Raw genomic sequence first — 72,089 nt, forward strand, 5'->3', positions numbered from 1 at the left:
ACACTAATTAGTGCTCATTAACACACTAATTTGTGTGTGATTAGTGTGTGCATTAACCAATGTGATTGGTCAATGTACACACTAATTAGTGTGTGGATTGGCCAATCAATACAAAAACAGAAACATACCTCCATGATTAAGTCGTAGGTGACGTGTTAGGCCCCAATGACCGTCCAAGTGATCACGCAATCGATCACACTAATCATAAACACAATAATCTCTTATTAGTCAATACACACACTAATATCTTATTAGCACTCGAGGCTTTGCAAGACTCTTTTATAGGTTGTAGACACACATTGGATTCTTTCAACATTGGATACTATAGAGAATTCAATGTTAAAAAATCTAATGTTTGAAAAAAATCAATGTGTAAATTTTTAATCATATATTCAAATTTTATACCCTAGTTTAATCTTTGTCGTAATAAATGCAGACCATGTCTTCTTCTTCCACACCACGCTTTTGTAGCATTGAGGATTTCATGGCAGACGGGATGTCATATCCCGACGCTCTCTCTGCCTATCATTCACAGCCGTCGCCTCAGCAGTCATCATCAGGGTTTGGTTGGTTTCGGGACTCTCTAGGTGGGTCCACTGCCGTACCTGTGACCGATCCAGATGTGGAGAGGGCATTGCGTCTTCGGACTGAGTGGTGAGGTTCACAGCAGACCCTTACACAGCGCTATTCACCGGCGTAGCTAGTAGCTTTTGGATTATCAGAGGTCTCTACTCCGACTGGTGGCACTCCATACCTGCAGAGTTTTCCAGCTACAGCTCCAGGTTCAACTTTTCCTTCACAGGGTCCAACGCCCCAGGGTCCCACGTTGTTGGGTGCAACACCACAGGGTCCGACGCCACGGGCGTCCACCTATCCATCACCTATCCCACCTTCTGTCCCAGATTCACGTCGGCGCTCTTCTGGCAGTCAGCGTCAGGGCAGCTCGTGCGCTAGCGTCGATCGATCTCAACGAGGGAGCAGAGCTAGTTGTTGTTTTGGGGGGGGGGAGTACTACAGATTCTCCTCCACAGTCACTGCTCCCTGCTCCAGCAGAAGATGAGGACCATGACATGCCTTCACCAGATGCTCGCGGGTTATACTACCAGGTTCATAGAGGAGGTATGGTGGATCTCGGGACAGCACATGGCAGGAGATTCCGCACACACGTCAACCAATTAATCCACTCCACATATATCAATTGTTTTCTTAAATTTGATCAGCAAGATCCCTACAACCTCACATATGTAGAGACAACCATGCACATGCGTTTCCCCAACCCTGAGGGGCAACAATTCTCAAGGCAATGGTTGCAAGAGCATGTCAAAACATTTCTGAAGAACAAAAAATCTAGTGTGAGGAGAGCGGCAAAGAAGACAATGGAGTCTCCAGAGCATAGCTATCAGCCAGGAAATGTCCATGATGTGGAGTGGGAGACCGCTATGGGCGAGAAAGAGGACGAAAGGGCAACCGGTGCGAGGATGTATACGTGTCAAGTTGAGGCCAGATCCCATCAGACTCCTACGCATTATGGTTCGGGAGGAAAAACAGCTTGGAAAGACAAATATGTAAGTAAAAATATTAGTTTTATTGTAAAAAATCTAATGTTTTTCATTTAATTAATTGGTTGCTATTTTTTGTCAGTATAACATTACCATGAGTCGCCCGACCAGAGAAGTACAGAGATATAGAGAGAACCATACCGAGTATCAAACTTGGTGTTGGTTGTTTGAAAATCAAATGATCTCTCGAGAGGAGTTCAAAAATGCGTGCAGAAGTCTGCAACATGTAAGTTTAATCTTATCTAAATATAAATCAAATTGTTGATTTTATATCAAATATTAAATAACAAAGTGTTAATTGTTTCTTTTTTATGGTTTTGCAGACTCAAGGAGTTCCACGTGAAATGCTGCCAACTCCCCCATGAGCATCCTCTATTTTGTATATGCGGGCCCCATTTACCCTATCCCACATGACCATACTCTATTTTGTACACGCGGGCTTTTTTTGCCCTTTATGTAAATGCAATACCTATCATTTTTTGGCTCAATACCTCCCCCAATTGTAATTCCACTTATGTACATTAAATTATCAATCTTTTTTTGGCTCAATGCATTGTCCAATTGTGATATTTTGTTGTAATTAATAATAATTTTGTAAAATAACTAAAATAAATAAAAAAAATAGATGACCTTTTGGATGGTCTTGCAAAGGACAATCCAAACGGTCATCTGTTTTTTTATAATAAATCCCTTCGCGGTAATGCTCGCGATAAGCCTGATGCGGTAATATATGCGGGTACTGTTGCAGCAAAGCACGCGATAATATTTGCGAAAATATTGCCGCATCCATTACCGCATCATTTACCGCTAGACCATTACCTCCAGCTTTACCGCAGTATTTGCCGCGTACGGAAATTTTTATATTTCAAGTTTGTTTGTTTTTTTGCTGTAATGTGAGCGATAATACCGCGCATATGTTATAGTGTATAGTGACTGCATATGTTGCCCCCACCTCACATCAACAAAACAAGCTACGGACATTGATCTCTCTCTCTCTCTCTCTCTCTCTCTCACACACACACACAGACACACACACACACACACACACACACACACACACCTTTTTTAATTTTTCCATCTTTAATGAGATGATATCAAACATGGATGTAAGTTTGTATTTGTCTCATAGGCCAAATTGGTCTTTTATAAATATCTATCTCTCTCTCTCTCTCTCTCACACACACACACACACAGTAATGTGCATCCTACCTCTAAATTGCAAGCACATAGTCTTGATGGGTTATTTTTCATAGTTTCCATGCTTTTTGGTGTTGATTTCTTCCAACTCCAACTCAAGTGCCCAAGTTCAACATTATCATTTCATACAATGACGAATTATATGAGTATGGTATATGCCAATTTGCTTTCATATATTTTGGGATTGTTGACTATCATATTAATGACACTCTAGCTATGTCGATCCTTAGCAAGGTCCTTTGTAAACATTGATTTTTGTCTCTTAGGTTACGAAGAGACATTCTTAATTCAAGCGATTGTCCTTTGTTATTTCTAGGGAATTGTTTTTATAGATAAATAAATTTAGCCCATTGGTCTTATAGTGACATCTTCAATGCTAATGGTGGTCGTATTTCTTATACTCTTGAGCTAAATATATAGTTGCTTTTAGGTGTCCTCTATATATGTACATCTAGTGTAAGTATTCTACACATTTTGGAGTTGCAGTCTCTGCATATCGTCCCTAATTTGTTCTTCTCTTTCTCTGTCACTTTAAGAGAAAATTTTGAGAACCGCTTTGTCGTGGATTAACAAAGAAAAATAGAAAGAGAATGTCATAATAACTGATCCCTCTATGTCTTGCATGTATTCAAATGAAAAGTATGTAAGGATGAATTCACATTTGCCAAGTGGAAAAGGGAAATTAGTTAACAAACATGGATCTATGCTAAGTGGTCATATGGTCAGATGATGAGAATGCAAGGATGACTTCGCGCTTGCCAATTGGGAAGGAAAAATTAACATGGACATGGATCTATGCAAAGTGGTCAATAACTTTTGCATCAAGAAGAAGAAAATGCCTCCAAAGCAAGGGTGACCCTATTGATGGTAGTTTTGTTGGGGTTCTTTCAAGTTGATAGTCAAGTCTATAGGTCAATAGGGAGTCATTCCCACGACGGTCCCTTCAACTCTCCAATTCTATTATAGAGTTATTTATGACAAACTGGCCCAGTTGCAGTGGCTTGGATCACAGTCACAAACTTGAGCCATCAAAAGTTGAGCTTACTCTTTGCTTTAGATGTAAGAGGTCATAGCTCAACTTCAAATTTTGAAAACCTTGCACTACAAGAGGTTGTGTGCTCTTGTGACACTGTTAGCGACGGAAATACATTGGGTTTTTATAACCCTCGGCGTTGCTAAAACCGTCGCTATGAGAGCGTCGCTATATAGCGACGCCTATAGCGACGTTTACACAGAAGACTATAGCGACGCTCATAGCAACGCTACAGAGCCATAAATAGCGACGCTTATAGCGACGCCCGAGAGAATATTTTTTTGGTGGCAGGGCATTGAATGCCTTGCCACCCATCAACCATATTGTACTTGATTCACTTTTTAAAAAAAGTGCAAAGGTAGATAATAGACCCAAAATAGTCACCCACAAGACGCATTGTTTGCAAAATTGACAATTGTACACATCATAGGCAAAATGAATTGATTGGCAAATGTAATAATGACAATTGTACAACATCATCGGCATAAAGAATTGATTGACAAAAGGAACTGCGGTGACAAATGTAATAATATACATGGTTCAAAAAGACGTATAAAATCCGTCTCATGATACATAAGCTATGAGAAACCCTAAACTAATGCTATCTAGCTACGGCTAAACTGACGTCGTCTAGTCAGACGTCTCATCGCGTCCAAGCGGCGTATCTGTTGGATTCTGCAAAAAGACAATAAGACAGCTTTCAGTAAGTATAAACATATAACGACATTTATAAAACAATACAAAAAATAAAAAAGAGTAAACCCTAATACTAACAATGCCGCCGCGAGAACTGAGAATGTCCATCAGGGCGTTGAAGCCCTTCCTGCCTGCGTACTCGCGCTCGTACGGTGTGGGATCACGTCCTGTCATCGACCACTTTCAAAACATACAAAGATTTCATTATGTTAGAACTAAAAAACTCATAAACCCTAAACTATCGAACATGCATAAAGAGCAATGCGAAAAGACTTACAAAATCAGCCTCAAATGATGCCCATCCACCGCTCCCCAAGTGGTGCGAGCTCCCTGCCTCTACTCGCGCTCTGGCTGCATCCTTTTGTTGCTTCCACTTGTCGGGATTCTCGCGCGCTGCTTTCTTCGCATTCTTCCAATCTTCTTTGGCCAGCCAATCTGGCCTGTTCCACCCATTCTTGATTGCTTTTTGCACTTCGGAACGCTTGTGTTTGCAGTATTCACGCATTCGAATCTTTATCACGTCTTCATTGAAGCGCTGATCCCGTGTTGGAACGGGAAACTCATCATGAAGTATGCTGATGACTCTGTTTTTTAAATCACTTGGTACTTCACTCCATTTGTTTAGTATGTAGTGTCTAAACAGCTGAGAGCAAAGACCACGCATGCGCGAGATCACCTTCTTGTCGTCATCATCCAAGATGATGCCGCCGCTGATGTCGACGGAGTAAGGCAAGCCCTCTGGCCGGTGACGCGTGAACCTGGGTGTCCCGGCAGGGGTCTCTAGCGACGTGTCGATGGGGGTACGGACGTCAGGTGTCTCCACCGGCGTCTGGGCCCCGAAGCGAGGAGTGTCGAGTGGGGTGGCTCCTGGCGGAGTAGGTAGAGGTGTGTAGCTTCTAGGAACAGTCAGCCGTGCAAAACCTGGCGTAGATGGCGATGCTGTGGTTGGTGTGGGGGCGGGCAAAGAAGGGGAGGGTAAAGAGCCTCGTCGAACACGAGGCGGTGTGGAGGCATCGGTGGCGGAATCCCCACAACAACCGCCACCACTAGAGCGCCGGTGTCTAGACGAGTGTGAAGCTCGTCTCGTCGACGTCGAAGCTTCGGAGCGCGCCGAATGCTCCGAAAGAGAGGGAGATGAGGATGGTGTAGGAACGCGCGATGATGCGCCAGAGCGATGAAGCTCCACGTACCACTGTCTCTGCTACGTTGACAAAGAAGAAAGAAACTCCTCATCATCCATACCTGCATTAAACACACGAATATTTAAACTTAATATTGAATGAATAGAGTAGACAATGACGCAAAGACCATTAAATACAATGACGTAATGACGCATATAAATACAATGACGCAATGAATCGAGTGATAGAAGAGGCAAGTCGAAAAGTCAGAATTTTCAATCAAAAGATGTGAGCGCGAGTAGAAAAGAGCGTTATACACCATGGAAGGTACTTAGAGAGCCAGAGCTTTTACAACACGGAGCAAAATTGTTCAAATACAATATTTGTGGCTTTAAGAGATCTCTCTCTCATCCTCGCATAACTCAGCATAACTTCCTATATCTATATAGAGCTCTTCGTTTAAACACATATCCTCTGTTTCATTTTGTAGCTCCTCTGCATGCACCCCATATAGAGTAGTAGCATCTTGATGCTCGTCTGGCACCACCGCAGCGGCTTCTGATTGAGCATCTTCTCTGATCTCCTCCATTGATGTCGTTGTGATTGGCACATGGTAGCCTTCATACGTCCTTGCACTACGAGGGGCTACCTCTATGACGTACCACCGGTTTGATGTAGACTTTGTAGGATGAAATATTACCTGCCAGAGCCACATAACTTACATGAGAGCTTTCAAGCACATAACTTGTAAAAGGGGGATGTTAACTATTTACATACTTACTTGTTCACAATGCTCGGGTAGTACGAAAGTGTCTCTTAGGTCAGTCCATTTCTTAGTAGAATCCACCTCAAGAAAACCAGACTCTCCTCTACGCACAGTAGCGTTGCGACCCTCCATGATTATCTTGAACCATTGCACGTCGAACAAGTCGACAAAAAATCCTCTGTAATCGATCCTCAAAATCTCTTGCAGCGTGCCGAAGTAAGTGAGTTCCGCCACCACAGGATCTGCATCAGAGGAACGTCGTCGACTAGACTGTTCAAATTTTGCCATGATTCCACAATCTTGAGTAAAATGCTTTTTGTCGATTCGTTCCACCCTAAAATGTCGACCTTTACACCATGCTGCTGTGTATGACTTATACTACAACGAACAAAGATTATGAGTGGCCGTTCAAACGTTTATAAATAAAGTCACTTGCTAGTCGTACATTGCAAACTTACCTTGGTCGCACAACCCCGAGAGTACTCCCACTCTTCTTCAGTCACTTCGTCACCGCATTGTTGTGCGCTTTTCAATTGGTTGTGCAACCATCTTAAGCTCATGAAGGTTGGTAGGCTCTTCAGAACCGCTGGATAGTGCATCGGTGGTCGTCTTCCGCGTCTCCACTCGATTCGTGCCCTTTGTCGCTCTTGCTTTGCATCCTCATATTGTGAAATCCACTTTTGCATCACTGGATTGTGAAGCATGCAAAATCGGTTGATTTTAGCCTCTAGATCTTCTGTCATCTTCTTCTCAACACCGAGATTGCACATGACAATCCCAGATATGCGCTCATCATCTATGGTTCGCCATAGCGTGTCCCGGGATTTATCAAATCCGTCTAGCCACTCTCCAATGTACACTAGGGACTCTAATACCAACCAACCTTCTGCCATGCTACCCTCCGGACGTGCCTTTTGACGCACATATCCCTTAAGCGTTTTCATGAAACTCTCTAAGAAGAACATCCATCTGGAATGAGCTGTGCCAGCTATTTCCACCTCATCAACTATGTGAACAAGAAGATCCACCTGAATGGTTAGCATTGTAGTAGGAAAATGTTTCTCAAACATGCACACAAGCTCCGCAGCATTTAGTTTGGCGAATGGTATGGAGTCTACGTTGATCTCCTTTTGTGAGATCCATTGCACCAGCTTTGCAAGTTTGTAGATTGTGTTACGGATGTCGAGAGACAAACATCCCTCAATGCCAACCGGTAAAATAAACTGTAAAGTATGTGCAGCAATGATATTAAAGTCCACATTTTATGCAATGATATTAAAGACCACTATGAACGTACCTGACACATTTTATGCCAATCGTGTGACTTCAAACCGGTAAGCTTTCCTTCTTTAGTAAAACACGTTCGGAGCGAGTGCATTACGCCAGTGGGGGTCCGCAAAGATCGAATGGCCTCTTTTACTTTGCGTTCTTGGGCTCCTGTGAAAATCCATGGTGCTTTAGGGAGTTTTATCGATCCATCAGACGCTGTTTGCGGCCAATATTGCTCCATACGATCCACATATTTGCTTCTTCAGTGAGGGTGCCCTACGTGCATTCAGTCTAGGTCCACATGTGACACATGCTCTATATCCGCTTGTTTGAAGCCCTGCATGTATACACATGATAATAGATCAACTATGGGAAAAAACAATATTTACAATGTCTGAGTGAGGAGTGTCAATAGATCACCTGAGCATTCTGTTAGCCCGGGATAGTCATGCATGGTCCACATTAGAATGCCTCTGATCAAAGCATTCCGTCGTCCTGTGTGTCGGCTCATATCCACCACCTCTATGCCAATCCACAATTGTTGTAGCTCTTCCAATAGTGGATGAAGATACACATCCATATTCCCCACTTTATATCGCCCTGGCACAATCAAGCTTAGCCATAGGTGCCCCTTCTTCGTAGTCAACCACGGGGGAATGTTGTAGTTGACGATGACAACACGCCATACACTGTAAGATGTTGATCTTTGACCAAATGGATTTACGCCATCCATAGCCAGGCCTAAGCGCAAATTTCGAGCTTCCCTGGCAAAATCCGACCATGTTCCATCTATATGTTTCCAGGCTGCGCAATCTGCAGGAATTCGTAGCACACCATCCGAAGATTTATTCTCCTCATGCCATGATGCTAGGGCGGCCATGGACTTACATTCGAAGAAATGCTTGATGCGAGGAAGTAGAGGAAAATGTTGCAAAACCTTTTGTGGAATTTTTGTCCCGTGGAGATCTACTCGATATCTTTCGGAATCACATTTCGGACACTTCTTCATGTCTGTGTATTCCCCTCTGAAAAGAATGCAGTCATTAGGACAAGCGTGGATAGAATTGTAATCCATCCCCAAGTTTCACAAAATCTTTCTTGCTTCATCTCGGGAATCTGGCATCACATTGTCAGCTGGTAGTATGTGCTCTTTTAGCAATCTACACAACATAAAAATATGATACAGTCGTGTAAAAATCTATCAGATCATTGTACATTTAGAGTTCTATTAAAGTAAACTAATTGTAATAGATCACCTGAAAAGCGTTGTGACGCTAGTGTCACTCCATCCAAACTTTGCCTGCATGTTGAAAAGAACCAGGAGTGCTTTCAATCTAGACATACGTGCCCCATTATACAATGGCGTATCGGCTTCACTTTTCATATCATCATAGATAAGCCTTTCTGAATCCATGATCGTCTCGATCATTTCATCAATCTCGGGCTCAAACATTGCCTCGTTGGGAATGTGCTCTGCATGATCATCCCCCGAGCTGTCAGAGGCTACATCTTGTGGCCTCACATATGCTGCTTGACCAAAGCGCCTGCGAACACGTCTATTGTGTTGCAAGATTGCTGCTTGTTGGCCAGCGTCAGAGTCCGACGAGTTATAATTGGCAACAACTCGATCTATAATAGATGGATCGAACTCGCCAAATTCGCGAACGTGCTGCAAAGAAACACGTCTTGTCCGTCGCACAGCATGCTTGCATTGATTACAAGGACATAAGACCCTCGTTGAGAGATAGGTGTTTCGGTTGGACGGTCCCACATCCTCGTCGCTACTCATAATGAGGATAAAAAACTTATAACCTGGACAACAAATTTAATATTCTATTGGCATTCTTCGTCTTATCTCTCTCTCTCTCTCTCTCTCTCTCTCTCTCTCTCTCTCTTTACCTCACATTCTCTAGTCATGTCCAATCCCCGCACACCTCGGTCTAGAGGTGCACGGAGATCAGAACCACCGGGTTATAATCTCGTCTTTATTGGTCAATACCTATATTTGTGGGTACAAGAAATCTACACACCCACGTCTACATGATACTGCATGTAGTGGACAAAACCCCTTTGCCTCTTCTCTAGCTGTAGCACTTCACTTCATCTTAACATCTTTTCACAGTAGATCTTTTCACTGTTCGTCTAACTCTAAACCCTAAACCGTAAGTAATTCTTGCGTGGACTCGATCTAACGTAAATAAGCGTAAATCTAAATAAACGTAAATCTAACTAAAAATAAAGCTAAATCTAATTTAACGTAAGTCTAATGACTAGAGGTTCTCTAGATGGTCATTGTGTCGGGGATGTAGTGACTCTTGCCGCCCTGAAGATCCACCTTCTTCCCTATCTTCTGAAGACATTTCACCAGTACTTTTGGATCGACGGAGCCCACCATGAGTGAAGGCAGTAATACCCTATATTCCATTGAGGTCTTTCTTCACCCGCTTCATGCAGGCATCGCAGTCTATGGAGACCTAAATCTAATCTAATATAACGTAAATCTAAATCTAGCTTAAATAAACGTAAATCTAGTTAAAAATAAACCTAAATATAATTTAATGTAAGTCTACATATAACCTAATCTTTAACGTCTTTTAAGATAGTTTCCTACGACGTTATAACTCTCTTCTTCTTGTGTGTGTGCGCGTGTGTGGATGTGTGTGCCAATAAAAAGAGATAAATGGTATAACCTTTCTATCACGCATGCCAAGTATGATAGATTGATTATGCCATTTCCCTCTTGAATAATAGGTCTTGAGTTCAACTCCTCGTCGGCTAGATCTTTAGGTCTTTTAATTTTAATTAGTTTCCTACGACGTTAAATTAGTTTCTCTCTCTTTCTCTCTCAATGTGTGTGCGTTTTTTTGGATCGTATGCATGTTTTCTCTCTCTTTTCCTCTCTCAATGTGTGCGTTTTTTGTTTATGCATGTTCTCTCTCTCTTTTCCTCTCTCAATGCGTGCGTTTTTTGTTTATGCATGCTCCCTCTCTCTTTTTCTCTCTCAATGTGTGTGTGCATTCTTTGTTTATGCATGTGTGTGTGCGTTTTTGTTTTTGTTTGTACTCTCTCTCTCTCTCTCTCTCTCAAAAACACTATGTGTGTGTATGTGTGTGTGTGTGAGAGAGAGAGAGAGAGAGAGAGATGGAGGGGAAGGGAACATGAGAATGAGGAGAGGGAAGGAGCATACCTGGCTCTCCTTCCTCTCCTCGTGTGTGTGTGTGTGTGTGTGTGGAGAAGAAAAAGAGAGAGAGAGAGAGAGAGAGAGAGAGAGAGTGAGGGAGAGCGTTACCTGCTCCTTGCTTGAGGGCGCCGAAAAACTCAGATCTGAGATTTGAGTTTTTGGGCGCGCTCGGTTATTTTTTTACCCCAGCCGGCGTCGCTATGAGCGTCGCTATAAGCGTCGCTATGAGGGTCGCAAATTTACAAAGAAATTTGCGACGCTTATAGCGACGCCGGGAAATTTTTTTTTGAGCGTCGCTGTGTGAGCGTCGCTAATATGAAGAGCCTCTTGTAGTGTTGATGGACTCCAAATTGTTTGATTGCCGTCAACTCCAATTTCTCCTATAAGAAAGCCTTGAATGCATTTGAAATCCATCCTTTCACTTATCCCCGATTCATATCTTCACTAAATTCATTGCTAAATTCATAAATCCTTTCGTATTCTTCTTGTTATTATTTACATGTGCCAAACTTAGCCTTGAAAACTTCCCTTCAAGGAACTCGGATGCCATATTCTTCATTACCACTCTTCAATACCACTTTCACCTTCAGAATCCACGAGGCTTAGCCATTGATTTGAATTAAAAGCTTGACATACTGAATTTCAATAATTGATAAGCGTAATTAATTGGTTGATTTGTTGATTAATCAACAATTAAGATTTGATTTGCGAGCTCGATGCTGCAAGGCTGAAAATTCCTCTTTAAAATTTCAAAATCATCTTATTGATTTCCATGAACCATCGCTCTCCTTTGTCTCTACCATCTCTCACAGTCAGAGGCCCCGTGCCTTCCTGGTCCACCTTGCAAACACATATCCCTTGACAAATTTGGTGGACCCGATGCGAACACGTATCCCCCACCATCTTTGGTGAACCCGATGCAAAGTCAACCGGGGTGAGAGGTGCAGATGGAGAAGCTAGAATAACAACTGAAATTTTTTCAAGAGTTCAGGAATGTTTTCTTGAAGTGAAAGCCATGAAGAAGAAAAGACAAATTGATGATGCAATGGAGATGGCACTTGATGCCATATATTATCAGTATTGTGTTTTTCAAGTACATGATCCAAAGGGTTTCCTTGAATTCTATGAAGCAAACATAAAGAGTTGCGGGGTTCCAAAATATTGGATGATTGCAGCTTTTGGAGAAGTTGTAGGATGCAAGTTTAAAGATCAGGTTTGAGAGCTAGCTGAAACATATCCTACACAATGGGACTATTTTGCAGATGTATTTATTCATGAAATCTCAAGGATTATAGACTTGGAAACGAAGCGGATTACTAGCCAAAGTCATATTATCTCTAATAAAGATGAAGAGGATCATATGCAATTCCTTAGCTATGATTGATTTTGGGAACACATTTTTGCAACTGAAAGAATCAAAGCCAAAGCAAATGTCACTACAACACAACATGGAGATATCGACGCGCGTATATCAACGAAATTAGCGGGCGTCGATATACGCATCGATATACGCATCGCAATGTGCGTCGATATACACGTGGAAAGGCTTTATTTCCCACGCGTATAGCGACGCGTATAGAGACGCAAAAAAATTTGGGGGAAAAAAGCGAAACCCGCGAGCAGCAGGGGCCATTTTCGCATGCGCTCTGCTCAAATCTTGGCCTCCACCTGCTGCGCAGGTATTATGCACCCCCCCCCCCCCCCCCCCCCCCCCCCCCCAACCCCTCTCTCTCTCCTACACACACACACACACACACAGAGAGAGAGAGAGAGAGAGAGAGAGAGAGAGAGAGAGAGAGAGAGAGAGAGAGAGAGAGAGCAGTGTGTGTGTGTGTGTAGGAAAGAGAGAGAGAGAGAGAGAGAGAGAGAGCAGTGTGTGTGTGTGTGTAGGAAAGAGAGAGAGAGAGAGAGAGAGAGAGAGAGAGAGAGAGAGGTGTGTGTGTGTAGGAAATAGAGAGAGAGAGAGAGAGAGAGAGAGAGAGAGAGGGGTGTGTGTGTGTAGGAAAGAGAGAGAGAGGTGTGTGTGTGTGTAGGAAAGAGAGAGAGAGAGAGAGAGAGAGAGAGAGAGATGTGTGTGTAGGTAATCAAAGAGAGAGAGCGAGAGAGAGAGAGAATTAATGTATGGTTAGGAAATTAAAATTAAAGAAAAATAATTAAAGAGAGAAATGAAATGAAATGTTATATTAACGTCCACTACAAGAGGCTCTTCATATTAGCGACGCTCACACAGCGACGCTCAAAAAAATTTCCCGGCGTCGTTATGAGCGTCGCAAATTTCTTTGTAAATTTGCGACGCTCATAGCGACGCTTATAGCGACGCCGGCTGGGGTAAAAAAATTACCGAGCGCGCCCAAAAACTCAGATCTCAGATCTGAGTTTTTCGGCGCCCTCAAGCAAGGAGCAGGTAACGCTCTCCCTCACTCTCTCTCTCTCTCTCTCTCTCTCTTTTTCTTCTCCACACACACACACACACACACACACGAGGAGAGGAAGGAGAGCCAGGTATGCTCCTTCCCTCTCCTCATTCTCATGTTCCCTTCCCCTCTTTCTCTCTCCCTCTCTCTCTCTCTCACACACACACATACACACACACACATTGTTTTTGAGAGAGAGAGAGAGAGAGAGAGAGAGAGTACAAACAAAAACAAAAACGCACACACACATACATGAACAAAGAATGCACACACACATTGAGAGAGAAAAAGAGAGAGAGAGCATGCATAAACAAAAAACGCACGCATTGAGAGAGGAAAAGAGAGAGAGAACATGCATAAACAAAAAACGCACACATTGAGAGAGGAAAAGAGAGAGAAAACATGCATACGATCCAAAAAAACGCACACATTGAGAGAGAAAGAGAGAGAAACTAATTTAACGTCGTAGGAAACTAATTAAAATTAAAAGACCTAAAGATCTAGCCGACGAGGAGTTGAACTCAAGACCTATTATTCAAGAGGGAAATGGCATAATCAATCTATCATACTTGGCATGGGTGATAGAAAGGTTATACCATTTATCTCTTTTTATTGGTACACACATCCACACACGCGTACACACACAAGAAGAAGAGAGTTATAACGTCGTAGGAAACTATCTTAAAAGACGTTAAAGATTAGGTTATATGTAGACTTACATTAAATTAGATTTAGGTTTATTTTTAACTAGATTTACGTTTATTTAAGCTAGATTTAGATTTACGTTATATTAGATTAGATTTAGGTCTCCATAGACTGCGATGCCTGCATGAAGCGGGTGAAGAAAGCCCTCAATGGAATATAGGGTATTGCTGCCTTCACTCATGGTGGGCTCCGTCGATCCAAAAGTACTGGTGAAATGTCTTCAGAAGATAGGGAAGAAGGTGGATCTTCAGGGCGGCAAGAGTCACTACATCCCCGACACAATGACCATCTAGACAACCTCTAGTCATTAGACTTACGTTAAATTAGATTTAGCTTTATTTTTAGTTAGATTTACGTTTATTTAGATTTACGCTTATTTACGTTAGATCGAGTCCACGCAAGAATTACTTACGGTTTAGGGTTTAGAGTTAGACGAATAGTGAAAAGATCTACTGTGAAAAGATGTTAAGATGAAGTGAAGTGCTACAGCTAGAGAAGAGGCAAAGGGGTTTTGTCCACTACATGCAGTATCATGTAGACGTGGGTGTGTAGATTTCTTGTACCCACAAATATAGGTATTGACCAATAAAGACGAGATTATAACCCGGTGGTTCTGATCTCCGTGCACCTCTAGACCGAGGTGTGCGGGGATTGGACATGACTAGAGAATGTGAGGTAAAGAGAGAGAGAGAGAGAGAGAGAGAGAGAGAGAGAGAGAGAGAGAGAGAGAGAGATAAGACGAAGAATGCCAATAGAATATTAAATTTGTTGTCCAGGTAATAAGTTTTTTATCCTCATTATGAGTAGCGACGAGGATGTGGGACCGTCCAACCGAAACACCTATCTCTCAACGAGGGTCTTATGTCCTTGTAATCAATGCAAGCATGCTACGGCTTTTTGGGAAGAGAGCCACCAAGGATGTCTGCACAAGCATGGTTAGAGCAGAAGGAGATGTGCGATGACGGATTGCCTCCAGGGATGAAGCAATGGATCTCACAAAAGGAGATCAACGTAGACTCCATACCATTCGCCAAACTAAATGCTGCGGAGCTTGTGTGCATGTTTGAGAAACATTTTCCTACTACCATGCTAACCATTCAGGTGCATCTTCTTGTTCACATAGTTGATGAGGTGGAAATAGTTGGCACAGTTCATTCCAGATGGATGTTCTTCTTAGAGCGTTTCATGAAAACGCTTAAGGGATATGTGCGTCAAAAGGCACGTCCGGAGGGTAGCATGGCAGAAGGTTGGTTGGTATCAGAGTCCCTAGTGTACATTGGAGAGTGGCTAGACGGATTTGATAAATCCCGAGACACGCTATGGTGAACCATAGATGATGAGCGCATATCTGGGATTGTCATGTGCAATCTCGGTGTTGAGAAGAAGATGACGGAAGATCTAGAGGCTAAAATCAACCGATTTTGCATGCTTCACAATCCAGTGATGCAAAAGTGGATTTGACAATATGAGGATGCAAAGCAAGAGCGACAAAGGGCACGAATCGAGTGGAGACGCGGAAGACGACCACCGATGCACTATCCAGCGGTTCTGAAGAGCCTACCAACCTTCATGAGCTTAAGATGGTTGCACAACCAATTGAAAAGCGCACAACAATGCGGTGACGAAGTGACTGAAGAAGAGTGGGAGTACTCTCGGGGTTGCGCGACCAAGGTAAGTTTGCAATGTACGACTAGCAAGTGACTTTATTTATAAACGTTTGAACGGCCACTCATAATCTTTGTTCGTTGTAGTATAAGTCATACACAGCAGCATGGTGTAAAGGTCGACATTTTAGGGTGGTACGAATCGACAAAAAGCGTTTTACTCACGATTGTGGAATCATGGCAAAATTTGAACAGTCTAGTCGACGACGTTCCTCTGATGCAGATCCTGTGGTGGTGGAACTCACTTACTTCGACACGTTGCAAGAGATTTTGAGGATCGATTACAGAGGATTTTTTGTCGACTTGTTCGACGTGCAATGGTTCAAGATAATCATGGAGGGTCGCAACGCTACTGTGTGTAGAGGAGAGTCTGGTTTTCTTGAGGTGGATTCTACTAAGAAATGGACTGACCTAAGAGACACTTTCGTACTACCCGAGCATTGTGAACAAGTAAGTATATAAATAGTTAACATCCCCCTTTTACAAGTTATGTGCTTGAAAGCTCTCATGTAAGTTATGTGGCTCTGGCAGGTAATATTTCATCCTACAAAGTCTACATCAAACTGGTGGTACGTCATAGAGGTAGCCCCTCGTAGTGCAAGGACGTATGAAGGTTACCATGTGCCAATCACAACGACATCAATGGAGGAGATCAAAGAAGATGCTCAATCAGAAGCCGCTGCGGTGGTGCCAGACGAGCATCAAGATGCTACTACTCTATATGGGGTGCATGCAGAGGAGCTACAAAATGAAACAGAGGATATGTGTTTAAACGGAGAGCTCTAGATAGATATAGGAAGTTATGCTGAGTTATGCGAGGATGAGAGAGAGATCTCTTAAAGCCACAAATATTGTATTTGAACAATTTTGATCCGTGTTGTAAAAGCTCTGGCTCTCTAAGTACCTTCCATGGTGTATAACGCTCTTTTCTACTCGCGCTCACATCTTTTGATTGAAAATTCTGACTTTTCGACTTGCCTCTTCTATCACTCGATTCATTGCGTCATTGTATTTATATGCGTCATTACGTCATTGTATTTAATGGTCTTTGCGTCATTGTCTACTATTTTCATTCAATATTAAGTTTAAATATTCGTGTGTTTAATGCAGGTATGGATGATGAGGAGTTTCTTTCTTCTTTGTCAACGCAGCAGAGACAGTGGTACGTGGAGCTTCATCGCTCTGGCGCATCATCGCGCGTTCCTACACCATCCGCATCTCCCTCTCTTTCGGAGCATTCGGCGCGCTCCGAAGCTTCGGCGTCGACGAGACGAGCTTCACACTCGTCTAGACACCGGCGCTCTAGTGGTGGCGGTTGTTGTGGGGATTCCGCCACCGATGCCTCCACACCGCCTCGTGTTTGACGAGGCTCTTTACCCTCCCCTTCTTTGCCCGTCCCCACACCAGCCACAACATCGCCATCTACGCCAGGTTTTGCACGGGTGACTGTTCCTAGAAGCTACACACCTCTACCTACTTCGCCAGGAGCCACCCCACTCGACACTCCTCGCTTTGGGGCCCAGACGCCGGTGGAGACACCTGACGTCCGTACCCCCATCGACACGCCGCTAGAGACCCCTGCCGGGACACCCAGGTTCACTCGTCACCGGCCAGAGGGCTTGCCTTACTCCGTCGACATCAGCGGCGGCATCATCATGGATGATGACGGCAAGAATGTGATCTCGCGCATGCGTGGTCTTTGCTCTCAGCTGTTTAGACACTACATACTAAACAAATGGAGTGAAGTACCAAGTGATTTAAAAAACAGAGTCATCAGCATACTTCATGATGAGTTTCCCGTTCCAACACGGGATCAACGCTTCAATGAAGACCTGATGAAGATTCGAATGCGCGAATACTGCAAACACAAGCGTTCCGAAGTGCAAAAAGAAATCAAGAATGGGTGGAACAGGCCAGATTGGCTGGCCAAAGAAGATTGGAAGAATGCGAAGAAAGCAGCGCGCGAGAATCCCGACAAGTGGAAGCAACAAAAGGATGCAGCCAGAGCGCGAGTAGAGGAAGGGAGCTCGCACCACTTGGGGAGCGGTGGATGGGCATCATTTGAGGCCGATTTTGTAAGTCTTTTCGCATTGCTCTTTATGCATGTTCGATAGTTTAGGGTTTATGAGTTTTTTAGTTCTAACATAATGAAATCTTTGTATGTTTTGACAGTGGTCGATGACAGGACGTGATCCCACACCGTACCAGCACGAGTACGCAGGGAGAAAGGGCTTAAACGCCCTGATGGACATTCTCAGTTCTCCCGGCGGCATGGTTAGTATTAGGGTTTACTCTTTTTTATTTTTTGTATTGTTTTATAAATGTCGTTATATGTTTATACTTACTGAAAGCTGTCTTATTGTCTTTTTTTGCAGAATCCAACAGATACGCCGCTTGGACGCGATGAGACGTCTGACTAAACGACGTCAGTTTAGCCGTAGCTAGATAGCATTAGTTTAGGGTTTCTCATAGCTTATGTATCATGAGACGGATTTTATACGTCTTTTTGAACCATATATATTATTACATTTGTCACCGCAGTTCCTTTTGCCAATCAATTCTTTATGCCTATGATGTTGAACAATTGTCATTATTACATTTGCCAATCAATTCATTTTGCCTATGATGTGTACAATTGTCAATTTTGCAAACAATGCGTCTTGTGGGTGACTATTTTGGGTCTATTATCTACCTTTGCACTTTTTTAAAAAAGTGAATCAAGTACAATATGGTTGATGGGTGGCAGAGCATTCAATGCCCTGCCACCAAAAAAAAATTCTCTCGGGCGTCGCTATAAGCGTCGCTATTTATGGCTCTGTAGCGTCGCTATGAGCATCGCTATAGTCTTCAGTGTAAACGTCGCTATAGGCGTCGCTATATGCATCGCTATATAGCGACGCTTATAGCGACGCATATAGCGACGCCTATAGCGACGCTCTCGTAGCGACGCTCATAGCGACGGTTTTAGCGACGCCGGGGGTTATAAAAACCCAATCTATTTCCGTCGCTAACAGCGTCGTAAGAGCACACAACCTCTTGTAGTGGTCTTCGAAAGGCCAACGTGACCTATGAGACATGAGACAAGAAAGTTACAATGTGATGGATCTGATACAAAGTCAGAGTAAGAAGATGACAAAATAAAATATTATGGAATCCTAAACTGCTGGGTATGGACTAAACGGCTAAACCAGCTAGCTGGGATAGGTAGATAATAGGAGATCCAGCAGCTGTCGCTGGCGGATCTCATCAATCTCCTCCATGGTCAGTAGTCTGACCGAGCGTTATGCATGTCGAGCCAAAGTGACCTAGCTAGATCCTTTGATGCAGCCTCTGTCGATGTTGTGTAGTCCTCCGCACTCGTGGATGTCTAGATCTCCCTAGGTCGGTCGCTCGTTCGATCAGTAGAGAGATAGGGAAGTAGAGAGCGAGAGAGAGAGAGGTAAGTAGAGAGAGAGAGATAGGAAATAGCTAGAGAGATAGAGAAAGAGAGTTATATATATATATATATATATATATAGAGAGAGAGAGAGAGAGAGAGACAGAGAGAGAGAGAGAGAGGGCACACGATCCTAGTGCCTCCAAGCTCTATACTGTACGAGGAGATGGTTCTGTTGACATGAATAGAGTCGGAACTGAGATGTGACAGCGGATTCGCCAGCTCGTGGAGCTGCAATTTTCGACCAGCATTCTGATGTCTTGGGATTAGCAAGAAAAGAAAAAAGTCACTTACATAGTGGAGACCATCCTGAGAGAGTACCAGCCTGCTCCAAGTTCTTCCGTTGTTTCGGCGCGGTGGATCAAGGGTGTTGCACGGGACACCATCAAACATCGACGAGATGCAGCTCGGAAGGCTTTCAGGACCGACTCGTCGAAGCCTTCGGGCATCCCACACGAGACGTGGCTGCAGATCAGGGAGGATGAGCGGACAGCAGCCATGCGGTTCAGACAGCAGCGTGAGACCGCGCAGGTACGACAGATGACTAGGGGGACATCTCATCTTGGCAGCGGAGGCTTCGACACCTTTCGCTATGAGTTTGTGAGTTTCTAATCCAATCTTAACTATGGAGTTTTTTAAAACGCGATGAATCATGTATTTTTATTACTTTGATTTTTGTATAAACGCAGAATCTTGCGATGCATCGAGCTCCATCAAGCGAGGAGGAGTCAGATGGATATCGCAGAGGTATCCATGAAGTACTGAATGATCTTGAAGCTTCAGGAGAGCCTGTAGACTGGGAGGCCTTATAGTCTCGCTGATCGCTTGAGGTGAGACATTAATATGTGTGAGTTGATTTAATTAAGTCAGTATATGTGAAGTAATATCAATACTAATTTTGTGAGTTGTCCTATGTGCAGGTTGCGATGCCTAGTCATTAGTGGACCAGATTTCATCTATATGCTTTGTGAGACACAGACACGCTTCTATGTCTCTTTTTTGTACAAACAGTTAGTGTTCAGACAGTTATTGTTTCCCTTATGGTTATGATTATTGTCATTGTCATTGTATAGACAGTTATTGTTTCTCTTTCTCGTTATGCTTATGGTTATTGTTAATTTTGTTTATGGTTATGGTTATCTGCATTATGGTTTTGATCAAAGTGATTATAGCCGGTTATGGTTTTAAGTTATGGTTATGCTTTTAAGTTATGGTTATGGTTCGTTATGGTTATGGTTCGTTATGGTTATGCTTTTAAGTTATGGCTATGCTTTCCAGTTGGTACGGTTGTATTTCATTGGCCTTAAATCTCATGTGAGATCCTACATGGATAGCATGTAGGAGGCGTATACATGATATAGTTTTTTTTGAAAAGTTTATGTAAAAACAAAGGGAACTCTGCCGAAATTTCTGCGCGCGGGAGCATGGTTGATATTTTGGTGCTGCTTGCTTTCTTGGGCAGAGGGCAGGAAGTCTGGCTGTGGCTGTGTCCATCTTTTAACTGGGCACAGGCTAGGCTACCTGCCCTCTGCCCAAGAAATTTTTTTTCTGCTATGGTCGTCGCTATATGCGTCGCTATGCACGTCGCTATACGCGTCGCTATCAGTGTCGCTAATAGCGACTGGTTTCACAGCGACGCGTATAGCGACGGGAAGCGTTGATATATGCGTCGATAACACCTTCTTTTGTTGTAGTGTGTAGCTTGGAAGTAGCAGATTCAGTCGCTGATGACTATGTTTTGGGCAATCTAACAAAGGTAAATAATGAATTTGATACTAAAACAGAGATTGTTGAATTTTTTTCAAAGATTTCTCGCATGGTAGTTACCTCCATTAGTGGTTCCACTGAAGATAAAGATTGTGCAACAAGTATTTCATAGGCTAGTGACCTTGAAAAGGGTTGTTCTCTAGGATTTCTTCAAGAAGACGAGCCTTTAGAGTCCATAGTAATGGATCATGGAAGCATGTGAACTTGAACATATCAATAGGGTTACTGGAGATGATTGTATAGATAAAGTTATCATATATATGACAGTTGATGAAATGCAGGAGATTGTGGAGCCAACATAGGATGTGAATGAGAATGCCATTGAGTCTATGTTTGTTACTTACAATATGTTTGCAGGTGCTGTTATCACAGAAGAAGAAGAAGAAGAAGAAGAAGATGCAATAATTAATGGTTTCAAAATTGGCGAGCTAAGGTTTGGAGTGAGCTTTTTTTTGGATAGTGCTCTACTAATTAGATTTAGCAAAACGGATCACTTTGAAAGCTTTCTCCAAAAAGCTCGCTCTAAATAGAGTTTTTAGAGAGAGATTTTTATTCTCTCTTGAGTCTCTGTTCCTCTCTCTATCTCCCACTCCAATCTCTCTCTCTTCCTTCCTCCCTCTCCCTCCCTCCCTCCCTCCCTCCCTCTCTCTCTCTCTCTCTCTCTCTCCTTATTGTTTCATGTTTTCATATCTCTTTTTTTTAAATTTGAAAATTTCATATAATGTCCTTTAATTTTATTAAGAGGAGGAAAACACCAAAATTTGAGAGGGCGAGCAGGCGGGCAGGGGGGGGGGGATGTTTAAGCCAGAATATGAATGTTTAGGCACTAAATCATGCTCCGAGAATAAACACAATAATAGTAGCGGCAATAATGGAGGTAAATATCACGGTAATAATTGCGGAAATGCTCGCAATATATTTGAAATGCAAAAAAAAAAACCCCGCCCTCCTCTCTCTTCCCTCTCCAGCTGATTTTGGACATTCTCTCTACAAAACGTGGTAAACAATTAGGGATTTTCATAGTGTATATTGTACAAAGATTCGTTCATTGGATAGATCCTTACGATGTTATCACATCTTTGGAGAAATATCAACACCAACCTTATGAATTGTCAGCTTGACCCGCTAGCACAAAGGACACAAACATGCCCAGTTATCTTGTGAAAATCACTAAGGATGTTTGTCTTAAAATGATCTTCTCATAACCCAGACCAAGCAGCATGCCAATTTTTAGCATCTTCAAAGTGTTTCAACTTAATGGGGATAATGAGAGGTTTGTAAATTTGATGCCAAATCTATCATTCCAAAGCTACTATGTATAAAATTAAAGTTTATTAACTATCAGCTGAGCATGAACATTTCTAGCATTTTGTCATTGGTTCTACCACTCAGCTCTACTGGACCGTGTCTCCAATTCAACAAATGATATTGAGGGTATTTCTATTTGAGGTTGCTCCGAAGTGCCTGCCTCTTCTTGCGTTTTCGGCTTTCCATCTCTCAGCAGAGCTGGTTAACTCTTTTAAGCTCGGCTATTTCTTTTAGCAGATTTTCTTCTCGTTGCACCTGCATCAAAGCTAGGTCTCTGCGTCGAAACTACTCCAGCTCGAGGACTTTGTTCTTTTTCTCTAATGCTTTTTACACTTCATCTCTCCCTTTGATCGAGGCTACTGTGAGATTTTCTTGTATTTGCCGCAAAAAAGTTGCCTTATCATTTATTCTCTACTCTGATATTTCATGGAGGCGTTCGCTACATCCAACTGCACTTGAATCTTCTGAGCTAACAGGGTTGTAGTTAGAAGCTCGTCGGTAACTTCTGTCACACTATGAGAGATCGTGGTGTTTACCGCGGGCCATTACCGCAAAACAAGAGAGAGGAATTCAAAATGAGGAGAGAAAATCCTTTTGATGCTCAAGCGGCACTTTACCGCAAATATTACCGCATGCATTTCCTCGAATATTGCCGCGCACATTACCGCTAAGGCTGGACCCCCTTCCCCCTCCCTCTCCTGCGGGTTTCCATTGAAATTCAATACAACTCAAAATGTATTTACACACTACAACTCCTACACTCTCCTGAATGCTTGCTCACTTCACTTAATCTCTCTTTCACTCTAAAAATTCTACACATAAATCATTGAACTCACAACAAAACCATTACAAATACTATTCATAAGCACATAACGAAACATTTGCAAATTAATCATATACTACACCAAGTGAAAGAATGGAGAGTTTTATTAATTCTCATCTTGTATAAGATCTCTACAAGCACTAGGATCCATATTTAGACCCATAGTATTCAAATCAATAAACAAATTTAGAGATTCTTCCTCCTCTCCATCACCTCCTGTAGAATCATCATCGCTTTCTCCCTCTTCCTCCTCCTCAAGATGACTCTTTGCAAGGCTTGGCTGACCTTCTTCAACTTCTACTACATCTTCCTCTGCATCTTGTGGTGATGGTATGATGGGATCAATTACTGGCTCAATGTTCGTCTTTGCAAAGATAGATCTACCCCGCGGCGTGACTGGAATGACATACCAAAGTCCTCTTTGAAATATACATGGCACATAAAAGACCTGTACGTCACACACAAAGAATAAACTGATGTACATAACTTAAATTTTTAATTTAAATTAATTGCACATAGCCTAAATTACCTGCTCGCAACTACTAGGATACACCAAGTCGTCAGTTTTTCCCCGATGGAATTGGGTGGAATCCACCATAATGAGCCCATTTTCATGTCTTTTGACCTCACCCGCAAACCATCGGCACTCAAAGAGGAATTTGTGAAAAGATCTGAAATCCACTTTGATTATTCTCTCTATAGTACCACAATATCTGACCTCATCTGTTGTTGTGTCAAAGTTTCCCATCACGCCAAAATCATTAGTGGTACGACGCTCATCTATCTTGCGGGTGCGAAAATGTCGGCCTTCGGACCAAATGGAGTTGAAAATGAGACCCTACAATCACAATGCATAAGAGGTTACATCGCATTTCATTAAGTGATTTGCATACATGCATACATAACATATACACACTCACCTTACGCAAGCATCCTCGCGCATACTCCCATTCTTTAGGGCTTTTATTTGTTCTCCTTGTGCTTTGGCATTGGTCATGGCATTATGGATCCACTCTACTTGAATCAAGTTAGGATATTTTGCAAGCTCTTTAGGAAAAGGAGGTGCACGTCTACCTCCATGGGACCTCTTCCATGCATCTCTATCCCTTTCTCTAGCTGCATGGGCTTCCAAGTACATATTGACCCATTTGGTCATGATAGTGGCATCGAGTAAAGAGTAGTTGTTGACTATGGCATGAAACTCTCTATGCATGACCAATAGTGAGCCTTTTCCACTGGGAATGGTTGAGTGCTTCCTAGGATCCTCTTCTTCACTCCACAAACGAGGCAATGATGGATCCACTGTGATGAGATACTGTGAGACATACACAAATGCCTCTTGCACCACCCAACCTTCTGCCATGCTCGCCTGAAAACATTAAAACCACATATTTTTATTAGTAACTCCATAGCGTTTAAATGCTATCTATATTGTATTTATTTTGCATACCTCCGGTTGTGACCTCAATCTAACAAAATCCTTTAAAGTCTTCAAGAATCTCTCCAAGAAGAACATCCATCTAGAGTGAACCACCCCACAAATGGCAATCTCCTCAACAAGGTGAAGCAATAGGTGTATTTGGCTAACAAGGATTGTACGTGGGAATGCATCCTCAATAGCACACACTGCCTCTACTGCTAGCTGATGGGCTACTGGTATGGCTTCTACTTCTATCTCCTTGGAGCTCACAAATCTACAGGGCAAACGTTATATAGTAGATGAAAAAAAATTCCAAAGTTCATGCATGCACAACATGATATAGTAATTGAAAAAAACCCATTACCTCACAATCTCACCCACTTTGAATATTGCAGCCTTCACCTTAGTGTCCCCATAACCACTAATAGTTATGGGAAGTACAAACTACAAGCAATAAAACATCTTAGTGAATGTCAACCTATATATAAGGACACATAGACACCACAAATTGTTCTACTCTTACCTGAAGGATTTTATGCCAATCATGGGATTTCAATCCATACAATTGAGTGGAGCCACCCTTTTTGGTTTTTGTGAAAGCACCTTTGAGTGACGGCATATATCCCGTTGGAGTTCTGATGGATGGAATAACTTGCTTTGTCCGCTCTTGGTCTGCCTTTCACATTATCCACGGTGCTTTTGGGAGAATCATCTTTCCCCGCTCCCCCATGCGGGGCGTGGCTGAAGGGGGGAGACGTCTAATGGCTCTTAAATCTTCCCTAGCACCCAATGAATCCTTCTTGGCAATTATGTGATCCCATATAGCTTGCCCAACATTTTTGAATACATGCATAGGGTCCAATAAGTGCTGAATTTTCAACGAAGCCCAATAGGGGAGCGACAAGAAGATTGAGTACCTCGACATACCCTTGGGCAACCCATTGGGAGGCGGGGAGGTACGATGATGCTCCTCCCAATGCTTCGCCCAATCAGCCATGTTCCAATGGAACGGCTGCACTCCATTGATAGGGGGAGCATATCTACGATGTGAAGGAGGTAGGAAGCAATGGTTGTTGGGATAGATCACCTTCCCAAGAAGAGGAGGTCTCTCTGTCACAAGGGAAGGGCCACAAGTGGGACACGCACTATGTCCAGATGTTGCCAATCATGCCAAGAGGTAAACAAACGTTACACATGAGATGATAAACCTAAAGCAAGAGTACAAATAACATGTGCATACTTACCAGATACCTCTCCAAATCCTGGGTAATCATGCATGGTCCACATGAGGATGCACTTGATGACGGCTTTGCGGTCTCGTGGTGGCCGTGAAATGTCTCAAAAATTTACGTGGAATTCTGTTGCTCTGCATTTCTTCTTTGAAACATGTGTTGGATGCTAGGGATGAGTGGAAAATGCCTCAAAACGTTACGTGGAATTCTGTTGCTTTGCATTCCTTCTTTGAACCTAGGCTCCTCGCACGATGGACATGTGTCACAATCGGCATGCTCATTACGAAAGAGCACACAATCGTTCACGCAAGCATGAATGTGATCATAATCCATCCCTAATGCAGTCACCACTTCGCGGGCTTTTCGTCTATTCTCTGGCATGTGATTGCCAGCTGGCAGCATCTTTCCTAGCAACCTATCACAAGAAGACAGTACATTAGAAGCTAATTTATGCACTCCACAAGTATCCTTCACAATCTGTATACATACCTCAAAAGTACGTCAACACTAGCATTGCTCCATCCAAACATCGCCTGAAGGTTAAGGACTTCGAGAGATGCCCTTAAAATGGAGTAAGAGCATATATCATATAGTTCGGTGTGTGCCGAATCGAGTAGCTCACTCCTCGTTCTTTCGGAAGCTTCTTCGCATGCACACTCTGGTTCATGCTCCTCCTCTCGTGCAAAGAGATCCTCAACCATTCTATGCAAATGGTCGTCTTCTGCATCCACATAAGGAGATGGGATGTGGTCACTCGGATAAGAGGGAGCAACAGTACTTGGCTGATTTGATGTGCTTCCTCCCTCTCTAATGGATTCCTGGCACATGCGCTCTTCCACCCTCCTTTTCCCTCCTCCACCAACCACACGCCTATGAGGGGTGACGTCAATAGCCGCTACAATTCGCGGATTGTTTGTTTCCATCCGTGCACGCTTGCGAGGATCGTCCCATAGTCCATAATCTTCTACATGGCTCAAGCATATTCGTCAAAGTCGAGCAATGGCGCATTTGCACCGCACGCATGGGCATGGTAATCGCTCGGCCAACCACCATGATCTATCCGGTTCAGTGGACGGGCCAAAATCATCCCAAGCAACCTACATTAATAAATTACATACACTAATTAAAATCAAATTACCAAAGAATGTTAATAAAATATCAGTAAAAAGTAAAAATTAAACTTTTAGGTAAAAATGTCATTTTCAAAGTAGTAGGAATACTTTCATTTTATATATAGTTTATAAAAAACATAGTATCAATAGATTGTGAGGATCAATAGTAATAATGTCAGAACGTGTCCCTTTGTGTATATGGTCCGAATTTGCGTCGCGATAATAGGTGCGGTAATAAGCGCGGTAAGGCACGCGATAATGCTCGCGATAATAGGAGCATTAAATCAATTTTCAAATATTTTTATAAATAGGGGCACCCGCGTGCCCCGCGAAGTTCAAAGCCCTAAAATTCGAATTTCATCGTCTTCTCCACAGAAGGCGAGAGCGCGAACCTCACAACCTTGAGCTCTACCTCCATCTCTAGTCTTCTACTCTTCCACTTTCCTACCCTCTCCCAACAAGCGCTCGAGGTTCCATGTAAGTTTTGTTGTTATGTTTTTTTATTTTTTCACACGCATACACACACACACACGCATGCATACACACACACACAAATTAGTGCATGTGTTCTTTACACACACTAATTAGTGTGTGCATTATTCTAATGCACACACTAATTAGTGTAATTAAAGACACACCAAAACCTAAATTTGTTAATTATTAGTTACTTGCAAAATCTAAACTTGTTAGATTTGTCAAATTTGTTAAATTTATTGCTTGCATAACCTAATATGTTAAATTTGGGATTGGCCATGCACACACTAATTAGTGTGTGTTAACACACACTAATTAGTGTGTGCATTGGCCAATGTGATTAGTCAATGCACACACTAATTAGTGTGTGCATTGGCCAATGTGATTGGTCAATGCACACATTAATTAGTGTGTGCATTGGTCAATGGGATTGGCCAACTCACACACTAATTAGTGCTCATTAACACACACTAATTTGTGTGTGATTAGTGTGTGCATTGGCCAATGTGATTGGTCAATGTACACACTAATTAGTGTGTGCATTGGTCAATGGGATTGGCCAATTCACACACTAATTAGTATGTGTTAACACACATGAATTTGTGTGTGATTAGTGTGTGCATTGATTGGTCAATGCACACACTAATTAGTTTGGGATTAGTGTGTGCATTGGCCAATGTACACACTAATTAGTGTGTGCATTGGTCAATGGGATTGGCCAATTCACACACTAATTAGTAACCCTAAACACACACTAATTTGTGTGTGATTAGTGTGTGCATTGGCTAATGTGATTGGTCAATGCACACTCTAATTAGTTTGTGATTAGTGTGTGCATTGGCCAATGTGATTGGTCAATGCACACACTAAGTAGTTTGGTATTAGTGTGTGCATTGGTCAATCGGATTGGCCAATACACACACTATTTAGTGTGTGATTAGTGTGTGCATTGGTGAATGGGATTGGCCAATTCACACAATAATTAGTATGTGTTAACACACACTAATTTGTGTGTGATTAGTGTGTGCATTGGCCAATGTGATTGGTCAATGCACACACTAATTAGTTTGGGATTAGTGTGTGCATTGGTCAATTGGATTGGCAAATACAAACATTATTGACCAATACACACATTATTTAGTGTGTGATTAGTGTGTGCACAAACCAATACACACATTATTTAATGTGTGATTAGTGTGTGCACAAGCCAATTGGATTGGCCAATACACACACTATTTAGTGTGTGATTAGTGTGTGATTAGTCCAATTACACAAGCCAATGCACACACTATTTAGTGTGTGTTAACACACACTAATTAGTGTGTGCATTGGCTTGTGCACACACTAATTAGTGTATGTTAACACACACTAATTAGTGTGCGCACAAGCCAATGCACACACTAATTAGTGTGTGCACACACTAATTAGTGTATGTTAACACACACTAATTAGTGTGTGCACAAATCTAATGCACACACTAATTAGTGTATGTTAAAAAACACTAATTAGTGTGTGCACAAGCCAATGCACACACTAATTAGTGTATGTTAACACACACTAATTAGTGTGTGCACAAGCCAATTACACAAGCCAATGCACAAACTAATTAGTGTGTAGTGTGTGCACAAGCCAATTACACAAGCCAACACTAAAACACACATTAATTAGTGTGTGCACAAGCCAATTACATTGGACAACACTAAAACACACACTAATTATGTTAAATTAAATAACAATCAACACAAAAACAGAAACATACCTCCATGATTAAGTCGTAGGTGACGTATTAGGCCCCAATGACCGTCCAAGTGATCGCGCAATCGGTCACACTAATCATAAACACAATAATCTCTTATTAGTCAATACACACACTAATATCTTATTAGCACTCAAGGCTTTGCAAGACTCTTTTATAGGTTGTAGACACACATTGGATTCTTTCCACATTGGATTCTTTCAACATTGGATACTATAGAGAATCCAATGTTTGAAAAAAATCAATGTGTAAATTTTTAATCATATATTCAAATTTTATACCCTAGTTTAATCTTTGTCGTAATAAATGCAGACCATGTCTTCTTCTTCCACACCACGCTTTCGCAGCATTGAGGATTTCATGGCAGACGGGATGTCATATCTCGACGCTCTCTTTGCCTATCATTCACAGTCGTCGCCTCAGCAGTCATCATCAGGGTTCGGCTGGTTTCGGGACGCTCTAGGTGGGTCCGCTGCCGTACCTCTGACCGATTCAGATGTGGAGAGGGCATTGCGTATTCGGACTGAGTGGTTAGGTTCGCAGCAAACCCTTACGCAACGCTATTCACCAGCGTAGCTAGCAGCTTTTGGATTATCAGAGGTCTCTACTCCGACTGGTGGCACTCCATACCTCCAGAGTTTTCCAGCTACAACTCCAGGTTCAACTTTTCCTTCACAGGGTCCTACGCCCCAAGGACGCCACACTAATTAGTGTGTGCACAAGCCAATGCCCCAAGGATGCCATAGGGTCCGACGCCACGGGCGTCCACCTATACTTCACCTATCCCACCTTCTGCCCCAGATTCACGTCGACACTCTTCTCGTAGTTAGCGTCAGGGCAGCTCGCGCGCTAGCGCCGGTCGATCTCGACGAAAGAGCGGAGCTAGTTGTTGTTTTTTTTTGGGGGGGGGGGGGAGGGGGGGAGTACTAAAGATTCTCCTCCACAGTCGCCGCTCCCTGCTCCAGCAGAAGATGAGGACCAGGACATGCCTTCACCAGATGCTCGCGGGTTATACTACCAGGTTCATAGAGGAGGTATGGTGGATCTCGGGACAGCGCAGGGCAAGAGATTCCGCACACACGTCAACCAATTAATCCACTCCACATATATCAATTGTTTTCTCAAATTTGATCAGCAAGATCCCTACAACCTCACATATATAGAGACAACGATGCACATGCGTTTCCCCAACCCTGAGGGGCAACAATTCTCAAGGAAATGGTTGCAAGAGCATGTCAAAACATTTCTGAAGAACAAAAAATCTAGTGTGAGGAGAGTTGCAAAGAAGACAATGGAGTCTCCAGAGCATAGCTATCGGCTAGGAAATGTCCATGATGTGGAGTGGGAGACCGCTATGGGCGAGAAAGAGGACGAAAGGGCAACGGGTGCGAGGATGTATACGCGTCAAGTTGAGGTCAGATCCCATGAGACTCCTACGCATTATGGTTCGGGAGGAAAAACAGCTTGGAAAGACAAATATGTAAGTAAAAATATTAGTTTTATTGTAAAAAATCTATTGTTTTTTATTTATTCATTGGTTGCTATTTTTTGTCAGTATAACATTACCATGAGTCGCCCGACCAGAGATGCGTAGAGATATAGAGAGAACCATACCAAGTATCAAACTTGGTGTTGGTTGTTTGAAAATCAAATGATCTCTCGAGAGGAGTTCGAAAATGCATGCAGAAGTTTGCAACATGTAAGTTTAATCTTATTTAAATAATCAAATTGTTGATTTTATATCAAATATTAAATAACAAAGTGTTAATTGTTTCTTTTTTATGGTTTTGCAGAGTCAAGGAGTTCCACGCGAAATGCCGCCAACTTCCCCATGAGCATCCTCTATTTTGTATACGCGGGCCCCGTTTGCCCTATCCCACATGACCATACTCTATTTTGTACACGCGGGCTTTTTTTGCCCTTTATGTAAATGCAATACCTATCATTTTTTGGCTCAATATCCCCCCCAATTGTAATTCCACTTATGTACATTAAATTATCAATCTTTTTTTGGCTCAATGTATTGTCCAATTGTGATATTTTGTTGTAATTAACAATAATTTTGTAAAATAACTAAAATAAATAAAAAAATAGATGACCTTTTGGATGGTCCTGTAGAGGACAATCCAAACGGTCATCTCTTTTTTTATAATAAATCCCGCCGTGGTAATGCCCGCGATAACTCACACGCGGTAATGTTTGCGGGTATTTTTGTAGCAAAAAATGCGATAACAGTTGCGGCTATATTTCCGCGATCATTACCACGGAAGTTACCGCTAGACCATTACCGCAAACTTTTCCGCAGTGTTTTCCGCATATGGGAATTTTTATATTTCAAGTTTGTTTGTTTTTTTGCGATAATGTGAGCGATAATATCGCGCATATGTTATAGTGTCAGTTGTTCATCTTTGGCTTTGCAAGCATCTGACAATTTTGTAAGCAGGTCACCTAGCTCCTCCATCTCCTTCTGCTGTTTATCTCTTGCTAGCTGATGTTGTTCAGCTTCAACTTTCATTTCCTGCACTTGCCTCTGAAGATTGGTGATGACATTTAATTTGTCTTCTAATTCTCCTTGGACAGCGTCAATCACCATCTCTAGTTCTTTAGCCTTTGTGCTGCGGCTAAGTGCTGTTGATCGGAATATTTTTGTCATATCCTGCATTTGCCTTGCATATTCATTGACTTGCAAGATTACCTCATCATTTGATTGCCAGTTTTCATTTCTTGCTAGCAGCCTAGCTAGATATCTTGACAGCCTCTTGTGTCTCTCTCGGCTGCGTCGTGGTGGTTGGTTGTTCTTGCCCTTGAGGCTGTGGGTGGCCTTCTTCTGCTTTGTCATCCTGAGGCATTCACTACAAGCCATGCTTAACATTAGCGACGCTCATAATACGACGCTGAAATATGAAAATTGCTGGCATCGCTATTACCGTCGCTATGTCAAGAGTAACATAGCGACGCTCATAGCGACACCGACAGGGCTAAAAAAAATAACCGAGGACGCCCGAAAACTCAGATCTCAGATCTAAGTTTTCCACGCGCGCTCAAGCAAGCAAGGTAACGCTCTCCCTCTCTCTCTCTCTCTCTTTCTTCTCCACACACACACACACACACACACGAGGAGAGGAAGGAGAGCCAGGTATGCTCCTTCCCTCTCCTCACTCCAATGTTGCCTTCCCCTCTTTCTCTCTCCTTCTCTCTCTCACACACACACGAGGAGAGGAAGGAGAGCCAGGTATGATCCTTCCCTCTCCTCACTCTCATGGTCCCTTCCCCTCTTTCTCTCTCCCTCTCATTCACTCACACACACACACACACACACATTGTGTTTTTGAGAGAGAGAGAGAGAGAGAGAGCATAAACAAAAAACGCACACACACATGCAAAGACAAAGAAAGCACACACACATTGAGAGAGGAAAAGAGAGAGAGCTTGCATAAACCAAAAATGCGCACACACACATGCATAATCAAAGAAAGCACACACACATTGAGAGAGGGAAAAAGAGAGAGAGCATGCATAAACCAAAAAACCGCACACACACATGCATAATCAAAGAATGCACACACATTGAGAGAGGAAAAGAGAGAAAGAGAGAGATATATATAAAACAAAGAGAGAGAGAGAGAGATAAAAGAAGAAGAAGAAGAGAGTTTTAACATCGTAGGAAAGTATCTCAAGAGACCTTAAAGATCTAGTCGACAGGAGTTGAACTCAAGACATGTTATTCATAAGGAAAATGGCATAACCAATCTATCACACTTCGGTGATAGAATAGTTATACCATTTTTCTCCTATTTTTATTGGCGTGCATACACATTCGAGAAGAAGCGAGTTTAATTTAACGTCGTAGGAAACTTATTAAAGAGACCTAAAAATCTAGCCGATGAGGAGTTGAAACCAAGACTTGTTATTCAAGAGGAAAATGGCATAACCAATCTACCACACTTGAGTGATAGAAAGGTTATACCATTTTTCTCTTTTTATTGGCACACACACACCCACACACAAGAAGAAGAGAGTTTGAACGCCGTAGGAAACTATCCCAAAAGACGTTAAAGATTAGGGTTTTAGTAGACTTAATTACGTTAAATTAGATCTAGGTTTATTTAAATTAGATTAAATTAGATTTAGGTTCATTTTTTAGTTCGATTTACGTTAGATTAGATTTATGTTTATTTACGTTAGATTTAGATTTACGTTATATTAGATTAGATTTAGGTTTATTAATTTAGATTTATATATGTTATATTAAATTAGATTTAGGTTATTTAAATAAGGTTAGAAGAAATGACGAGAAAATCGTTTAAGATAAGGTTAGAAGAAATGGCGAGAAAATTTATTGCGCTCACAGCCTCGACAGTCCATGCGGACCAGCAATTCCACTTGCATGTTCGACTGCTGCTACCATACAATAAGCCATCATGTTCAGCTAATGGAAGAGCAAATTGAGCATACACAGAAATTAGTGATGCAAAATGACGATTCCAAGGGTCACACACACACACACACACACACACACACCACATCCCGTCAAATCTAGAATAAGAATTAAGTGCCTTGAGCAGACATCAGCTACATTGCAAGAATGACGTACCTGCATGCTACAAACAAAGATATACTATGAAAAGATGTTAACATGCTGTGGAATGCTACAGCTAGAGAAGAGGCAAAGGGGTTTTGTCCACTACATGCAGTATCATGTAGACGTGGGTGTGTAGATTTCTTGTACCCACAAATATAGGCATTGACCAATAAAGACGAGATTATAACTCGATGGTTCTGATCTCCGTGCACCTCTAGACCAAGGTGTGCGGGGATTGGACATGACTAGAGAATGTGAGGTAGTTTACAGTGTGAACAAAGAGAGAGAGAGAGAGAGAGAGAGAGAGAGAGAGAGAGAGAGAGAGAGAGAGAGAGAGAGAGAGATAAAAGACGAAGAATGTCAATAGAAGATTAAATTTGTTGTCCAAGTTATAAGATTTTTGCCCTCATTATGAGTACTGACGAGGATGTGGGGCTGTCCAACCGAAACACCTATCTCTCAACGAGGATCTTATGTCCCTGTAACCATTGCAAGCATGCTGTGCGACGGACAAGACGCGTTTCTTTGTAGCACGTTCGCGAATTTGGTGAGTTCGATCCATCTATTATAGATCGAGTTGTTTCCAATTATAACTTGTCGGACTCTGACGCTGGCGAACAAGCAGCAATCTTGCAACCCAATAGACGTGTTCGCAGGCGCTTTGGTCAAGCAGCATATATGAGGCCACAAGATGTAGCCTCTGACAGCTCGGGGGATGATCATGCAGAGCACATTCCCAACGAGGCAATGTTTGAGCCCGGGATTGATGAAATGATCGAGACGATCATGGATTCAGAAAGGCTTATCTATGATGATATGAAAAGTGAAGCCGATACGCCATTGTATAATGGAGCACGTATGTCTAGATTGAAAGCACTCCTGGTTCTTCTCAACATGCAGACAAATTCTGGATGGAGTGACACTAGCGTCACAGCGCTTTTCAGGTGATCTATTACAATAATTAGTTTACTTTAATTAAACTCTAAATGTATAATGATCTGATAGATTTTTACACAACTGTATCGTATTTTTATGTTGTGTAGATTGCTCAAAGAGCACATACTACCAGTTGATAATGTGATGCCAGATTTTCGAGAGGAAGCAAGAAAGATTTTGCGAAACTTGGGGATGGATTATAATTCGATCCACGCTTGTCCTAATGACTGCATTCTTTTCAGAGGGGAATACATAGACATATAGTCCGAAATGTGATTCCAAAAGATATCGAGTAGATCTCCATGGAACAAAAATTCTGCAAAAGGTTTTGCGACCTTTTCCTTTGCTTCCTCGCATCAAGCATTTCTTCGAATGTAAGTCCATGGCCGCCCTAGCATCATGGCATGAGGAGAATAAATCTTCGTATGGTGTGCTACGGATTCCTGCAGATTGTGCAGCCTGGAAACATATAGATGGAACATGGACGGATTTTGCCAGGGAAGCTCGAAATTTGCGCTTAGGCCTGGCTATGGATGGCGTAAATCCATTTGGTCAAAGATCAACATCTTACAGTGTATGGCCCGTTGTCATCGTCAACTACAACATTCCCCCGTGGTTGACTACGAAGAAGGGGCACCTATGGCTAAGTTTGATTGTGCCAGGGCGATATAAAGTGGGGAATATGGATGTGTATCTTCGTCCACTATTGGAAGAGCTACAACAATTGTGGATTGGCATAGAGGTGGTGGATATGAGCCGACACACAGGACGACGGAATGCTTTGATCAGAGGCATTCTAATGTGGACCATGCATGACTATCCCGGGCTAACAGAATGCTCAGGTGATCTATTGACACTCCTCACTCAGAAACTGTAAATCTTGCTTTTTCTCAAGTTGATCTATTATCATGTGTATACATGCAGGGATTCAAACAAGCGGATACAGAGCATGTGTCACATGTGGACCTAGACTGAATGCACGTAGGGCGCCCTCACTGAAGAAGCAAATCTACGAAGGTCATCAAGCGTATCTTCCAGAGAATCATGTGTTACGCGATGGCTTTTTGGGAAGAGAGCCATCGAGGATATCTGCACAAGCATGGTTAGAGCAGAAGGAGATGTGTGATGATGGATTGCCCCCAGGGATGAAGAGACCAAGGTAAGTTTGCAATGTACGACAGTAACTTTATAGATGTTTGAACGGCCACTCATAATCTTTGTTGGTTGTAGTATAAGTCATACATAGCAGCATGGTGTAAAGGTCGACATTTTAGGGTGGAACGGATCGACAAAAAAGGTTTTACTCAAGATTGTGGAATCATGGCAAAATTTGAACAGTCTAGTCGACGACGGTCCTCTGATGCAGATCCTGTGGTGGCGAAACTCACTTACTTCGGTACGCTACAAGAGGTTTTAAGGATCGATTATAGTGGATTTTTTGTCGACTTGTTCGATGTGCAATGGTTCAAGATAATCATGGAGGGTCGCAACGCTACTGTGCGTAGAGGAGAGTCTGGTTTTCTTGAGGTGGATTCAACTAAGAAATGGAATGACCTAAGAGACACTTTTGTACTACCCGAGCATCGTGAACAAGTAAGTATTAAAATAGTTAACGTGTGTTTTAGAATTTATGTGCTTGGAAGCTCTCATGTAAGTTATGTGGCTCTGGCAGGTGATATTTCATCCCACAAAGTCTGCATCAAACTGGTGGTACGTCATAGAGGTAGCCCCTCTTAGTTCACGGATGTATGAAGGATACCATGTGCCAATCACAACGGCATCAATGGAGGAGATCGGAGAAGATGCTTAGTCAGAAGCCGTGGAGGTGGTGCCAGACGAACATCAACCTGCTACTCTCTATGGGGTGCATGCAGAGGATCTACAAAATGAAACAGAGGACATCTGTTTAAACGGAGAGCTCTATATAGATATAGGAAGTTATGCTGAGCTATGCGAGGATGAGAGAGAGATCTCTTAAAGCCATAAATATTGTTTTGTAAATTCAGAGTTATGCACTTGCCTCTTTCATCACTCAAGTTGAATAGAAGAAAAACGCTTTCTGTTGTTGCTAGCCTTTGAACATTCCATAGCTACAAGCAGTGGAGTGTTCTTGTATGATTCTCTAGATCTTTAAGTATTTGCATCATTGCGCCATTGTGTTTCTCTCTCTCTCTCTCTCTCTCTCTATCTACTTGTCCATGTTTTCTACTCCATTCATTCAATATTAAGTTTAAATGTTTGTGTGTTTAATGCAGGTATGGATGATGATGAGTTTCTTTCTTCTTTGTCACCCCAGCATAGACAGTGGTACGTGGAGCGTCATCGCTGAGGCGCACCATCGCGCGTTCCTTCTCTATCCGCATCTCCCTCTGTTTCGGAGTCCTCAGCGTGCTCCGAAGCTTCGGTGTCGACAAGACAATCTTCACACTCGTCTAGGCACCGGCGCTCTAGTGGTGGCGGTGGCGGTTGTTGTGGGGGTGGCGCCACCGATGCTTCGACACCGCCTCGTGTTCGACGAGGCTCTTTACCCTCCCCTTCTTTGCCCATCCCGACACCAGGTTTTACGCGGTTGAGTGCCGTTCCCCATAGCTACACACCACTAGCTACTTCTCCAGGAGTCACTCCAGTGGACACTCCTCGCTTCGGGGCTCAGACTCGAGTGGAGACACCTGGCGTTCGGACCCCCGTTGACACGCCGCTAGAGACCCCTGTCGAGACACCCAGGTTCACGCGTCAGCGGTGAGAGGGCTTGCCTTACTTCGTTGACTTCAGCGGCGGCATCATCTTGGATGATAACGGCAAGAAGGTGATTTCGCGCATGGGCGGTCTTTGCTCTCAGGTGTTTAGACACTACATACTAAACACCTGGAGTGAAATACCGAAAGAATTAAAAGACAGAGTCATCAACATGCTTCATGACGAGTTTCCCGTTCCAACACGGGATGACCGCTTCAGTGAAGATGTGATGAAGGTTCGAATGTGCGAATACTGCAAGCATAAGAGTTTCGAAGTGCAAAAAGCAATCAAGCATGGATGGAACAGACCAGATTGGATGGCCAAAGAAGATTGGAAGCATGCGAAGAAAGAAGCGCGCGAGAATCCCGACAAGTGGAAGCAAGAAAAGGAGGCAGCCAGAGCGCGAGTAGAGGCAGGGAGCTCGCACCACTTGGGGAGCGGCGGGTGGACATCATTTGAGGCCGATTTTGTAAGTGTTTTCGCATCTATGCTTGATAGTTTAGGGTTTATGGGATTTGAAATTCTAACATAATGGATTCTTTGTATGTTTTGGTAGTGGTCGTTTACAGGACGTGATCCCACTCCGTACGAGCGTGAGTACGCAGGCAGGAAGGGCTTAAACGCCCTTATAGACATCCTGACTTCTCGCGGCGGCATCGTTAGTATTAGGGTTTATTCTTTTCTATTTATTGTATTGTTTTATAAACGTCGCTCGTTATATGTTTAATTATACTTACAAAAAGCTATCTTATTGTTTGTTTTTGCAGAATCTGACAGATACGCCGCTTGGACACGATGAGACGTCTGATTAGACGACGTCAGTTTAGCCATAGCTAGATAGCATTAGTTTCTTTATGTCCTAGCTTATGTATCATGAGACCATGTAACTATGTATTTTTGAAAACCATGTATATTTTTTAAATAATGACAATGGTTTGTATCTCTTACATTTGCAATGATTAACAATCAAGTGATTTTGTTGCTGTGTACAATTGTCATTTATTTACTTCCATCAATTCACGCTTGTCATTTTTGTATCTTTATTTTGCAAACAATACGTACTATGGATGATGGAGTTAATGATTATATTGTCTTGTGGATGACTATTTTGGGTCTATATTTACCTTTGTACTTTTTTTCAAAGGTAAATTGACCAATGAAACATTCAATATGGTTGATGGGTGGCAGGGCATTCAATGTCCTGCCACCAAATTTTTTTAAATCTCGGGCGTCGCTACATTGTGCACTGCAGCGTCGCTATAAGCGTCGATATTTACGGCCCCGCAGCGTTGCTATATGCGTCGCTATGAGTGTCTCTATACACATCGCTATATAGCGACGCTTATAGAGACGCCTGTAGCGATTTCTATAGCGACGTTCTCTTATCGACGTTGTTAGCGACGCTTTTTGCAACGCCGGGGGATTAAAAAACCCAATGTATTTCCGTCGCTATAAGCGTCACAAGAGTACACAACCTCTTGTAGTGGTTGTGGATGCCTCGGCCGTTTCGTGCTGTGTGGAGGTGGAAGGTGTTTCCTCTGTTCCATGTTCCTGTGTTTGCTCAAACTTTGTGGTCTCCTCTGGTGCCCTTTCCGGCTTTGGTTCTTGTTCTTTGTGTTTCTCTTGTGTAGTGGCTGCCTTCCCTTGTTCACGCTCAGCTTCTTTAGTTGGCTCATTTGTGGTGTCTTTAACTGCCAATGATGGTGGTGGGCTCGGCATGGGTTGATCTTGGTGTTCAGAGACAGAAGAAGAGATGCGGGGAGACACATCACCTTGGGCATGTTGTGCTTCTCCTTGTGCAGTGGTTTCCTCTGCTCTCTTTTGTTCTTCTTCCTCTTTTGCCTTCCTTGCCGCTTCTTCGGTCTCCTTTAACTTTAAAGCTTATGCTTCTTGGTACATACGTTCCAGTGCTTCAGAGGGTTCTTCAACCTCTTTCCTGGTGTGATGCTTGGTGTATCCACTGAAATGATCCCACTAAGACTTTGATATCCAAACCCCCTTGAAAATATTCTTTAGGTTGGATTTAATATATATCTACTATAGGTTGATGTGCTTGCTATTGAAAATCTCCCCTTTGTCATTATTCTAAGCCAAGATTATTTCTGTGCCTGCTCTACAGCTTTTTGTTTGCTTGGCTTCCATTCCTTGGCTGATTGTACTCTCCTTAGCATTTTATTGGTAAGTGGTAAATGACTAATCTTGTTCTCCATAATGTCTCCCATCAAGATTGGAAATCTTAACTAGCCCACTTGGTGAGGTTTCCTTGATAAAAAATGGTTCAATTCCCTCTTTAATTAAAAATGGGATATCTATTTTAAGGAGTACACTAGCACTAGGTCCCCTTTCTTGAACTCTTTGGTGATCAAATTCAAGCTAGAGAGATTTTTTGTTTCTATTTTGGTGCATAGATGTGTGCAACAACTGCTAACCTTTGCTCATTTAGCTATTTTAACTTTCTACTCTTTTTGACAATTCATGTCTTCTCCATTCTAGCTCATTTACCACTCTCAAGGTAGGTAAAAAAAATTCTATTGTTAGTATGGAATCTAGGCCATGGACTAAATCAAATGGTGTAGTGTTCAAAACAATCTTGTAGGCCGCCTATATGTCCATAATGAAAACTATAATTGCATTTCTTTGTCTATCCTTCCTGACTTGACTATTTTGGTTGGGACCAAGCTCAATATAATTTTTGTATTTCCACTACTTTATCCATTGGCTTGTGGATAAAGTGGGTGATAGGGTATAGCCTTGTTCTGAATTACCATAAACTTGTCTAGAAGGTATTCCATTCCTTCATTTAAAAGATGTGTGCACTTTTCACTTATGATCTTGATTGGCAAGACACCCGGGGCGGTCACTTTTTAGAATGTGTATGCTATCACGTGAGTTAACCGGAGAGGATTATTAAAAGATCAAAATGTATACATACAGAGGGGGGTCGGGGTTTTTTAAATAGGCACGTAGTGTAAATATAGTATGTATATTGAGGTATTATTAATAACCTCTTGAACGCACGTGATATAGGAAGCTTTTGATAAGTGACTGCCCCGGGGCAAGATATCTTGTAGAGACATATACATATAAGAGCAAAGTTGTTGTTCTTGCATTGTTTTTTGACATGGCTTTCTTTAGTCCACTTTGTTAAATAGTTCATGGTTACAATGATAAATTGGGGTTGGATTTTATACCTTGGAGTTTGAATGGTTCTTGTAAAATTGATACCTCATTTGGTAAAAACTCTTGCCTCCATCATTGGTCTCAATGGCATATGATATTGTTTCTACGACATCTTTGCTCTTTGGCAAGCATTGCATTGTTTGATGTACTCTTTTGCATTAAAAAGTAAAGTTGGCTACCAAATCCTAACCATCATAATGGATTTAGAAGTATGTCAGATGAAAAGTTTCCTCCAAATAATCCATATCCTAGCCATCATGATGGATTTAGAAGTATGTTATTTGAAAAGAGTCCTCTAGATAATCTACATGCACTTTCTCTAAGATAGAAATATATTCATTTTCACTAGCACATAACCAAAGTTGTTGGTCTCTTTATTCCACCTATATAACTAGCATCCACCAATAAGAGCATAATCTAGAGCATCTATTTCAAGATCCTTTTGTCTTTGTTTACTCGAGTTTACTTAAGAGGTATTCCACCAAGTACTTACCCCTTTTTGGTACAACCATAACTTTGAATAGTATGGAGTTACCTCATGGCATTGTTCACATCATTATGGACATCTATTTTCATTGGATGCCAAATAAACCTCTAGCCTTTAACAATTTGATCCTTTACAAAATAAAAACCTGTTACACTCTCATGAGCTTGTCCCAGATAGAAATGTTGTTCTTGTGGGTTTACACATATTTTTGTAAATCCATCCGGATTTTTTGATGCAGTCTTCCTGAAAGTTATTGATTTTTCAATTATCTTAATGTTTAAAGGAATAGGAATCCCAATGCAAAACCATGCTATGGCCATCAAAGTCACAATTTATTTGGACTATTCATGTACCATGTCCATAGAGAAGAGGTAAGCATGTAGTAAATCATCACCTATCCCCTTAGGTGCTTATCTTGATAAAACCCTTGAAATATGATTATCTCTATTATATGTGGTACCCTTGTTTACCATTATAGTAAATCCAAATTCCAATAATGTTATGAACCATCTCACAATTCTACTCCTGCTACATGGTTTGTTCACTTAATAGATGGTTTGTTCACTTAATAGAGTAGGGTTTGGTGGGCTACAAAGAATGTAAACTTGTTTGCCAATGGGTAATGTCAAAATTTGTTCACAAAATATATTGTTTCCAAGCCTTCTCATTTAATGGTGGGTTATACCAAAGGCGTTCTTCACACTTTTACACTACAAGAGGCTATTCATATTAGCGACGCTCACACAGCGACGCTCAAATTTTTTTTTCCCGGCGTCGCTATGAGCGTCGCAAATTTACAAGTAAATTTGTGACGCTCATAGCGGCGCCGACTGGGCTAAAAAAATAACAGAGAGCGCCCAAAAACTCAGATGTCAGATCTAAGTTTTTCGGCGCCCTCAAGCGAGGAGCAGGTAACGCTCTCCCTCTCTCTCTCTCTCTCTCTCTCTCTCTTTATTCTCCACACACACACACACACACACACACACACACACACACACACACACACACACACACACTAGGAGAGGCCCGGAGAGCCAGGTATGCTCCTTCCCTCTCCTCACTCTCATGTTCCCTTCCCCTCTTTCTCTCTCCCTCTCTCTCTCTCTCTCACACACACACACACACACACACACACAGTGTTTTTGAGAGAGAGAGAGAGAGAGAGAGAGTACAAACATAAACAAAAACGCACACACACATACATAAACAAAGAATGCACACACACATTGAGAGAGGAAAAGAGAGAGAGAGAGCATGCATAAACAAAAAACGCACACATTGAGAGAGGAAAAGAGAGAGAAAACATGCATAAACAAAAAAATGCATACACATTGAGAGAGAAAGAGAGAGAAACTAATTTAACGTCGTAGGAAACTAATTAAAATTAAAAGACCTAAAGATCTAGCCGACGAGGAGTTGAACTCAAGACCTATTATTCAAGAGGGAAATGGCATAACCAATCTATCATACTTGGCATGGGTGATAGAAAGGTTATACCATTTATCTCTTTTTATTGGCACACACATCCACACACGCGCACAGACACAAGAAGAAGAGAGTTATAACGTCGTAGGAAACTATCCTAAAAGACGTTAAAGATTAGGTTAGATGTAGACTTACGTTAAATTAGATTTAGGTTTATTTAAGTTAAATTATATTAGATTTAGGTTTATTTTTAATTAGATTTATGTTTATTTACGCTAGATTTAGATTTACGTTAGATTAGATTAGATTTAGGTCTCCATAGACTGCGATGCCTACATGAAGCAGGTGAAGAAAGCCCTCAATGGAATATAGGGTATTGCTGCCTTCACTCATGGTGGGCTCCGTCGATCCAAAAGTACTGGTGAAATGTCTTCAGAAGATAGGGAAGAAGGTGGATCTTCAGGGCGGCAAGAGTCACTACATCCCCGACACAATGACCATCTAGACAACCTCTAGTCATTCAACAACAACTTCAAAGTTAGTAACAAGAGCAAGAACGGTCTAAAGGGCCAATTGCTGTCGTCAGATGTGGATGGAGATGAGGCAGCGTCACCGTCGGAAGTTAACTCTCACATCTTTAGTGATGAGAATGCCAACTCTTGCTGAGTTATGTGAAAAATTATGTGTTAAATCAGTTTTAAGGTTCTTATAATCCCTGTTAGTTTAGTTCTTTGTTTTTAATATAACATAATTTACGTTAGATTTAGATTTATGTTATATTAGATTAGACTTAGGTTTATTTAGGTTTATTTAGGTTTACCCACACACCCACACACACACACACACACACACACACACACACACACACACAAGAAGAAGAGAGTTTTAACGTCGTAGGAAACTATCCCAAAAGACGTTAAAGATTAGGTTAGATGTAGACTTACGTTAAATTAGATTTAGATTTATTTTTAGTTAGATTTACGTTTATTTAGATTTACGCTTATTTACGTTAGATCGAGTCCACGCAAGAATTACTTACGGTTTAGGGTTTAGAGTTAGACGAACAGTGAAAAGATCTACTGTGAAAAGATGTTAAGATGCTGTGAAGTGCTACAGCTAGAGAAGAGGCAAAGGGGTTTTGTCCACTACATGCAGTATCATGTAGACGTGGGTGTGTAGATTTCTTGTACCCACAAATATAGGTATTGACCAATAAAGACGAGATTATAACCCGGTGGTTCTAATCTCCGTGCACCTCTAGACCGAGGTGTGCGGGGATTGGACATGACTAGAGAATGTGAGGTAAAGAGAGAGAGAGAGAGAGAGAGAGAGAGAGAGAGAGAGAGAGAGAGAGAGAGAGAGAGAGTGAGAGAGAGAGAGAGAGTGAGAGAGAGAGATAGGACGAAGAATGCCAATAGAATATTAAATTTGTTGTCCAGGTTATAAGATTTTTATCCTCATTATGAGTAGTGACGAGGATGTGGGACTGTCCAACCGAAACACCTATCTCTCAACGAGGGTCTTATGTCCTTGTAATCAATGCAAGCATGCTGCGCGACGGACAAGACGTGTTTCTTTGCAGCACGTTCGCAAATTTGGCGAGTTCCATCCATCTATTATAGATCGAGTTGTTGCCAATTATAACTCGTCGGACTCTGACGATGGCCAACAAGCAGCAATCTTGCAACCCAATAGAGCTACAACAATTGTGGATTGGCATAGAGGTGGTGGATATGAGCCGACACACAAGACGACGGAACGCTCCGAACGTGTTTTACTAAAGAAGGAAAGCTTACCGGTTTGAAGTCACACGATTGGCATAAAATGTGTCAGGTACGTTCATAGTGGACTTTAATATCATTGCATAAAATGTGGACTTTAATATCATTGCTGCACATACTTTACAGTTTATTTTACCGGTTGCCATTGAGGGATGTTTGTCTCTCGACATTCGTAACACAATCTACAAACTTGCAAAGCTGGTGCAATGGATCTCACAAAAGGAGATCAACGTAGACTCCATACCATTCGCCAAACTAAATGCTGCGGAGCTTGTGTGCATGTTTGAGAAACATTTTCCTACTACCATGCTAACCATTCAGGTGCATCTTCTTGTTCACATAGTTGATGAGGTGGAAATAGCTGGCATAGTTCATTCCAGATGGATGTTCTTCTTAGAACGTTTCATGAAAACGCTTAAGGGATATGTGCGTCAAAAGGCACGTCCGGAGGGTAGCATGGTAGAAGGTTGGTTGGTATCAGAGTTCGTAGTGTACATTGGAGAGTGGCTAGACGGATTTGATTAAGCCCGGGTCACGCTATGGCGAACCATAGATGATGAGCGCATATCTGGGATTGTCATGTGCAATCTCGGTGTTGAGAAGAAGATGACGGAAGATCTAGAGGCTAAAATCAATCGATTTTGCATGCTTCACAATCCAGTGATGCAAAAGCGGATTTCATAATATGAGGATGCAAAGCAAGAGCGACAAAGGGCACGAATCGAGTGGAGACGGGGAAGACGACCACCGATGCCCTATCCGATGGTTCTGGAGAGCCTACAAACCTTCATGAGCTTAAGATGGTTGCACAACCAATTGAAAAGCGCACAACAATGCGGTGACGAAGTGACTGAGGAACAGTGGGAGTACTCTCGGGGTTGCGCGACCAAGGTAAGTTTGCAATGTACGACTAGCTAGTGACTTTATTTCTAAACGTTTGAACGGCCACTCATAATCTTTGTTCGTTGTAGTATAAGTCATAAACAGCAGCATGGTGTAAAGGTCGACATTTTAGGGTGGAACGAATCGACAAAAAGCGTTTTACTCAAGATTGTGGAATCATGGCAAAATTTGAACAGTCTAGTCGACCACGTTCCTCTGATGTAGATCCTGTGGTGGCGGAACTCACTTACTTCGGCACGCTGCAAGAGATTTTGAGGATCGATTACAGAGGATTTTTTGTCGACTTGTTCGACGTGCAATGGTCTTTTTTGTCGACTTGTTCGTAGAGGAGAGTCTGGTTTTCTTGAGGTGGATTCTACTAGGAAATGGACTGACCTAAGAGACACTTTCGTAGTACCCGAGCATTGTGAACAAGTAAGTATGTAAATAGTTAACCTCCCCCTTTTACAAGTTATGTGCTTGAAAGCTCTCATGTAAGTTATGTGGCTCTGGCAGGTAATATTTCATCCTACAAAGTCTACATCAAACCGGTGGTACGTAATAGAGGTAGCCCCTCGTAGTGCAAGGATGTATGAAGGCTACCATGTGCCAATCACAACGGCATCAATGGAGGAGATCAGAGAAGATGCTCAATCAGAAGCCGCTGCGGTGGTGCCAGACGAGCATCAAGATGCTACTACTCTATATGTGGTGCATGCAGAGGAGCTACAAAATGAAACAGAGGATATGTGTTTAAACAGAGAGCTCTATATAGATATAGGAAGTTATGCTGAGTTATGCGAGGATGAGAGAGAGATCTCTTAAAGCCACAAATATTGTATTTGAACAATTTTGCTCCGTGTTGTAAAAGCTCTGGCTCTTCCATGGTGTATAACGCTCTTTTCTACTCGCGCTCACATCTTTTGATTGAAAATTGTGAGTTTTCGACTTGCCTCTTCTATCACTCAATTCATTGCGTCATTGTATTTAAATGTGTCATTACGTCATTGTATTTAATAGTCTTTGCGTCATTGTCTACTCTATTCATTCAATATTAAGTTTAAATATTCGTGTGTTTAATGCAGGTATGGATGATGAGGAGTTTCTTTCTTCTTTGTCACCGCAGCAGAGACAGTGGTACGTGGAGCGTCATCACTCTAGCGCATCATTGCGCGTTCCTACTCCATCCGCATCTCCCTCTCTTTCGGAGCATTCGGCGCGCTCCGAAGCTTCGGCGTCGACGAGACGAGCTTCACACTCGTTTAGACACCGGCGCTCTAGTGGTGGCGGTGGCGGTTGTTGTGAGGATTCCGTCACCGATGCCTCCACACCGCCTCGTGTTCGACGAGGCTCTTTACCATCCCCTTCTTTGACAGCTCCCACACCAGCCACAACATCGCCATCTACGCCAGGTTTTGCACGACTGACTGTTCCTAGAAGCTACACACCTCTACCTACTCCGCTAGGAGCCACCCCACTCGACACTCCTCGCTTCGGGGCCCAGACGCCGGTGGAGACACCTTACGTCCGTACCCCCATCGACACGCCGCTAAAGACCCCTGCCGGGACACCCAGGTTCACGTGTCACCGACTAGAGGGCTTGCCTTACTCCGTCGACTTCAGCGGCGGCATCATCATGGATGATGACGGAAAGAAGGTGATCTCGCGCATGCGTGGTCTTTGCTCTCAGCTGTTTAGACACTACATACTAAACAAATGGAGTGAAGTACCAAGTGATTTAAAAAACAGAGTCATCAGCATACTTCATGATGAGTACCTGATGAAGATTCGAATGCGCGAATACTGCAAACACAAGCGTTCGGAAGTGCAAAAAGCAATCAAGCATGGGTGGAACAGGCCAGATTGGCTGGCCAAAGAAGATTGGAAGAATGCGAAGAAAGCAGCGCGCGAGAATCCCGACAAGTGGAAGCAACAAAAGGATGCAGCCAGAGCGCGAGTAGAGGCAGGGAGCTCGCACCACTTGGGGAGCGGTGGATGGGCATCATTTGAGGCCGATTTTGTAAGTGTTTTCGTATTGCTCTTTATGTTCGATAGTTTAGGGTTTATGAGTTTTTTAATTCTAACATAATGAAATCTTTGTATGTTTTTACAGTGGTCGATGACAGGATGTGATCCCACACCGTACGAGCGCGAGTACGCAGGTAGGAAGGGCTTAAACGCCCTGATGGACATTCTCAGTTCTCGCGGCGGCATGGTTAGTATTAGGGTTTACTCTTTTTTATTTTTTGTATTGTTTTATAAATGTCGTTATATGTTTATACTTACTGAAAACTGTCTTATTGTCTTTTTTTGCAGAATCCGACAGATATGCCGCTTGGACGCGATGAGACGTCTGACTAGACGACGTCAGTTTAGCGGTAGCTAGATAGCATTAGTTTAGGGTTCTCATAGCTTATGTATCATGAGACGGATTTTATACGTCTTTTTGAACCATGTATATTATTACATTTGTCACCGCAGTTCATTTTGCCAATCAATTATTTATGCCTATGATGTTGTACAATTCTCATTATTACATTTGCCAATCAATTCATTTTGCCTATGATGTGTACAATTGTCAATTTTACGTTTGTCAATTTTGCAAACAATGCGTCTTGTGGGTGACTATTTTGGGTCTATTATCTACCCTTGCACTTTTTTAAAAAAGTGAATCAAGTACAATATGGTTGATGGGTGGCAGGGCATTCAATGCCCTGTCACCAAAAAAAATTTCTCTCGGGCGTCGCTTTAACCGTCGCTATTTATGGCTCTGTAGCATCGCTATGAGCATCGCTATAGACTTCTGTGTAAACGTCGCTATATGCGTCGCTATATGCGTCGCTATACACGTCGCTATATAGCGACGCCTTTAGCGACGCATATAGCGACGCTCTCGTAGCGACGCTATTAGCGACGCCGGGGGTTATAAAAACCCAATGTATTTCCGTCGCTAACAGCGTCACAAGAGCACACAACCTCTTGTAGTGTTAATGGACATACTAATGTGGGTGAGCTGAGTTTTCAATGCTCACAATGTTGAAATACATGTCAACGAGTGAGACTCTCATCGCCTCCAGTGGCAGTGCTTCCTACGAAAGCAAAAAAAGGAAATCTATTTCAAGTTGAATAGAAAGATCATTAAAACTTTTTGGTGCTTCCATATATAATTCATGCTTGGTGTAGCACAACATGTTTTCCTAAGAAACCCTCGTGACAAAAAAAACAATCTCTCCATGAATATGTTTACCTCGTTCAACTTTTACATAATTCCATATGCCTTCAAGAGAATAGATACTTGAATCTTGAGAGAGGCTGCTGTTCTTTTTTAGGTGCAATGGCATATTTTTCCTCTTATATCCTTTACCTCCCCATGTCCCTTGTTCACCTCCTGCCCACAGGTTGACTTACCACTCATGATCCCACACTCCCTATTCTTGTAGTTTGTGTTATGTGGTTGGCTTGAATCTCCTTCTGATATAGATGTCAAATTGTGAAGCTCTTATCAATTGTAGTAAGTGCAATCCAAGATATAACACTTTGATTTGCAAAAGAACCAACAATGCAAGATGATTTTGCTATAATGATATACTTTTCCCTCATGCTATTGTAGTAACATCAATGCAATAGTGTAATCATCATAGTATGCAAATGTCTTCTCTCTCTCTCTCTCTCTCTCTCTCTCTCTCTCTCTTCCCCCCCCCCTCTCTCTCTCTCTTCTTGTTTAAATTTAAGTTTTTTTAACAATATTCTTTAATTTTTATTGAGAGGAGGGAAACACCAAAATTTGAAAGAGGGGGGGAGGGATGTTTATTTTAAGCCAGAATTTGAAAATTTAAGCGCTAAATTTTGTTGTCGAAAATAAAAACGTTAATATACGTGATAATAACAGCATTCAATAAACGCAAAAACTATCGCGGCAATATTTTAAACACAAAAAAACCTTCCCGTCTTGCTCTCTCTTCTTTCTCTACCTGAATTTGCACCTTCTCTCTACAAAACGTGGTAAAACAGCGCGATAAACACTTCAAAATTTTCATAGTGTCGATGCATGACTACCGTGGACAAGCCATGTAGGGAAAGAAGGCCAAGTAGCACGCAAACGCTAGTGGGAACGACCTCTTCATGGGGTATTTTAAATAAATTGCTTTCAAATAAGTCAAGGGCGGCGGCGCATTTCAGAGGAAGACGAATATGACATTCAGTGCGGGCCACGTGAAAAGAAGCAGGGCGAGCATGGGGAGCCGATTCTGAGAAGGAGCTCGAGGCCACCAACTTGTTAAAAAATGGGGAGTTCGAGGGCTTTCACAGAGAGCGCGCAGAGAAGCAGGCCGTTCAGACAACTAGAGAGGAGGCGAGGGTGGCCATACTAAACAGCAGGGGAGGCACTACCTGAGGCGGGTTTAAAAGGGTTCAGAGCTCTCATCATGGGAGAGGCAGGTTCAGAAGCCTCAAGGCAGCTTCAGAAGCCTCAAGGTGTTGTCTACTCTATTCATTCAATATTAAGTTTAAATATTCGTGTGTTTAATGCAGGTATGGATGATGAGGAGTTTCTTTCTTCTTTGTCACCGCAGCAGAGACAGTGGTACGTGGAGCGTCATCGCTCTGGCGCATCATCGTGCGTTCCTACTCCATCCGCATCTCCCTCTCTTTCGGAGCATTCGGCGCGCTCCGAAGCTTCGGCGTCGACGAGACGAGCTTCACACTCGTCTAGACACCGGCGCTCTAGTGGTGGCGGTGGCGGTTGTTGTGAGGATTCCGTCACCGATGCCTCCACACCGCCTCGTGTTCGACGAGGCTCTTTACCATCCCCTTCTTTGCCAGCCCCCACACCAGCCACAACATCGCCATCTACGCCAGGTTTTGCACGACTGACTGTTCCTAGAAGCTACACACCTCTACCTACTCCGCCAGGAGCAACCCCACTCGACACTCCTCGCTTCGGGGCCCAGACGCCGGTGGAGACACCTGACGTCCGTACCCCCATCGACACGCCGCTAAAGACCCCTGCCGAGAGACCCAGATTCACGCGTCACCGGTAGAGGGCTTGGCTTACTCCGTCGACTTCAGCGGCGGAATCATCATGGATGATGACGGCAAGAAGGTGATCTCGCGCATGCGTGGTCTTTGCTCTCAGCTGTTTAGACACTACATACTAAACAAATGGAGTGAAGTACCAAGTGATTTAAAAAACAGAGTCATCAGCATACTTCATGATGAGTTTCTCGTTCCAACACGGGATCAGCGCTTCAATGAAGACCTGATGAAGATTCGAATGCGCGAATACTGCAAACACAAGCGTTCCGAAGTGCAAAAAGCAATAAAGCATGGGTGGAACAGGCCAGATTGGCTGGCCAAAGAAGATTGGAAGAATGCGAAGAAAGCAGCGCGCGAGAATCCCGACAAGTGGAAGCAACAAAAGGATGCAGCCAGAGCGCAAGTAGAGGCAGGGAGCTCGCACCACTTGGGGAGCGGTGGATGGGCATCATTTGAGGCCGATTTTGTAAGTGTTTTCGCATTGCTCTCACTACAAGCGCTTGTGTGCTCTTGTGACGCTGTTAGCGACGGAAATACACTGGGTTTTCATAACCCCCGGCGTCGCTAAAACCGTCGCTACGAGCGTCGCTACCAGAGCGTCGCTATATGCGTTGCTATGAGCGTCGCTATATAGCGACGCTCATAGCGACGCATATAGCGACATTTACACAGAAGACTATAGCGACGCTGATAGCGACGCTACAGAGCCATAAATAGCGACGTTTATAGCGACGCCCGAGAGATTTTTTTTTCAATGCCCTGCCACCCATCAACCATATTGTACTTGATTCACTTTTTAAAAAAAGTGCAAAGGTAGATAATAGACCCAAAATAGTCACCCACAAGACGCATTATTTGCAAAATTGACAATTGTACACATCATAGGCAAAATGAATTGATTGGCAAATGTAATAATGAGAATTGTACAACATCATAGGCATAAAGAATTGATTGGCAAAAGGAACTTCGGTGACAAATGTAATAATATACATGGTTCAAAAAGACGTATAAAATCCGTCTCATGATACATAAGCTATGAGAAACCCTAAACTAATGCTATCTAGCTACGGCTAAATTGACGTCGTATAGTCAGACGTCTCATCGCGTCCAAGCGGCATATCTGACGGATTCTGCAAAAAAAGACAATAAGACAGCTTTCAGTAAGTATAAACATATAACGACATTTATAAAACAATACAAAAAATAAAAAAGAGTAAACCCTAATACTAACCATGCCGCCGCGAGAACTGAGAATGTCCATCAGGGCGTTTAAGCCCTTCCTGCCTGCGTACTCGCGCTCGTACGGTGTGGGATCACGTCCTGTCATCGACCATTGTCAAAACATACAAAGATTTCATTATGTTAGAACTAAAAAACTCATAAACCCTAAACTATCGAACATGCATAAAGAGAAATGTGAAAACACTTACAAAATCGGCCTCAAACGATGCCCATCCACCGCTCCCCAAGTGGTGCGAGCTCCCTGCCTCTACTCGCGCTCTAGCTGCATCCTTTTGTTGCTTCCACTTGTCGGGATTCTCGCGCGCTGCTTTCTTCGCATTCTTCCAATCTTCTTTGGCCAGCCAATCTGGCCTGTTCCACCCATTCTTTATTGCTTTTTGCACTTCGGAACGCTTGTGTTTGCAGTATTCGCGCATTCGAATCTTCATCAGGTCTTCATTGAAGCGCTGATCCCGTGTTGGAACGGGAAACTCATCATGAAGTATGCTGATGACTCTGTTTTTTAAATCACTTGGTACTTCACTCCATTTGTTTAGTATGTAGTGTCTAAACAGCTGAGAGCAAAGACCACGCATGCGCGAGATCACCTTCTTGTCGTCGTCATCCATGATGATGCCGCCGCTGATATCGACGGAGTAAGGCAAGCCCTCAGGCCGGTGACGCGTGAACCTGGGTGTCCCGGCAGGGGTCTCTAGCAGCGTGTCTATGGGGGTACGGACGTCAGGTGTCTCCACCGGCGTCTGGGCCCCGAAGCGAGGAGTGTCGAGTGGGGTGGCTCCTGGAGGAGTAGGTAGAGGTGTGTAGCTTCTAGGAACAGTCAGCCGTGCAAAACCTGGCATAGCTGGCGATGCTGTGGCTGGTGTGGGGGCGGGCAAAGAAGGGGAGGGTAAAGAGCCTCGTCAAACACGAGGCGGTGTGGAGGCATCGGTGGCGGAATCCCCACAACAACCGCCACCGCCACCACTAGAGCGCCGGTGTCTAGACGAGTGTGAAGCTCGTCTCGTCGACGCCGAAGCTTCGGAGCGCGCCGAATGCTCCGAAAGAGAAAGAGAGGGAGATGCGGATGGAGTAGGAACGCCCGATGATGCGCCAGAGCGATGACGCTCCACGTACCACTGTCTCTGTTGCGGTGACAAAGAAGAAAGAAACTCCTCATCATCCATACATGCATTAAACACACGAATATTTGAACTTAATATTCAATGAATAGAGTAGACAATGACGCAAAGACTATTAAATACAATGACGTAATGACACATATAAATACAATGACGCAATGAATCGAGTGATAGAAGAGGCAAGTCGAAAACTCAGAATTTTCAATCAAAAGATGTGAGCGCGAGTAGAAAAGAGCGTTATACACCATGGAAGGTACTTAGAGAGCCAGAGCTTTTACAACATGGAGCAAAATTGTTCAAATACAATATTTGTGGCTTTAAGAGATCTCTCTCTCATCCTCGCATAACTCAGCATAACTTCCTATATCTATATAGAGCTCTCCGTTTAAACACATATCCTCTGTTTCATTTTGTAGCTCCTCTGCATGCACCCCATATAGAGTAGTAGCATCTTGATGCTCGTCTGGCACCACCGCAGCGGCTTCTGATTGAGCATCTTCTCTGATCTCCTCCATTGATGTCGTTGTGATTGGCACATGGTAGCCTTCATACGTCCTTGCACTACGAGGGGCTACCTCTATGACGTACCACCAGTTTGATGTAGACTTTGTAGGATGAAATATTACCTGCCAGAGCCACATAACTTACATGAGAGCTTTCAAGCACATAACTTGTAAAAGGGGGATGTTAACTATTTACATACTTACTTGTTCACAATGCTCGGGTAGTACGAAAGTGTCTCTTAGGTCAGTCCATTTCTTAGTAGAATCCACCTCAAGAAAACCAGACTCTCCTCTACGCACAGTAGCGTTGCGACCCTCCATGATTATCTTGAACCATTGCACGTCGAACAAGTCGAAAAAATCCTCTGTAATCGATCCTCAAAATCTCTTGCAGCGTGCCGAAGTAAGTGAGTTTCGCCACCACAGGATCTGCATCAGAGGAACGTCGTCGACTAGACTGTTCAAATTTTGCCATGATTCCACAATCTTGAGTAAAACGCTTTTTGTCGATTCGTTCCACCCTAAAATGTCGACCTTTACACCATGCTGCTGTGTATGACTTATACTACAACGAACAAAGGTTATGAGTGGCCGTTCAAACGTTTATAAATAAAGTCACTTGCTAGTCGTACATTGCAAACTTACCTTGGTCGCGCAACCCCGAGAGTACTCCCACTCTTCTTCAGTCACTTCGTCGCCGCATTGTTGTGCGCTTTTCAATTGGTTGTGCAACCATCTTAAGCTCATGAAGGTTGGTAGGCTCTCCAGAACCGCTGGATAGTGCATCGGTGGTCGTCTTCCCTGTCTCCACTCGATTCGTGCCCTTTGTCGCTCTTGCTTTGCATCCTCATATTGTGAAATCCACTTTTGCATCACTGGATTGTGAAGCATGCAAAATCGGTTGATTTTAGCCTCTAGATCTTCCGTCATCTTCTTCTCAACACCGAGATTGCACATGACAATCCCAGATATGCGCTCATCATCTATGGTTCGCCATAGCGTGTCCCGGGATTTATCAAATCCGTCTAGCCACTCTCCAATGTACACTAGGGACTCTGATACCAACCAACCTTCTGCCATGCTACCCTCCGGACGTGCCTTTTGACGCACATATCCCTTAAGCGTTTTCATGAAACGCTCTAAGAAGAACACCCATCTGGAATGAACTGTGCCACTATTTCCACCTCATCAACTATGTGAACAAGAACATGCACCTGAATGGTTAGCATTGTAGTAGGAAAATGTTTCTCAAACATGCACACAAGCTCCGCAGCATTTAGTTTGGCGAATGGTATGGAGTCTACGTTGATCTCCTTTTGTGAGATCCATTGCACCAACTTTGCAAGTTTGTAGATTGTGTTACGGATGTCGAGAGACAAACATCCCTCAATGGCAACCGGTAAAATAAACTGTAAAGTATGTGCAGCAATAATATTAAAGTCCACATTTTATGCAATGATATTAAAGTCCACTATGAACGTACCTGACACATTTTATGCCAATCGTGTGACTTCAAACCGGTAAGCTTTCCTTCTTTAGTAAAACACGTTCGGAGCGAGTGCATTACGCCAGTGGGGGTCCACAAAGATCGAATGGTCTCTTTTACTTTGCGTTCTTGGGCTCCTGTGAAAATCCATGGTGCTTTAGGGAGTTTTATCGATCCATCAGACGCTGTTTGCGGCCAATATTGCTCCATACGATCCACATTTCTAAGGTCAACTCTGGCTCCCAAAGTATCTTTCTTGCCGCTCAAATGGTCCCATAGTAGATTACCCACATTCTTGAATATGTGCATTGGATCGAGCAAGTGATTGATCATGAGTCGGGGCCAGTATGGTAACTCGTACCATAGAGATAGTCTCTTCATCCCTGGAGGCAATCCGTCATCGCACATCTCCTTCTGCTCTAACCATGCTTGTGCTGACATCCTTGGTGGCTCTCTTCCCAAAAAGCCGTCGCGTAACACATGATTCTCTGGAAGATACGCTTGATGACCTTCGTAGATTTGCTTCTTCAGTGAGGGTGCCCTACGTGCATTCAGTCTAGGTCCACATGTGACACATGCTCTGTATCCGCTTGTTTGAAGCCCTGCATGTATACACATGATAATAGATCAACTATGGAAAAAAACAAGATTTACAGTTTCTGAGTGAGGAGTGTCAATAGATCACCTGAGCATACTGTTAGCCCGGGATAGTCATGCATGGTCCACATTAGAATGCCTCTGATCAAAGCATTCCGTCGTCCTGTGTGTCGGCTCATATCCACCACCTCTATGCCAATCCACAATTGTTGTAGCTCTTCCAATAGTGGACGAAGATACACATCCATATTCCCCACTTTATATCGTCCTGGCACAATCAAGCTTAGCCATAGGTGCCCCTTCTTCGTAGTCAACCACGGGGGAATGTTGTAGTTGACGATGACAACGGGCCATACACTGTAAGATGTTGATCTTTGACCAAATGGATTTACGCCATCCATAGCCAGGCCTAAGCGCAAATTTCGAGCTTCCCTGGCAAAATCCGACCATGTTCCATCTATATGTTTCCACGCTACGCAATCTGCAGGAATTCGTAGCACACCATCCGAAGATTTATTCTCCTCATGCCATGATGCTAGGGCGGCCGTGGACTTACATTCGAAGAAATGCTTGATGCGAGGAAGCAGAGGGAAATGTCGCAAAACCTTTTGTGGAATTTTTGTCCCGTGGAGATCTACTCGATATCTTTCGGAATCACATTTCGGACACTTCTCCATGTCTATGTATTCCCCTCTGAAAAGAATGCAGTCATTAGGACAAGCGTGGATAGAATTGTAATCCATCCCCAAGTTTCGCAAAATCTTTCTTGCTTCATCTCGGGAATCTGGCATCACATTGTCAGCTGGTAGTATGTGCTCTTTCAGCAATCTACACAACATAAAAATATGATACAGTCGTGTAAAAATCTATCAGATCATTATACATTTAGAGTTCTATTAAAGTAAACTAATTAATTGTAATAGATCACCTGAAAAGCGTTGTGACGCTAGTGTCACTCCATCCAAACTTTGCCTGCATGTTGAGAAGAACCAGGAGTGCTTTCAATCTAGACATACGTGCTCCATTATACAATGGCGTATCGGCTTCACTTTTCATATCATCATAGATAAGCCTTTCTGAATCCATGATCGTCTCGATCATTTCATCAATCTCGGGCTCAAACATTGCCTCGTTGGGAATGTGCTCTGCATGATCATCCCCCGAGCTGTCAGAGGCTACATCTTGTGGCCTCACATATGCTGCTTGACCAAAGCGCCTGCGAACGTCTATTGGGTTGCAAGATTGCTGCTTGTTGGCCAGCGTCAGAGTCCGACGAGTTATAATTGGCAACAACTCGATCTATAATAGATGGATCGAACTCGCCAAATTCGCGAACGTGCTGCAAAGAAACACGTCTTGTCCGTCGCACAGGATGCTTGCATTGATTACAAGGACATAAGACCCTCGTTGAGAGATAGGTGTTTCGGTTGGACGGTCCCACATCCTCGTCGCTACTCATAATGAGGATAAAAAACTTATAACCTGGACAACAAATTTAATATTCTATTGGCATTCTTCGTCTTATCTCTCTCTCTCTCTCTCTCTCTCTCTCTCTCTCTCTCTCTCTCTCTCTTTACCTCACATTCTCTAGTCATGTCCAATCCCCGCACACCTCGGTCTAGAGGTGCACGGAGATCAGAACCACCGGGTTATAATCTCGTCTTTATTGGTCAATACCTATATTTGTGGGTACAAGAAATCTACACACCCACGTCTACATGATACTGCATGTAGTGGACAAAACCCCTTTGCCTCTTCTCTAGCTGTAGCACTTCACTTCATCTTAACATCTTTTCACAGTAGATCTTTTCACTGTTCGTCTAACTCTAAACCCTAAACCGTAAGTAATTCTTGCGTGGGCTCGATCTAACGTAAATAAGCGTAAATCTAAATAAACGTAAATCTAACTAAAAATAAAGCTAAATCTAATTTAACGTAAGTCTAATGACTAGAGGTTCTCTAGATGGTCATTGTGTCGGGGATGTAGTGACTCTTGCCGCCCTGAAGATCCACCTTCTTCCCTATCTTCTGAAGACATTTCACCAGTACTTTTGGATCGACGGAGCCCACCATGAGTGAAGGCAGTAATACCCTATATTCCATTGAGGTCTTTCTTCACCCGCTTCATGCATGCATCGCAGTCTATGGAGACCTAAATCTAATCTAATATAACGTAAATCTAAATCTAGCGTAAATAAACGTAAATCTAGTTAAAAATAAACCTAAATATAATTTAATGTAAGTCTACATATAACCTAATCTTTAACGTCTTTTAAGATAGTTTCCTACGACGTTATAACTCTCTTCTTCTTGTGTGTGTGCGCGTGTGTGGATGTGTGTGCCAATAAAAAGAGATAAATGGTATAACCTTTCTATCACCCATGCCAAGTATGATAGATTGATTATGCCATTTCCCTCTTGAATAATAGGTCTTGAGTTCAACTTCTCGTCGGCTAGATCTTTAGGTCTTTTAATTTTAATTAGTTTCCTACGACGTTAAATTAGTTTCTCTCTCTTTCTCTCTCTTTCTCTCTCAATGTGTATGCATTTTTTTGTTTATGCATGTTTTCTCTCTCTTTTTCTCTCTCAATGTGTGCGTTTTTTGTTTATGCATGCTCTCTCCCTCTCTTTTCCTCTCTCAATGTGTGTGTGCATTCTTTGTTTATGTATGTGTGTGTGCGTTTTTGTTTATGTTTGTACTGTCTCTCTCTCTCTCTCTCTCTCTCTCTCTCTCTCTCTATCTCAAAAACACTATGTGTGTGTGTGTGTGAGAGAGAGAGAGAGAGAGAGAGAGGGAGAGAGAAAGAGGGGAAGGGAACATGAGAGTGAGGAGAGGGAAGGAGCATACCTGGCTCTCCGGGCCTCTCCTAGTGTGTGTGTGTGTGTGTGTGTGTGTGTGTGTGGAGAATAAAGAGAGAGACAGAGAGAGAGAGAGGGAGAGCGTTACCTGCTCTTCGCTTGAGGGCGCCGAAAAACTTAGATCTGAGATCTGAGTTTTTGGGCGCTCTCTGTTATTTTTTTAGCCCAGTCAGCGCCGCTATGTACGTCGCAAATTTACTTGTAAATTTGCGACGCTCATAACGACGCCGGGAAATTTTTTTTTGAGCGTCGCTGTGTGAGCGTCGCTAATATGAATAGCCTCTTGTAGTGTAAATGGTTGAAGAACACCTTTGGTATAACCCACCAGTAAATGAGAAGGCTTGGAAACAATATATTTTGTGAACAAATTTTGACATTACCCATTGGCAAACAAGTTTACATTCTTTGTAGCCCACCAAACCCTACTCTATCAAGTGAACAAACCATCTATTAAGTGAACAAACCATGTAGCAGGAGTAGAATTGTGAGATGGTTCATAACATTATTGGAATTTGGATTTACTATAATGGTAAACAAGGGTACCACATATAATAGAGATAATCATATTTCAAGGGTTTTATCAAGATAAGCACCTAAGGGGATAGGTGATGATTTACTACATGCTTACCTCTTCTCTATGGAAATGGTACATGAATAGTCCAAATAAATTGTGACTTTGATGACCATAGCATGGTTTTGCATTGGGATTCCTATTCCTTTAAACATTAAGATAATTGAAAAATCAATAACTTTCAAGAAGACTGCATCAAAAAATCGAGATGGATTTACAAAAATATGTGTAAACCCACAAGAACAACATTTCTATCTGGGACAAGCTCATGAGAGTGTAACAGGTTTTTATTTTGTAAAGGGTCAAATTGTTAAAGGCTAGAGGTTTATTTGGCATCCAATGAAAATAGATGTCGATAATGATGTGAACAATGCCATGAGGTAACTCCATACTATTCAAAGTTATGGTTGTACCAAAAAGGGGGTAGTACTTGGTGGAATACCTCTTAGCGACGCCTATAGCGACGCATATAGCGACGCTCTCGTAGCGACGCTATTAGCGACGCCGAGGGTTATAAAAACCCAGTGTATTTCCGTCGCTAATAGCGTCACAAGAGCACACAACCTCTTGTAGTGTTAATGGACATACTAATGTGGGTGAGCTGAGTTTTCAATGCTCACAATGTTGAAATACATGTCAACGAGTGAGACTCTCATCGCCTCCAGTGGCAGTGCTTCCTACGAAAGCAAAAAAAGGAAATCTATTTCAAGTTGAATAGAAAGATCATTAAAACTTTTTGGTGCTTCCATATATAATTCATGCTTGGTGTAGCACAACATGTTTTCCTAAGAAACCCTCGTGACAAAAAAAACAATCTCTCCATGAATATGTTTACCTCGTTCAACTTTTACATAATTCCATATGCCTTCAAGAGAATAGATACTTGAATCTTGAGAGAGGCTGCTATTCTTTTTTAGGTGCAATGGCATATTTTTCCTCTTATATCCTTTACCTCCCCATGTCCCTTGTTCACCTCCTGCCCACAGGTTGACTTACCACTCATGATCCCACACTCCCTATTCTTGTAGTTTGTGTTATGTGGTTGGCTTGAATCTCCTTCTGATATAGATGTCAAATTGTGAAGCTCTTATCAATTGTAGTAAGTGCAATCCAAGATATAACACTTTGATTTGCAAAAGAACCAACAATGCAAGATGATTTTGCTATAATGATATACTTTTCCCTCATGCTATTGTAGTAACATCAATGCAATAGTGTAATCATCATAGTATGCAAATGTCTTCTCTCTCTCTCTCTCTCTCTTCCCCCCCCCCTCTCTCTCTCTCTCTTCTTGTTTAAATTTAAGTTTTTTTAACAATATTCTTTAATTTTTATTGAGAGGAGGGAAACACCAAAATTTGAAAGAGGGGGGGAGGGATGTTTATTTTAAGCCAGAATTTGAAAATTTAAGCGCTAAACTTTGTTGTCAAAAATAAAAACGTTAATATACGTGATAATAACAGCATTTAATAAACGCAAAAACTATCGCGGCAATATTTTAAACACAAAAAAACCCTCCCGTCTTGCTCTCTCTTCTTTCTCTACCTGAATTTGCACCTTCTCTCTACAAAACGTGGTAAAACAGCGCGATAAACACTTCGAAATTTTCATAGTGTCGATGCATGACTACCGTGGACAAGCCATGTAGGGAAAGAAGGCCAAGTAGCACGCAAACGCTAGTGGGAACGACCTCTTCATGGGGTATTTTAAATAAATTGCTTTCAAATAAGTCAAGGGCGGCGGCGCATTTCAGAGGAAGACGAATATGACATTCAGTGCGGGCCACGTGAAAAGAAGCAGGGCGAGCATGGGGAGCCGATTCTGAGAAGGAGCTCGAGGCCACCAACTTGTCAAAAAATGGGGAGTTCGAGGGCTTTCACAGAGAGCGCGCAGAGAAGCAGGCCGTTCAGACAACTAGAGAGGAGGCGAGGGTGGCCATACTAAACAGCAGGGGAGGCACTACCTGAGGCGGGTTTAAAAGGGTTCAGAGATCTCATCATGGGAGAGGCAGGTTCAGAAGCCAAGGAGAGAAGAAGAAGGGGGCAGCTGGTATTGGTTGCAAGCATGAGCGCCAGTTTGGAGGAGGGTATTGGAGGCTGCTTGCATGCAGAGAAGGGAGAGGGGTCTCATGATCAGAGAGAAGGTTATCGGTGCAAGGACCGCCATCTGGTGGCGCATGGGCTGCATACAAGGGCAAGGGGAGCCGTCGGGGGCTACTTAAAGAAGCCAAGAGAGGCCAGCTGGGGGCAAGAGTATATAAACGAGAGAGGGGTTGAGTATGGCATCACAGAAAGAAAGGACTAGGCCTAGGCTCCAAGGCTGGTGATCAAAGACGGCGCCAACTTCAATCCATCGGGTTTCCTGAGTTCCATCAACGAAAAAGGTACTGCTTTGAGGTCCCTGATCGTCCGCGTGCGCGCGGACGATTGCGGGAGTTCTAAAATCTTTTTTCAATTGTTGTAAAGTGCTTTGTCTCATCATACGTCAGCGCGAATGCAGTGTTTGGCTAGTTCCTAGTTTCTAGTGCCGGGCCGGGACCTTGCACCTGTTGCCTAGGGTCGCACATTATGGACGACAGGTTTTGCCTGTGGCAACAAGCTGCATGCAGTGCATCTTCTCTACCTATTGCGATCATGCTTCACGCCGTTACGGTTGCTCCTATGTCAATGTTGGGCAAAGCATTCTTTTGCCCGTGCCGGCAGTGTAGTATATTGTGCTCGTTTGGGCATCTTTATGCCCGTATAGTTGAGGTTGATATACACGGGACTCGAGAGTTCTCTCCAGTGTGCATGCATGGAGAGTCTGTGTGTTTGTGAGTGTGGGGAGGGAGACTAGGACTGTGGTGAGGCTTGAGTTGCTAGTCATAATTTGATGGAAGCTCCATTAATAGCCACTTTTCCAGGTCCGACTCAGTGTATGGGGTACCCAATCATATAAAATGCAAAAATAATGCGAATCTAACTTGATGCGGCAACGTGGTGCAGAGGCGAAGGCAAGAGGAAGCGCCACGGAAAAAGAGGGTGATGAGGGTTGAGTCTGCTGCTTGGTTGTATTGGGAAAGCAGTGTGAGAACCGGCCAACAGGCTGCGCGAAGCGGGGCGGGGGATGTCCATGCGTTGTTTTTAAAATTAAAAATGTGTCCATGTTTGAGCTCAAAGGGCAGGTCGCCAAAGTGGTTTACATCAATGTTAAAGTTGTCGTCGTTGCTTGGCTGCTGTGATCGACTTCCATGCAAAACTTTTTTAGAACGTGAAAAGTCTTCAATCAAGGAAGGGAGTAAAGATGTTTTGGGGGGGGGGGGGGGGGGCGGGGGTGGGTGGTGGGGGTGTGTGGAACCATCTTGGCAAGTAATGAATAAATCTCGAGAACGCGCCAGTAGTAGTAGTAGTAGTAGTAGTAGTAGAGTGTTCGTTCATTATGGTGCATGTGCTCAAATATAATCTTTAGCTACATGATCATCGGGTATCGCCACTGCTCATATAGCAACATTGTAACGCGCCCAAAATAGAGTGAGAGTCGGCCGCAAGCCTTCAATAGAGCAATTTGCTACATGATATTCAAGTTCTTCACCCATTGTAGAGCAAGATTTTGGGAAAAACGAGCTCCCCATTGTAAAAGAGGAGGATTTTGGAAAAAGAAGGGTGCATGGAGCTCCTTGATCATCCGCGCGCATGCGGACGATGGGAGAGCTCCAAAATCTTTTGTCCATTCTTATAAATTGCATAAATATGTCCACACTGGCTTTGCCTCATCATACTTTAACGAACACTGTCAAGAGGCTTGTTTCTACTTAGCGATTGCAGAGCAAAGAATTATGGGGAAAAGGGGGGAGGGATGGATCTTGGAGCAAAAAAGGGTACCTTGAGCTCCTTGATCATCTGCGTGCACGCGGATGATTTGCAAGCTGCGAAATCTTTTGTCAATTGTTTTAAATCACATAAATATGTCTACGTCTATGTGTATAACTATCTTTGCCTCATCATAATATTGCTGAGAGGCTTGTTTCTGCGCATGCAGCCATTGCAAAGCAAAGGATTATAAAAAAAAGGGAGGGTCGGAGCTCCAACCCCTCCTTTTTTCTTTTCAAAAATTTCCTTTTTGTCTATTTCTATCTTTACAATTGGCTTTATCTCATCATAATGAGAGTATGGTTGCTCTACATTGGCACAAATGTTCGTCGAAAAATCTTCCTCTCTCTCCTACAGCAAAAGAAAATTCCTCCCCCTCCAAATTGCAAGCAACTACTCAAGGGATCTACATCAGCATCTCTATTTTTCATGTGTTTATTTAGCATATCTTGTAGGTGACCTAGAGCCATTTGGTTGTCCATGTGCCCCCTCAATCTTGTAATGCCCTTATGATGAAATACAAGCTTTCAACATAAAATGATGCAACTGATTTGAAAATAAATGGTGGTTTGAACTCGGACTTGAAGCCACCTATCATTCATTTGGATACATGCGACAATGACACTATAAGAGAGTTGTCTATAACCGCTAACATTCCCGCGGAAAAACAAAGGAAAAAGGAGAGAGAAAAATTTGCAGGGGTGGCAATAACCGCGGCTATGAACACGATATTGGTTTATCAACAATAAGCGCGGTAATAGTCGTGGCAATATATCCGCTGCTATTACCGCGACCTTTGCCACTGTGATTACCGTGCATATTACCGCTAAACGCCAATTCAAAAATAAAGGTGCTCATTTGGGCCACCCAAATGAGCACCTTTATTTTTGATCTGCATAAAACAAGAAGACATCAATTGTTTTTTGTAAGAGTATAAAAAATACCAAAGAACTGAAATTGAATTTACTTTACTTTGACAATTAAAAGTGTAGAAGATCAAATATTTAAAAAAGTTACAATAAAAAGTAAATAGTTGTATATAAATTGTGCCACATTGGGATTTTATGAAAGTTTTGACAAAACATTTTTTTATCTAATCCTCGTGGTCGTCCAGAGGCATGTATGTTGGATCACTTTGACTCTACATAAACCCAAACCAAATTAAACAATTATCCATAGCTCAAAACAATTGATACAAAATTACTTGTTTAAACTTACCGCTTATAGTGGTCCAACCGCCGCGTCGAATTGCTTGTGAGAGATGTGGTTGTTTTTGAACAACCATCACCAAGAATCAAATTTTGTATGTTGCTCCCGATACTGGACCATCTCTCTGGTTCCTCGAGAGAGAGTGACATTTTCAAAAGTTAGCAATAACAATACCAAATTATCAACTACAATCTTTATAATCACCGATTGACATTATAATTCAAGTAATTTTACATATTTCTCCTTCCAAGCTCCCTTGACTCCTGTGTCATAGTGCGTGGGAGTTTGTCTTGCGCGGGCCTCGCGTTGTTGTTTATATGATGAGTCCGTCAGCAGCAGCTGGATCGCTCTTTTCTTGAATTGCCTACTCCCACTCCACATTTGCCATGTTGCCACCGTGGTAACTCCTATCTGGATCTCTGACCTGGTTGGCTGCTGCATGTTGCACACTGGACTGCTTGTTTTTTAGAAATGTCTTTATGTAGCCCTCCAACCATTGTTGTGAAAAACGTTGATTGGGGGTGTTCGAAAATTTAGCTAACAGAGCGTCCTCAATGTACCGTGCATGATCGGGCAGTTGGTCTGTGAACTTTATAAAACAATTCTTATACGTTGAATGTATAAGAGTTTGTAAATGGCGTCAAAATGCCCTGCCCTGTGCTGTGCCGAAATCAACCTCCTGCCATATTTAACCCTGTAGTAGCGCCCATGCGTGTTTGGCATGGGTGTGTCAGTATCCTTGTCCTCTGCGTCAGGGGTGGCACGCTCTGAAAGTGGGGACTCCATTCCCCCGCCACTACCAAAACATGCGAAACCACAAGATCCACCGCCGCTTCGTCTCTCACGACGCTGGCTGCCCTGAGACGAGCATCGACGCATGCTGCCAGAGGATGTTCGTCGATGATGTTCTTGCGAAGCCGGAGTGAAATGGAGTGGCATAGGACCTTGTGATGCCATGGGAGTAGGACCCTGCGATGGAAGGGGAGTAAGACCCTGCCATGGAATAGGAGTAGGACGATAGGAAGGGAGAGTAAAGACACTACAAGAGGTTGTGTGCTCTTGTGACGCTGTTAGCGACAGAAATACATTGGGTTTTTATAACCCTCGGCGTCGCTAAGACCGTCGCTAACAGCATCGATACGGGAACGTTGCTATAGGCGTCGCTATAGTGGTCGATATATGCGTCGCTATATAGCGACACCTATAGCGACGATCATAGGGACGTTGTCAGGTCGTCTAAACGACGTTTATAGCGACGTCCAAGAGCTTTTTTTTTTGGTGAATGCCCTGCCACCCATCAACCATATTGAATGTTTCATTAATTGATTCACCTTTGAAAAAAACTGCAAGGGTAGATATAGATCCAAAGTAGTCACCCACAAGACAATATAACCATTAAGTCCATCATCCATAGTATTGTTTGCAGAATAAAGATACAAAACTGACAAGCGTAAATTGATGAAAGTAAATCAATGACAATTGTACACATCATAGGCAAAACCACTTGATTGTTAAACTTTGCAAATGTAAAAGATACAACACCATTGTCATTATTGAAAAAATATACATGGTTTTCAAAAAGACGTATAAAAGTCGTTTCATGATACATATGTTATGACAAAAAGAAACTAATGCTATCTAGCTATGGCTAAACTGACGTCGTCTAATCAGACGTCTCATCGCGTCCAAGCGACGTATCTGTCGGATTCTGCAAAAAAAAAAGACAGCTTTGTGTAAGTATAAACATATAGCGACGTTTATAAAACAATACAACAAATAGAAAAGAGTAAACCCTACTACTAACCATGCCGCCGTGAGAACTCAGAATGTCCATCAGGGCGTTTAAGCCATTGCTGCCTGCGTACTTGCACTCGTATGGTGTGGGGTCACGTCCTGTCACTCATTGACCACTGTCAAAACATACAAAGAATCCATTATGTTAGAATTTAAAAACCCCTAAACCCTAAACTATCAAATATAAAGAGAAATGCGAAAACACTTACAAAATCGGCCTCAAATGATGCCCACCCACCGCTCCCCAAGTGGTGCGAGCTCCCTGTCTCTACTCGCGCTCCGGCTGCCTCCTTTTGTTGCTTCCACTTGTCGAGATTCTCGCGCGCTGCTTTCTTCGCATTCTTCCAATCTTCTTTGGCCAGCCAATCTGGTATGTTCCACCCATGCTTGATTGCTTTTTGCACTTCGGAACGCTTGTGCTTGCAGTATTTGCGCATTTGAACCTTCATCACGTTTTCATTGAAGCGGTCATCCCGTGTTGGAACGGGAAACTCGTCATGAAGCATGCTGATGACTCTGTCTTTTAAATCACTCGGTACTTCACTCCAAGTGTTTAGTATGTAGTGTCTAAACACGTGAGAGCAAAGACCGCGCATGCGTGAAATCACCTTCTTGCCTTCATTATCCAAGATGATGCCGCCGCTGAAGTCGACAGAGTAAGGCAAGCCCTCTCGCCAGTGACGCGTGAACATGGGTGTCCCGATAGGGATGTCTAGCGACGTGTCGACGGGGGTACGGACGTCAGGTGTCTTCAATGGAGTCTGGGCCCCGAAGCGAGGAGTGTCCACTGGAGTGACTCCTGGAGGAGTAGCTAGTGGTGTGTAGCCGCTAGGAACGGCCGTCAACCGCGCAAAACCTGGTGTTGATGGAGATTCCGTGGCTGGTGTCGGGGCGGGCAAAGAAGGAGAGGGTAAAGAGCCTCGTCGAACACGAGGCGGTGTCGAAGCATCGACGGCGGCATCCCCACAACAACCGCCACCGCCACCACTAGAGGGCCGGTGCCTAGACGACTGTGAAGATCGTCTTGTCGACACCGAAGGTTTGGAGCGCGCTGAATGCTCCGAAACAGAGGGAGACACGGTTGGAGTAGGAACGCGCGATGGTGCGCCAGAGCGATGACGCTCCACGTACCACTGTCTCTGCTCGGGTGACAAAGAAGAAAGAAACTTCTCATCATCCATACCTGCATTAAACACACGAACATTTAAACTTAATATTGAATGAATGGAGAAGAAAACATGGACAAGTAGAGAGAGAGAGAGAGAGAGAGAGAGAGAGAGAGAGAGAGAGAGAGAGAGAGAGAGAGAGAGAGAGAGAGAGAGAGAGGGGACTCATAAAGGGGGAGGGATTCCTGTGTAGAGAGATTTCGTTGAATTTTTGTGAATTTCTAAAAGCACCGCGCTCTGGGTGTGATGGAGACTGAAGATGCATCGCGAATGTATGCTCATAGAAGTTGCTTGCTCCACCAGTAAATCTAATTGATCGGGTGAAAGAGACGCTGAGAAGTAGTAGTAGTGCTTCTTAGTGTCTCTTTCACCTGATTAGCTAGATTTAGTGGTGGAACGAGCAGCATCTATATTGAGCAAACCAGCTTCGCGATTGCAGCTTTAGTCTCCATCCCACTCGGAGCGCAGTGCTCGTCATCCCTGCTTGTGAGAACATACTTAGAGCATACGTACCTGCACCCATAAAGGGGGAGGGATTTCTGTGTAGAGAGATTTCGTTGAATTTCTGTGAATTTGTAAAAGCACTGCGCTCCCAGTGCGATGGAGACTGAAGCTGCAATCGCGAAGGAAGTGCGTCTCTGCTCATAGATGTTGCTTGCCCCACCACTAAATCTAGTTGACCGGGTGAAAGAGACGCTAAGAAGCAGTAGTAGTGCTTCTTAGCGTCTCTTTCACCGAATCAACTAGATCTAGCGATGGGAGGAGCAACATCTATGAGCAGAGACAGATCCATTCCTTTCGCGATTGCAGCTTCAGTCTCCATGGCACTCGGAGCGCAGTGCTCGTCGTCCCTGCTTCTGAAAACATACCTAGAGCATACGTACTTGGAGTGGACGCAAAGACCATTAAATACAATGATGCAATGACGCATATAGACATGAATGGACAAAAAGCCACCTGAATACAATATATATTATAAAACGGAGCAAAATTGTTCAAATATAATATTTATGGCTTTAAGAGGTCTCTCTCTCATCCTCGCAAAGCTTAGCATAACTTCCTATATCTATATAGAGCTCTCTGTTTAAATAGATGTCCTCCGTTTCATTTTGTAGATCCTTTGCATGCACCCCATAGAGAGTAGCAGCTTGATGCTCGTCTGGCACCACCTCAATGGCTTTTGACTGAGCATCTTCTCCGATCTCCTCCATTGATGCCGCTGTACTGATTGGCACATGGTAGCCTTCATACGTCCGTGCACTACGAGGGGCTACCTTTATGACGTACCACCAGTTTGATTTAGACTTTGTAGGATGAAATATCACCTACCAGAGCCACATAACTTACATGAGAGCTTCCAAGCACATAACTTCTAAAATGGGATGTTAACTATTTACATACTTACTTGTTCACAATGCTCGGGTAGTACGAAAGTGTCTCTTAGGTCAATCCATTTCTTAGTTGAATCCACCTCAAGAAAACTAGACTCTCCTCTACGCACAGTAGCGTTGCGACCCTCTATGATTATCTTGAACCATTGCACGTCGAACAAGTCAACAAAGAATCCTCTATAATCGATCCTCAAAAATCTCTTGTAGCGTGCCGAAGTAAGTGAGTTCTGACACCACAGGATCTGCATCAGAGGACCATCATTGACTAGAGTGTTCAAATTTTGCCATGATTCCACAATCTTGAGTAAAACGCTTTTCAAGTCGATCCATTCCACCCTAAAATGTCGACCTTTACACCATGCTGCTGTGTATGACTTATACTACAACAAACAAAGATTATGAGTGGCCGTTCAAACATCTAGAAAGTCACTAGTCGTACATTGCAAACTTAGCTTGGTCGCGCAACCCCGAGAGTACTCCTACTCCTCCTCAATCACTTCTTCACCGCACTGTTGTGCGCTTTTCAATTGGTTGTGCAACCATCTTAAGCTCATGAATGTTGGTAGTCTCTCCAGACCCGTCGGATAGTGCATTGGTGGTCATCTTCCTTGTCTCCACTCAATCCGTGCCCTTTGTCACTCTTGCTTTGCATCCTCATATTGTGAAATCCACTTTTGCATGAGTGGATTGTGAAGCATGCAAAATTGGTTGATTTTAGCCTCTAGATCTTCCATCATCTTGTTCTCAACACCGAGATGGCACATGAAAATCCCAGATATGCGCTCATCATGTATGGTTCGCCATAGTGTGTCCCGGGCTTTATCAAATCCATCTAGCCACTCTCCAATGTACACTAGGGACTCTGATACCAGCCAACCTTCTGCGATGCTACCCTCCGGACGTGCCTTCTAACGCACATATCCCTTACGCATTTTTATGAAACGTTCTAAAAAGAACATCCATGTGGAATGTACTGTGCTAGCTATTTCCACCTCATCAACTATGTGAACAAGAAGATGCACCTGAATGGTTAGCATGGTAGTAGGAAAGTGTTTCTCAAACATGCACACAACCTCCACAGCGTTTGGTTTGGCGAATGGTATGGAGTCTACGTTGATCTCCTTTTGTGAGATCCATTGTACCAACTTCGCAAGTTTGTAGATTGTGTTTCGGACGTCAAGAGACAAACATCCCTCAATGGCCACTGGTAAAATAAATTGCAAAACACGTGCAACAATGATATTAAAGTCCACATACAAATTTGTTACACAATTCCCACTATGATATATTCCACTATGAACATACCTGACACATTTTATGCCAGTTGTGTGACTTCAAACCGGTAAGCTTTCCTTCTTTAGTAAAACACGTTCGGAGCGAGTGCATTACGCCAGTGGGGGTCCGCAAAGATCGAATGGTCTCTTTTACTTTGCATTCTTGGGCTCCTGTGAAAATCCATGGTGCTTTAGGGAGTTCTATCGATCCATCGGATGCTGTTTGCGGCCAATATTGCTCCATACGATCCACATTTCTAAGGTCAACCCTGGCTCCTAAAGTATCTTTCTTGCCGGTCAGATGGTCCCATAGTGGATTACCCACATTCTTGAATATGTGCATTGGATCGAGCAAGTGATTGATCATGAGTCGGGGCCAGTATGGTAACTCGTACCATTGAGATAATCTCTTCATCCTTGGGGGCAAACCGTCATCACACATCTCCTTCTGCTCTAACCATGCTTGTGCAGACATCCTCGGTGGCTCTCTTCCCAAAAAGCGGTCGCGTAACACATGATTCTCTGGAAGATACGCTTGATGACCTTCGTAGATTTGCTTCTTCAATGAGGGCTCCCTACATGCATTCAGTCTAGATCCACATGTGACACATGCTCTATATCCGCTTGTTTGAAGCTCTACATGTATACACATGGTAATAGATAAGCTTGAGAAAAACCAAGATTTACAGTGTTTGAGTGAGGAGTGTAAATCACCTGAGCATTTTGTTAGAGTGGGATAGTCATGCATGGTTCACATTAAAATGCCTCTGATCAAAGCATTCCGGCGACCTGTGTGTCGCCTCATATCCACCACTTCTATTCCGATCCACAATTGTTGTAGCTCTTCTAATAGTAGACGAAGATACACATCGATATTCTTCACTTTATATGGCCCAGGCACAATCAAGCTTAGCCATAGATGGCCCTTCTTCGTAGTCAACCACGGGGGAATGTTGTAGTTGACGATGACGATGGGCCATACACTGTAATGTTGATCTTTGATCAAATAGATTTACGCCATCCATAGCCAGGCCTAAGCACAAATTTCAAGCTTCCCTAGCAAAATCCGACCATGTTTCATCTATATGTTTCCAGGCTGCACAATCTGCAGGAATCTGTAGTACACCATCCGAAGATTTATTCTCCTCATGCCATGATGCTAGGGCGGCCATGGACTTACATTCGAAGAAATGCTTGATGCGAGGAAGCAGAGGAAAATGTCGCAAAACCTTTTGCAGAATTTTTGTTCCGTGGAGATCTACTCAATATCTCTCGGAATCACATTTTGGACACTTCTCCATGTCTATGTATTCCCCTCTGAAAATAATGCAGTCTTTAGGACAAGCGTGGATCGAATTGTAATGTATCCCCAAGTTTCGCAAAATCTTTCTTGCTTCCTCTTGGGAATCTGGCAGTACATTATCAGCTGGCAGTATGTGCTCTTTCAGCAATCTACACAACGAAAAAAATATGGCACAATTTTGTAAAAATCTATCAGATCATTATATATCTAGAGTTTTTTTATTAAAGTAAACTAATTGTAATAGATCACCTGAAAAGCGTTGTGACGCTAGTGTCACTCCATCCAAACTTTGTCTGCATGTTGAGAAGAACCAGGAGCACCTTCAATCTAGACACACGTGCTCCATTATACAATGGCGTATCGGCTTCACTTTTCATATCATCATAGATAAGCCTTTCTAAATCCATGATCGTCTCGATCATTTCATAGATCTCGGGCTCAAACATTGCCTCGTTGGGAATGTGGTCTGCATGATCATCCCCCGAGCTGTAAGAGGCTACATCTTGTGGCCTCACATATGCTGCTTGACCAAAGCGCCTGCGAACACGTCTATTGGGTTGCAAGATTGCTGCCTGTTGGCCAGCGTTAGAGTCTGACGAGTTATAATTGGCAACAACTCGATCTAAATAGATGGATCGAACTCACCAAATTTACGAACGTGCTTCAAAGAAACGCGTCTTGTCCGTCGCACAGCATGCTTGCATTGATTACAAGGACATAAGATCCTCGTTGAGAGATAGGTGTTTTGGTTGGACGGCCCCACATCCTCGCCAGTACTCATAATGTGGGTAAAAAACTTATAACCTGGGCAAAAAATTTAATCTTCTATTGGAATTCTTCATCTTTTATCTCTCTATCTCTCTCTCTCTCTCTCTCTCTCTCTCTCTCTCTTTGTTCACACTGTAAACTACCTCACATTCTCTAGTCATGTCCAATCTCCGCACACCTCGGTCTAGAGGTGCACAAAGATCAAAACCACCGGGTTATAATCTCGTCTTTATTGGTCAATGCCTATATTTGTGGGTACAAGAAATATACACACCCACGTCTACATGTTAGTGCATGTAGTGGGCAAAACCTCTTTGCCTCTTCTCTCGCTGTAGCATTTCACAGCATCTTAACATCTTTTCACAGTAGATCTTTGTCTGTAGCATGCAGGTATGCCATTCTTGCAATGGAGCTGATGCCTGCTCAAAGCACTTAATTCTTACTCTAGGTTTGATGGGCTGTGGTGTGTGTGTGAGACCCTTGGAATCGTCATTTGCATCACTAATTTCTGTGTAGGCTCAATTTTCTCTTCCATTGGCTGATCATGACGGCTTATTCTATGGTAGCAGCAGCCAAATATGCACGTGGAATTGCTGGTCCGCATGGACTGTCGAGGCTGTGAGCGCAAGAAATTTTCTCATGTAGGAAAACAGAGTCTTTTTCAGTGTTTTTGATATGAGCAAGTGTTTTTCATACAATGCTTACCATCATGAGCGCACCTTCATTGACATGCACTAAAATCTAACCTAAATAAAAAAAAAGCTAGTCCACCGAATAAATCTAGATCTAATTTAATCTTAAACTCAAAATAAACCTAAATCTAATCTAATTTAACGTAAATCTAAATCTAACATAAATGAACCTAAATCTAACTAAAACTAAACCTAAATCTAATTTAATCTAGCTTAAATAAACCTAAATCTAATCTAACATAAGTCTACATCTAACCTAATCTTTAACGTCCCTTGGGATAGTTTCCTACGA

Source organism: Adiantum capillus-veneris, chromosome 29 (genome assembly GCF_014529385.1).
Source record: "Adiantum capillus-veneris isolate H3 chromosome 29, ASM1452938v2, whole genome shotgun sequence".
NCBI classification, from domain to species: Eukaryota; Viridiplantae; Streptophyta; class Polypodiopsida; order Polypodiales; family Pteridaceae; genus Adiantum; species Adiantum capillus-veneris.